Raw genomic sequence first — 70,500 nt, 5'->3', positions numbered from 1 at the left:
TTAAGATGACTGTAAGTGGGCTTTAGTTTTTGCAGTTATCATTGAATTAAAAAGGGTGAAAAAAAGTGTATCTACCCAAAAAAGTGTATCTACTTAAAAGTGTATCTACCACCTTGAAAAAGAAAAAAGGTCATCTAACCGTTTGAAAAGTCACGATTAACCTTTATAATAAAAACCTGAATAAAAAGTTAAGAAAACTGAGAAGTTAAATGCCTTACTGAAATTTAGGCAATATTAAATGCAGAACAAACAATTGCACAAGCAACAGGAATTTTGAAATATCTTAGTGATGACAATTTCAAGTTTTGGTTTCTTAACACACCATCATGTGGACAGTATTTGCAGCCAAGTGCAATCTTGTGTATTGATATAATGGATATGTACTGTTTCTCTAAACAGTAGCTGCTAAATTGCTTCACAGGAAATGTTTCTTAAGAATGAACATTCTACAGGGGAGATAATAGTTACCACCAAGCATATCCTGTTGTTAGTTACTGAAAACTTTTAAAAAGAAAAGCCAGTTAGCCAGCAATTTCCATGAGTCTCTCAAAGGCAAAACTGTTCTTGTCAACACTGAAAAGGACGCAAACTTTTCTAAGGAACACCATTATTTCCAAAAAGACTTGCACTTGCAGTGATAGCAGTAAATAGAAGAAAAAAAAACAGTTTCTTAGTTGTCATTTGGAAATCAAGGAAGAAGCTATCCATTATTTTGCTCAAACTATAACTTTATGATTCATTTAAGTTGTAAAATAGAAGCACAAGGTTCAATAATATGTTTAACATTTAAGTGAGAGTGTTGTAATTTTCAAAGCTTGGAGAGTTTTGCACTTCAAAAAAAGGAATTATAAGCTACTTGCCACCAAATAAAGCAGCAAGTATAGCAGTTAAGAGCCTCAAAAACAATTAATAGTTGTACACAAAAGTTAAGTAAAGATGTTGAATAAAATAAACAAGTTCTGACACAAATGTAATGTGGTCGTTAAATTTATCAGTTATGATACAAATTAAAAGCTTTATGGCTAGTTTTTTTGTGGCAATTATAATCTGTGAAGTGTCATAGAATATGTTGAAAATGCTGACTGTGGCTATAAGTTACCAAAATGATTAGCAAGTGTGTTAGTTAGTAGTCATTGTTATAACCAGTTTTACTTTAATGTTGTCCAACTGAAATACTTCGATCTTTTTCGACTCATTTATTAATATATTTTTTCCATGTACTGTTGTTGTGTTTTACCGTATTTACAACCGCTTCGTTTCGAGTCTGTGTCACGTGTGTTTTTGTGCCACTTTTTTCCTGCATGTTATTAAGTTTGGTCCGTCGCTGTGCAAGTAAACAAAATTCCCCAATGATACCGTCTGCGGTTTACACTCGTGTGCATTATTGCGTAACAAACATTACGTCACAATGGAGTTGCCGATTAAGATTTGTATTACTTGTTTTTGTGCACAAAACAATGGCTAGAAAACTAGAAATGTGGCTTTTCTATATATTGCCAACTAATATTTGTTCAATAAAGGCTAAAATTTGGAGCAGCACCCCCACAAATTTTAGGCACGAGCCGCCACTGGTTTCTTTTATTGCATTTGCCGTATGTTGGCTTCCTTACCACGCTGGCATTTGGCTCAGATCAATGGGATAAATGGTGTCGACTTTAACCTCTTCAACCTGATAAGAGACATCACCTTCTGTCTCGCCTTCTTCAACAGCGCTTTAAATCCAATCTTAAACTCATTCTTTCTCTTCAACTTCAAGGTTAGTTCTGTTTTTTGTTTTTTTTTTCTTGTCGGACCTGATTAACACACAAACATATGGATATACAAACATTACAACAACCGTATGATCTAACCCACTGGTTCCCAACTTTTTATCGTCGAATTCCTCACTTCACAATTCAAAACATTCTTACTCCCCGATAGAACACCTAATAGATCTTAACATTGAGACTTCTATCAACTTAACAAGTATATCAACTTCACTTTAATCAACTACACAGATATTCTCGGAACTGAAATATCTATTTATAAACCACAAATTAAAGTAAATTCCTCTCATCAAGGTTTAAAATTCCTCTTTTAGTAGGAACTCTTACGAATTTTTCTCTACTTGGGAACCATTGATCTAACGTAATAAAAATAGTAAGCGGAATAACTGCTGTAACTCTCAGGGGCCAAAACGCGCAAAGGACTCTGGCCTTATGCCTTCAACCAATGATGAAAATAAAACAACGTTGCTGTTGCAAACTATTTCTTTTAAAGCACTTCCAAAAGTCAAGGCACAATAAGAGAAATAAAAAGTAACTTGCAGTGAGATTCGAACTCACCACTGAAGTGGTAATGGACCCCAAGAATGCTTGATAGACCGGCTTGGTTCGGTACAACGTCTTTCATATACGGGCGTACCATGAATTATACACAGTATAAGTGCGCCGTCGTTTGCATAACATGACTGAAGACAGTAATGAATGAATGTCAGTCTTAGCTATTTCATTTAACTTCAACAATTTTAGGAGAGCCTGAAACGATCCTCATCCTGTTTGAAAAAGCTCTCCACGAGAAGAACCTCAAAAAATGAACGAAACGGGGTAAGTAATGTTTGTTTGAAACCGATCAATAGATTTAACACATTTTTGAAAGGGTTCGAACCTCACGAATAGTCCTGCGAATAGTAAAGAAGCACACTTAGTTAATCCGCGATAGTTTGTTGCTGAAGAACTATCGCAATTACGGTGACATCTATTACACCATTCGGTAAAAAATTGCTATACCAATTACAAGAGTTGTGTTCTGTTTCTTAGGCCAATAAGCTGTAACTTAACTCTATGGCCAATACAATTATTTTGTCGAACAGTCTCCTTTATTGTTTTTCCTTGCCTAGGATCAGGGGATTTCCAATGACGCTCAACTTTATAATTTGTGAATGAGGTTTTGACGCACGATTATGGTGCATATGACGTATGCTCCACCAACTTCCTTCGTAACAACCCCACGAACATAGTTGTGACACAGCAGTTTGTCACACCAAGTACTAAAAATTAGGTCATTATTAGACCAAAAAAATTACACAAACATTGCCGTTGCCTTTAGGACGAACTGAAAAAAATACTTTTAGCAATGTTTCAACTAAAGTGGTAAAAAAGTATTGGCTACAAGTACAGTTTCGAAAAATACTGTTATCAAATGATAGAAGGTACAAAATGACTGGAAGTACTTCGGAATCAAGGTTTTTTTTACCTTAGCTTGGGCGTTAGGTTTAATATGCACAAGCAACGGTCGTTTGATATTGCATGTTTAATGTTAGTTTAGTTGTTGTGAAATAATTTGATCGGCAAAAAAGTTTTTTCAAGTCAAGTTTTTATAAAACACTTGCTAGCGTTTTTTTATGGGTATTTAATTTTTACTTTTTTTACTTTTGAATTGGCTCAGAGTTGTACGTCGGGCCGGACTTTTCGGGTCGGGTTCGGGCTCTGGATTTGTTGAACAAACGGGCTTGATTCGGGCCTGACTTTAAATTCTGTGTCCGCTGTTTCTTCAGATAAAATTACCCAACTAAGCCCTAAGCCGATTTTAATTATATTCTGTAAAGTAGTATGTTTTGTAGGCTTTTATGGAAAGGTCTGTCAATTAAACTTTCGGGCCTTAACGGGCTCCAAAAACGATTCGGGTTCGGGCCGAGCTTCGGGCTTATACACTTTCGGGTTCGGGCACGAATTTCGGACCCGCTTACAACTCTGGTTGGCATTTCTTTTTGTGCAATAAATTATGCAATACTATCGTACCTACATTCAAATCACACTGGCATGATAGCAGGAGCAAAGGTGACAGGATTAGCATTCGGACTTACTAAAAAATAGTTTAAATTTACCAAGAAAAAAAAATTACAGCCCGCCCTATCCCAAACAAACTGCACTCTAAGAACCTTGTTGCAATCTGGTCGCAGTGGCAACCACATTTTAGTACGCAGTCGGCAAAATGAGATATAGTTAAATTTAAGGCGAATGAATAAACAAATATAAATGTTATAGCACAAATAACCCATCAAACATTTGGGAACCGAGGTCAATAACTCAAACAGAAGATACGTTGTTCAAGCTACTAGCTTAAAAAATATGTCAAAACACTAAATCATAGTACGCCAGGCCCATCAACGGCGTTATACCGAATCCGCCGATCACCAACTATTCACCACCATATGGCATGGCGTAGGCAAAAAAATCTAGCGTGCTGTGGGATTCAAACCCAAGACACGAGTCTTTCCGGGACTCGTGCTCTACCAATTGAGCTCTACAGTAGGGTTGCCATACGTCAGGATTTTCCCTGACATGTCAGGGAATTTAGTGTTTAAATCTGCGTTAGGGAGAAATGTTAAAACGTACTTAAAAGTCAGGAATTTAAGAAAAAATATACACATATACTATGTAATTAATATTCCAACGGAGAAAGTTTCTAGTAGTTAGCTACAACCGCGTCTATACCATAAAACGTAAAGAGGGAAACTGGCGGTGTGCAGGTTAAGGTAGTAGGTTACTGTTTGGTTTTGCAGTGTGTGTGCGCGCGTAACAATACCTGTTTGTTTTTTGCTAGAAGTCTAACAATACGCGTTAAATACACACAAAAAACGCGTCTCAACAAAACACAGCATTCGATGCTACATGGGAAATTTAATTTACTTCAACTGTGTATCTAATGTGCTAGGAACTAACTAACAACAAAAAGTCAAATCTCGAGAGACATAAAAACATTTTTACAGTGGCATTTTATTTCAAATTGAAAAAGGTCTTTGTGACTCCCAGTGTTGTTTTTTTTTGTTCTGTGTGAGATTGGTCCGAATGGTTTTAGAGTGGTAAAGGTTGGCGATCCCTGATATTTTTGCTTATTGTTTCAAGGATAGTAAGAGTAAAGAGTAGTTAGCTTAGCCTAATAAACTGAACTAAACAGACGCCTATACGCAGAAAGTTAATTGACAAGGATCAGAGCGTCATATCTAACGTTTTCCAGTGTCGCCGTCCGTGTGACTTCCGAATATTCTAAATTTATTCCGTAATAGAAGTGTTTGGTCGCAAAAAAAGGTTAACGTAGCGATTCTCAAACTCCGCGGTCCTTTCGGGCATTTTGCGGGATCCGGGAAAAGGTGGAAGTAATTCTATATTCTTATTTGGCTCAGTTTATGCAACTGAATATGTTTAAATCAAAGTGAGAGTGAGAATCGACCGTCTCCAGTGCTAAACAATAGGCTTTATTGCATGACAAGCAACAAAAATGCAATTGTTTGCGCACAATTGTAATGTTTTTGTCTTATCTGTGATGTCAGATTTGGATCATTGTTATGTGCAATTTTTTTTGCATAACCAGCTAAAATCCTGCAATCAACTTTCGTTTTTCTGAAATACACATTCACGCTTACGGACCGCGAACCCTCGAAATAATGGCAAAGGGAATGTTTAGAAAAAAACGAATAAATGGGTTAACGCAACCGAGATAAATTTTGTCAGGGATTGTATATCATAAAATATGGCAACCCTACTCTACAGGCTCAGTGGTGAACCCGCTGAAAGTCGAATTACAAGCATCGTTGCCTGCCTTGTATGCTAAAAAGGATACTCGTTGTGACCTGCATTTGTTTACTCGCATGCTTTACTAACAGTGTGTAATCATCACAACTGGCGCTCGCGTAAACAATTAATAGATTTCTCAGTGCCCTTACACAGATTTTCTCATGCCCTTACACAGAGTTTACAGAGAACGTTAAACATGTATTATGTACTATACGCACTGCATAGCTTTTAGCTTGCTGGTTTTAAAAAGAAAAAAAATATTAAATTTGTGAGTCTTGGCTACATTTTAACAGTCGTGAACACACCTATCAACAGCTCACTTGTCTATATTTATCTAACAAACAAATCGTATATTGTAGTTTCCAATTTCCTATGAACCCTAAGGTTCCTATATCAGGGACCATTAGGCTCTCTGCAATTTGTAATTTGCGGAGCATTTGTGACTTTCACGCATTTTACTGTGCATATAATGTCCAAGGGAACCATATGATAATAAAACCACGCTTTCAGAATTTTAATCATGCGTTGATTTGATAGAATGCGATTGGTTGAACGCTTTTATTAAGACAACAACCACAGTACTGTTTTCAAACTAATTGTTTTGGAAAATGACGTGTACATATTTACTCATATGCTCTAACCCAGGGGCGGGCAACATACGGCCCGCGGGCCGGATCCTGCCCGCGACGGGATTTTGAGCGGCCCGCAGACAGTTTCCGGTCTTACATGATAATGTGGCCCGCGGCCACAGTCTGCCGCAAACCCCCACTACTTGCTTACTACGTCAAATCATAGTTGTAACGGACAGTAACGCTCCCCAATAGCAAAACAACTTTCCCGCCGTTGTTACCATTGCACCATACGTCCATTGTTACGACATAAGTGCCAACCTTGCTTGTGGTCTGCTTTCACGGTTTCCTTTGTTTCCACACGTGTAGCCTAGTTAGTGTTTCAGCAGTATCTAAGTCTGTGGTGTCTGCATGAAGTTCGCGGTGGTGAATAATTTTATGTTATATAAGTTAGATAGTTTGAACTGTATTGTAATTGTGTCGTTCTTGATTGTATTTGGTTTACGTGGTCAAAAATCTGTTATAAATCAGTGGATAAATACGCGACTAATGTATCGATTCAGGAATCCGGCCCGCCAAGTACTTCATTTTCCCATATCAGGCCCGCCGACTGGAGAAGTTGCCCGCCCCTGCAGTCTAACCGTTTGTTTTGTTTTTCTTTTCATTATTCGTCACAACTTGTGTTTACGGTAAACAAGTAAATCACTTCACAGTCTCAGCAAAACATGAATCAAGGCTGGAAGTAACCTTGCCATGGTTTGTTGTAGTTATATCTAATGTCTTGCCTCTTTCGGCTGCTTTCTGCTACTACTTTAGGGAAACTGAATTAATCTGAAGTTTTAGCAAACTTATACAGACTTAATAGTAGTTAAGAAATATATGATTGGTCACTAGCATTTAGTTTTTAAAAGATTTTTTGTTTTTCTCGTTTGTGGTTGCTCTGTTGGAGCAAGTTTAGAGTTTTTGAAAGATTTTTATTTTTCTGAATCGTGTTGCTAATTTACACAGATATGATCTATTTTATCCGGTTTGTGTCATCTATGTAAGGTTTAAAACCAAAAAATTTTTACAGTGACTGTTTATATATGAAAACAATTGCAACATAGAACTCGTAAACATGCTGTGGTTATTGTTTTCATTCTTTTTCGTCGGATCTGTGGAAGGTGAATGTCCGGGTGAGGATATCAGTCTTGCTCCCCGACCTTATACAAGTAAGTTTTACTGGTTTTAATTAATTTCACAGTTACAATAGAATGGACCTTGTGGCGAATTAGACTCATGATTACTTATTTATGACATAATCCAAAAAGGTAATATTAGTACAATAGACAACATTATACAGTTAAACCGAAATGAAGGCAATCACACTTTGGTCCAATAGCTGCTTTTTTGTTTATTACGAGCAGTCGGTCGTCAGCAGCCAGTGTTATGAAAACATATATATTTGTATGTTTTGCTTCCTTTTTACCTGCTTTTTTGTTTCTAGCACAAACTTTTTATTTGTCTTGTTCAGCAAAATTACCTTTTTACCCAATTTTTCAACAGAACCTGAAAACCTCCCAATGTGCGAGAAACAATATCGCGGCACCAACTGCACCTGTCCTGCTTCGATGTTCGAATGTGCTTGTCACAAGTTTGGTCGGTGCGGGGACAAACCAGGATGCATATTAATGTCAGAAGTAAATAATTGGATAAACGACTGTGGTGATTGGAGCGACGAGTTTAGTGAAATTTGTCCTGCAGACCGGTTTCAGTGTGACTGCTTTAACAAAACTTGCAAAGGTTATGTCGGTTGTGTGCCAGCTGAGCGACAATGCGATGGAGGTATACATTGTTTAGATGGCAGTGATGAAGAAAATTGCACCTGTCCCGCTGAAAAGTTTGAATGCGATTGTTACAAAACAAAAACTTGTACAACTATTTATAGTGGTTGCATCAATCAACTTCAACAATGCGATGGAAATAATGACTGTGGAGATTGGAGTGATGAATCTAATTGCACTTGTCCAGCTGAAAAGTTTGAATGCGATTGCTATAAAGTAAAGAACTGCACTACTGGCTACGGTGGTTGCATCATCAAAAAACGAGAATGTAATGGATATAACGACTGTGGAGACTGGAGTGATGAGGCTAATTGCACTTGTCTGTCTCACAGATTCGAATGCCCCTGTTACAAAACAAAGAACTGCGTTACTGATGAAGGTTGTATTAACAAAGATCAGCAATGTGATGGAACCAATAACTGTGGAGATTGGACCGACGAGAGCAATTGCAGTTGTCCAATTCATAGGTTTGAATGTGCATGTGTTGACACGAAACAATGCATTGGTACGAAGGGAAGATGTGTTAACCGATCATTGTTGTGTGATGGAAAGCCTGACTGTTTTAATGGTAGTGACGAGACACACAGCACATGCAATTGCTCTGGAGTTTACGCACGGTGTCCGTGTGATCCTGGTAACAAACATTGCCCATCTACTGGCCGATGCATACATTTTGATTGGTTGGGTGACGACTTCGAGGATTGCTCTGATGGCAGTGACGAACTTTGTTCAGTCTCCAACTTCACATGTCAATCTTGCACAATGTTTGCCTCAACTTGTAAGAATGAACCGCATGCCAGATTTATTGTAAACTCCCCAGTTCCAGCAGAGTGCAATGCAGTGATCCAACCATCGTGTGCTGATGACATTGATAATTGTAAAACAAAGAATGTGGTTTGCGTTTCTTCAAACTGCGAAAAAACGGAAAAATTTTGTCACAAATTTTGTGTGTGTGAAAACCAAGAAGTCATAGCTGGCAGTGACTTTTGTGATTCAATTAGTAGTTGCAAAGACAATAGTGATGAAATCCAGTCTGGATTTGGGTTTAAATGTTCTGGGTCGTTGAGACAAGGTGTTTGTGTTTTGCCTCAAATCAACGTCTACGATTCAGTGGCTCAATGTTCTGATAAATCTGATCTTTGTTTTGTCAACGGACAATTCAGTTGTTTTCAGTGCTTGGATAAAAAGTTGATAATTTCACCCGAGCAAGTATGCGATGGCGTAGTGGATTGTTTTGATATGTCAGATGAGTGTTTGTGTTTAAATCAAAGTTTATGTGACGATATAAGGGGCGATTGTCTATCAGGTCAAATACAATGCCAGAATAAATCTGTATGTTCGGATCAGAGTGGAATATTGTGCAACTCAAGCGTGCAATGTGTTGACAAAATCAACACGAAATACTGTTTGTCTCTAAACAATTTAAAACGAAGTAAATGTTCAATAGAAGACACTACAGATCTCGGGCTGGACGAAATTTTAAAGTGTGCAAAATCTGACAACAAACTGCTGATGAGATGGATTCAAAATTATATGGCCAGAGGCCTAAAATATACCGCGGGATTTTTGTTGAACTCAATCTGTGATTCAACAGCTGAGAACCGTCTGAGGTTGCTTGGTGAAATAAACTGTCCAAATATGTTTTATTGTTTCTCAAACGGAAAGATCACAATAAAAAGAAGTCAAGTGTGCGACGGAAAAGTGGATTGTGATGACGGCTCAGATGAATTTTTAGAAAAGTGTAACAATACTCGATTTTATTGCAAAAATCAAGACAAAATTTCTATTGACAGAAAAACTCTTTGTGACGGAATTATCGATTGCGACAATGAATCTGATGAAAGTCGATGTCGTTGCGAAAAGGAAAGATTTTATTGCTTAAATAAACAACCGTTGTCGGTTGAATGGAAACTTACTCGTAATGGTTTATTGGGTTGTTCGGACGGAAGTGACGAATGTGTGAATTTGGGCACAGACGCGTTTGCTGATGTCAACGAAATGATTGACATCCCAATATACCGAGCAATTTTCTGGATAACAGCTATAATAGCCTTGGGAGGAAATTTGTTTGTGTTTATTGCCACTGCCCTAAGCTTATGGAAGGCAGACAGAAACCAAAACGTTTTCATCAGCACTAGTATTTTCATTCTTAATCTTTGTTGTTCAGATTTTTTGATGGGAATTTATCTGCTTTCAGTTGTAGTGCAAGGAACTCGATTTTCTGGTTCGTATTGTCTGCATGATAAGGATTGGAGATCAAGTAGTTTGTGTTCAGGTCTGGGAGCACTTGCAGTTGTTGCATCAGAGGCTTCTGCTTTCACTATGACAGCCATGACCACTTTTCGCCTTGTATCAGCCTTTAAACCATTTACAATTCGAAATGTAGGTGTGCACAAAGTTTTACTTATTGAATTGTTTTGCTGGATATTGGCGATTGTTTTGGCAATTGTTCCCTTACTGGAGATTACTTCAGAATACTTTACAACTAGTGTTTGGTTTCCTAACAACATTTTGGGAACTGATCTGGTCTCAAGAGAAAACATGTCTATTCTTGCGGAAAGAATTTCCGGTGAAAAAATGGAGAGTTGGAATAAGGTGAAACGAACCATTAAGCAAACATTTCCTCGTAACCCAGTCCAAGGAGAGTTTGGATATTATGGAGAAACAAGCGTCTGTATGCCTCGTCTGTTTGCCACACGCAATGAATTTGCCTGGGAGTATTCAACATTGCTCCTCTCTACACACTTCCTCATGTTTGTTTACATGGTGGTTGCATATGTTCTCATCTACAAACAGAGTAACCGCATGAAAGAATCCAGAAGCACTGATGTCAGCTCCAAAATGCAGAAGAGAATAATGAGATTGATTTTGACCGACTTCTGTTGCTGGATTCCAATATGTGTCATGGGATTTTTAAGTATTGGAGGAATCAAGATGCCTCCAGGTGCTTATGTGTTGAGCGCTTGTCTGTTGCTTCCAATCAACAGTGCTCTTAATCCCTTGCTTTACTCGAAAGCAGTAGAAGATCAATTCACCAAGGCAAAGAATTGGTTAGTAAAGCAGTGGTCATCCATGCGGACTTCGAGACATCGCTCATCGGATTTAGCAGTTACACAAGATACAACGCTGGTGTAGGAACAGAAACTGTTGGCTGAAAACGCAACATTCAAGACGTAAGCTCAGACAAAGTTTCCAAATGGTTACCGCTTTACCGAATTATCTGTGTTCCAATTATATCTTGTTGTTCTTGGTCTGTTATTTCACCATACCTAAATGGTTGTGTAAATATAGGATTACATTTGTGCAAAATACGATCTTTCTAATTAAACGGTCTTCTCTTAAAAATGTTTAAAAATTTGAAAGGAAAATGTGTTTTCAATTTTGTTGATACGTTTTGGAAATATTACTTACACTAATATAACAAGCATTTCTATTGCTTTTAAGTGTTTTAAGTTGACCTTAACACATCGGAAATATTAATCGTTTTGCTTTAACAAATCTTTGTATGCCGGTTTCTATGTCGGACCAAACATTTTTGATGATTAGTTGTGTAGAGAATAGTAACAAACCTGCAGTAGTAATTGTGCGTGTTGGTAAAACCACCTCTGTTTCTTGATTCGCCACTCTTATCCGGTAAACGCAACACAGGCGTAATGTTATTTGAGTTTATTCCACTTAGTAAAACCCGTGGCTTTACAATTGCATCAAAACATTTACAAAGCCAAGCAGCTATGGGATACGTATAGGTTACAGAACGGACAAGGGCAGGATGTGGTGAAACGTTGCAGCCACACATTTGTTATATTAAATTATGTGTGGTACTTCTGTTAAAAAGTGTAAATGGGTTTACAGCAAAACAGCTAGACAAGTTAAATATACAATTACGCCAAAACAGTTACTTGATAGTGAGAATATGTTTTTGTGTGAACTATAGTTTACTTGTCCGCGACATTTTGTCACATATTAAAAACAAAGCTAATTGATTTATGTCTTCGCTCCAGGTTGAAAATTTAACATCTATGTCCGTAATACTTCTTATAGCAAGGTTTTAATTTTGCAAATCCAGCAGGATCCTTAATTTATCTGACAACAAATGTGCCACCAATGAAACCTTATTGTCCTTTTTCCCTCCTTTTTAATAGACAACATGGCTTAAATTAAATTTTCCAAGAATACTTTATTGTGACTGATGTCCGAAATGACAAACTTAATCGATACGTTGGTGTTAAATAATTATTACCGGCTTTTTGGTGACAAATCAATTAAGGAAAAAATATGATTTCTGTGTTTGACACAAGAATTTCTACATCTTGGCTAGGTTTCCATGCGAATAATTATATGTTTATCACATGTTTTGCTGTCGTGGCTATACCGGCCTTTTCATATGTATCATGTTCCTAATCCATGCTGGGCTCTACAGGGTAATACGTTTTGTAATACCAATGTCACATCTAATAACTTACCTTAAACTAATCGTTAGTGAAGTAATGCGCTTTAACCGGTTACGTTTAGTTGCTTGTATGTTCGACAAGTACAAGTTCAATGTTAAATAATGTGAATTAGGCTATACACATCACTTGAAGTTAAATTTGCAAAACAAAAAATTGTGAAAACAAGAAACGACACGATTTTGTTGTATTGAACAACCATACTGCATACCCAACAATGGGGTGGTAACATGTGTCTGTTGCTTCTGGAAACATCAAGTTGGCTACCTGCGTCGCGCTTTAAGGTATAGTATATTCTTACGCAAAATCTACTAACGTAAGATTTAAATCAAAAAAGTCAAATATCAGTTAAAACAGTCAAACAAGGCCATCATGCGTTCAAGCAAAGTCAGCGAAACTCTTTTTCACGGGGTTTGAGCCCAGGACACTCCCGGGGACGAACCCCGGTCAGGGTTTTTATTAGGGATGTACCGAATATTCGGTTTGCCGAATTTATTCGGCCGAATCGGCCACTTTTGCAAAGATTCGGTTTCGGCCGAATAATTTGTTGCGATTCGGCCGAAACCGAATCTTTTATGAACACACATTTAAAGCGTTGAGCGTGTCTTTCCTGCTTAGTACCAACGAAAATCCTGTCAGTTATTATATTTTTTACCACATTATCGTTTTCCCCACTGCAGACAACTAAATAGTAATTCATTGCCGGGTTGGAAATTATGCTTAAGGCAATGTTAAACCCCACAGAACTGAAATAAGGATGAAACACAACCATTCTGCACTAATTGCCTGGTAGATAAACTTATGTTTTCATGTCAAACGCGTACCGTACGACTTCGCGTGACGTCATCAATGATTCGGTTGATTCGGCCGAATTTATTCGGCAAAACCGCCGAATATTCGGTTTCGGCCGAATCGAAATTTCGCCGATTCGGTACATCACTAGTTTTTATGTCTGTATGTGGGTCAGGCGCGCCAGACCATTCGGCATACTAAACGCAGTAAACACCGTAGAGCTACTTACACCACACCTAACAGCAGACCCAAATTTGGCTAATTTTCGCTAAGTAGCACAAAGAGCTGAATTATCTATTGAGCTGCTGAAGAGGGGAAAGGTTAGGATGTAACTTTTTTATTTTTTATTTAGAAACTAAGTTCTATTGCTAGTTTTATTGAATATTGGATGCTAATACCTTACTCCGACCATAAAAGCACTAACCGTGAGCATGTTTACTGATATGTCAATTTAAATGGGTAAATTAAGTGCTCTTGCGCTCCCCATTGAAAAGCAGCTAAATGTGAGTCTGACGTGATATATGGTGTTAGTAGATTTTCCAGTAAACACAGAATCTGACACCCGACCGATGCCAAAGTGGGTAATGTAAGCTGCTTCCTTTCGGGTCTGGGCCGTTTTGTATCTCCTTAAACCACTTGGACACTCAATGAGCTATCAGTGAATCCACATTAACGCTGGACAGAGCTTACAAATTTTAAACCGTGTTCCAATTCAAGCCCCCGAATTAGCTCGGTTTACAGACCCACATTAACGGGCCCGACTACTGCGACATTAAAAAACGTCACTCACCAGCATTAACATGCCATTTGTTTGCATGCTTTGTTTAATTTTATCCTCGGTGGGTTGTTAACGCCTAAACACGTTTTGCTCACAATGGGTCTACAACTGGTGTTGGTTTGCAAATCCGCTGAATAATTTTTATTTTTTCTCGTTAAACAGTTGTTGTTTTTAATCTAGCGTAACCAATTAAATTCCGCTGGGGAAACACAAGTAACCGTGACATAAATATAAACAAAAACCTTGCTAAGTCATAACATTTGCGCTAACTACGGTAGTTTGGCCATTTGGCGAAACAATTTTTCTGTTGTGTTTTGAAAAAAAGAAAAACTTGATTGTTGGAGCCCAAATTCAAAATTTAAATAAAACTCAAAAGTTTATTTTTGTTAATTTGAAGAACATATTTATCGGACCATAGAGCACAGTGCACTATGATTGGACAAATATATTTTTGTTTAGATTTTATATTATTTCTGTGGTGCTGGGGAATGTCCCGGATTATTTTATTCCTCTAAGAGCTTGTTGACTTTATTGCTCTTGCAGTCTCAACAAAAGTTTAGAATCAATATGTATTTGTCTACTCGAACTAGTAAACCTAATTATTGTTAAAAAGGTGAAAAATTGTACTTGTAAACTTAAAATTAGGTGGTGTTTAATAAATCTTTTGTGCAGTACAGAAACGAAAGTTCTTTGAATTAGATATAGTTTAAGAATACTTGTTATTGTAATAAATGGCTTGTTTTCCGTGATTTCCACTTGGATTATGTTCAACCAGTGGAGATTTATGAATTCGTTATTTTGTTCTCCTATGCTTCATCAGCCTCGCAAAGAAGAAAGGTAAAATGTTAAAGGTTTTTTTCTTGACTTTTTGTAACTTTTGGTACCACCTGAATAATATAGTAGGTCATAGCAAATGCAATATCTTCAATTTTAAAATTTGCTATCCCAATTTGGATGTGTAAATGAGCTAGCAATTCTTTACAAAAACTAAATCATTTGCTTTCAAAAAATCTAATGAATTCTGTAATGCATAACTTTCCAGTTTTAAGAGCGAATTATTTTTACATTTTGCATTATACTCAGGTCTAAACACAAACACTTGATCCGTTTTGTTTATTTGGGTTATTACTTTGCTCATTTAATTTATAAACAGATCTGCATGTAGTGTTTTAAATTTACAGTTAATTTGGAAACTTTTTTGTGCAGGGTAAAACTTTTAATCCACAACCACGATGAAGTAAATCCAAAATTGGGTGTTTTGTCGATGTTTTTGCAATGCACAAGTTTTGGTCACATTCCATTTGACATGGCTACACCAGTGAAATCATTTGTACCTCCCTCTTTTCACATTGGAAACAGAATTGTTGTGGCAAGGCCAGGACAGGTGGTGATACGAAATGGTAAGGTGTTTTTTCAGTAATCTAAACTTTTCATATTCATAAAAAGATATTGATATTGACTATACAACTATAATTAGTCTTGAATTTGCTGTTGAAAATTATGTGTGGTTTGTGCAGCTTCAGAAATTAATATTGAGGTTTCAACTGGCCACAAAAAAGATGTCATGCGTTTCTACCCAAATTCACATGTTCTTACCAAAAGTCAATCTAAGATTAAGTTTTCATCAAAGTCTCTCTGTTTGTTTTCACCACTGGCAAGGTTTGTGTTTGAAATGTGCATTATTTTGTTTCTTTGATGATAACATTTGAAGACCTCTAAGCATTTTAGGTTTATGGAATGTTTCATTTTAAGTACTATTGGATTGATTTTGTAATAACAATTATATATATATGTGCTATATTTAAAAAAATACAAAGCAACTTACAAAATTATACCTGATAGTTTGACATTTTAAAAATGTGTTCTTTTGCAGGCAAATTATGAAACTGAAAGGCATTTCAAAAATCACACTTACAACTGATTGCATTAAAATTAAGGTAAAGTTAATAAATGATAGTGACATTGGCATCTTTATTTAATATAACTGAACACAACACAAACTAAGATAACGTTGAAAACTAAGATACTCTAAATCTGTTTCTACAGTTAAGATTTTTAAATGCATAGATGCAGTGTTATTATATCAGCAAAGTAGATACATTATTTGCTAAAAAATATCATGACCTTTTCATATTTGCATCTTGTTTGGTCAAAAACAGGTGTTTTCCACAAACTTTAAAACTAAATTAGTTAAACCGAGGGTAAGATTTTTTACAAGGTTGGTGTTTTAAAGTTTTGACAGTGTTTATGAACTCAATGATTATAGTAAGCAATACCAGTAATAAACATATTTTTTTCATCTTTTTCAGGTTAATTTAACTTGTCAGTTTAGATTTAGAAGCATGTCTTTCTGCCAGTTGTTACATGGATTTCGTTTTTGTCACATTGGCCCACTGCAGTAGACTCATTATGCTTTCATGAATAATTAATCTTGTTAAGCTCCCTTCCAAGTCTTGTTGTCCCAACTCCAACTGCCAATCTCTTCATGGCTTACCTAAGACCTTCACTGTCCGTTAGTCTCAATACAGTACTTTTGTCATTATTCAGACCATTATTAATTTTTTGGTCATAATAAAGATGCATGAGGTTTTTCCAACAAGTCACCCACTTTAAGTTAAATCATTCTCAGAAGTTTAGAACACAAAATCTTTTCAACTAAATAATTTTCTTTAGTGAAAATATATATATGCTACCAAATGTTCTATTAGAGTTGTGATGACAAAGATAAAAAGGCACCGTCAAATCCAATTCAGTGTCAAAACAAATAAAGATTATTTAACTTTAAGTAGCTTTGTTGGTAAAACCTCAAGGGATTATAACTCATTTTAATCAGTCAAAACCACAATTCGCCAAAGTGGAATATCCCATTGGTACGTTGTTTGCTGTCATCTTGTTTAAACACAGTCCAAAAAGTGTCAGACTGTTTAACAATATTGTGAATGTACATGTGTGTCTATGAAACGTATGATAAGTGTCAATTTTTTGTAGAAATGTCCTGAAGATTCATCGGTGAGCTGGACAACATTAAAACCTCTGATTTTAGCCACACTTATTGAGTTCTTTTCAAGTGACTTGCAAGTAATGCCTGAATATGGACCAAAGCGAATTCATTTTCACAATTTACAAGGTAATGTTCTGTGAATTAAAATCCAAAGGGTGCTCGGTGAGATGTAAGGCTTGCACGTAATGGTCATAGAAACAGAAACAGTAGTGTTCTGACTACAATCACATCACACATACAAAGGCTACAAACATTTTTAAATTCAGGTGGTTAAAATTGTAAGCATGTACATTTTCCCAGCCTTTGTTATTAGAGATAGCAAGTTCTGTCACTGGCATGCTGAATAATTGATTAACATCCTTGTCTGACAGACATAGTTATACACAAAACATTTATGTATGAAGTACATTATATTTTTGTGATTTCCAGCTGCAGTATTTACAGTTGATCAGTTTTATTTAGTCCACATGAAAGTGTCTGGAACCCAGAAATGTTTTCAGTTACAAACATGTCCATTGACTGTTTGGACAATAAGTGCATAGTCATAAAGCCAAATGTTTGACACGTAAAACAGTTATTATTACACATTTAGTCTTGTGAATCCTATGTTATTAAAGTAAACCCTGCATGTTTAAACAGATAAAATGTACGTATCACTTTTGTAAACATAAATGCAAATGTAACATCAAGTAAAAAAAAACAAATTTCAACACAATCTTTTCTGCCATATAGAAATTTCAAAAATCCTTTTGAATGTACAACGAGATCAGACCAAATGTTAGTTAAACAAAACTTGATTATATTTGAATAAGGAACTAAAGACGCCAGTTAGGCGATATATATATTCCATGTAAATACATTAACTCATACTGTTACTTGGTCAACATTTTCCATTCTCAGTTGAACAAAACTTGCACGTTATTTTCCCTCATGACCTTTAACGTTAATCATGTGATGTCTTTTGACCAATCGATGTCGTCCGTCATTTATCCACCATACGTATTGATCTTACGACCTCCAAATGTGATTGCCTTGCCTTGTGTTAATCTCGGTCTGCGTTGTCCTTCGTAAAATCATTAGCCGTGTCTGGTAGCACGGGTCTGGTGCTTACAGCGGAAGCTCAACGTATTGTCACGAAATTACCAAAAAATGCAATAGTTATCAGTGTGACTTAATAAATTTTATTTGTAGAAATCGTATGTGTTTTACTATGGGTGTATGTGAAAACTATAGAAAAAAGCTTGTTTAATTTAATTGATATAGCGGAATATCGGCACTTGTTTCACTTTGGTGAAACCCTGAAGAGGTTTTGAACGAACCAAGAGCCTCAACAATCCCTCTAAAAAAGGAAAATAATTAGTGAAAAATAAAGTTAAGATGAACATAAATTCATCATTGGGATCAGCACTAAAGCGTTCATGCAGACAAGCGATCATGGCACACTTATGTGTTTGTGATTCGACTTTCGATATGCTCACCGCTGAGCCGATGTAGCTCGGTTGGTAGAGCGCTAGCCCCGAATTGTGACCGGCTCATCCGTTATATAAAAACATTAAATAAATAACATTCGAAATTGCATACGCCACTGATTTCCTCACTTGCGCTTCTTGTCGTCAAAAAAAGACAACAAGCGTATAACAATTAATCATCTGTTGCCTTTTCGTTTGTATCCGATTGCAACTGTAGTCCAAGGTATCCAACTAAAGAACCAACTAAAAAAATGAAATAAAAATCCAGAAGCTGTGTTTCGACCTTTTTTGACGCCACAACAAATTACATCTAAACGCTGTTTTTCTTGCTAAAAGCTTAGTAACTTTAATAACTGATTGTTTTGTGGCAGGTGAATGCGTTTGTGAACCTTTATCAGACGAAACCGATGCTGTCCTCGATGACCTGATTAACAGAAGATTGAGACCAGCAGTGCAAGAAGAAGGAGGAGATGTTATATTTAAGGTATAACATTAAAAAGTCTTATTTTAATCATTGCTTTAACTGTGTCTTCCGCAATAGAAAAACACATCGAGAAATAATTTTGATACATTATTGTAAGCGTGCCCAAAACAGTGCTCCTAGCCCGGTTATAATCAACAAGTACTAGTTTAAAACCGATTTTTTTTCACATATTATGCCGAGTGCAAAGTCCGAATTTAGCACTTTTTGTTTAAATTTAAGCTTGAACCCGACCTGAATTACAACTCTGTTTGGTCATGGTGTTTTGGATTTATCAACAATAAAGCAATATATTTAGTAGGTTTTGGTGCGTATGTTAATGAAACGTCGTTAGTTTTGGACTTGCACTTGTGTGTATGTTTCAATTTCACTATTCAATAAATGAATACAAAATTTTATTTCCTTTTGTAGGAGTTTGTTAGGAAAACAGGCGAGACGTATGTTTACCTAATTGGCACTTGTCTATCGAATCAACAAGCAACCAAGGCGATCAAAAACGCCATTCTATGCCTCCTGCAGTACCACGTGCCTGATGTGACTTCTATTGTTGAAGTAAGTAACACGAGATTTACCATCAATCCCACCACAGGATTGTAAGGGGACCAACTTTCAGGAAAATACCAGCCCGAAACCCGACCCGACTTACAATTCTGCTTTAACATTATCGGAAATCTTATTAGGCGTTATGTCCGTTCCAAGCAGTGCGATTACCCAAAAAAGTCTCTTGTTTAGAATTTTTCTGAAGTTAAATACATCCAATACAGTTTGAATAGGGTGGATAAAAGTGAAAGGCAACCATGATTAAACACGTTTTGATTTCGATGCGTAGGAGTATTTAGTATTCATGTATTATAAAAACAAATTCCGTACTTTTTGCTACTGGGCATCAGCACTTTTCAAAAGTACGGTTTATTCTGGTTTATAATCGGACAAACTGACTAATGCTTACATCATTAGAGGCGTAGAAAATTGGTTATTTTTTTAAATTTCGTTTATTATATCGACACCTACATTTGCAAGCTACACACATTACAGACTGACCAAACCAAGATTTTATTTTTACATATACCTTTATGGTTGTTTTTCCGAACATCGAAACTTTAATTGTGTCTTTACATTTATTAAAGTTTACAACCTAGCAGCATAGTGTAAGCCTAACTTGAGCAATCAACGACCAGAGGTTTAAATCAAGCCTACCACACTTAATCATCTAGTACAGTGGTTCCCAACCTTTTTTTAACGCGACCCAAATACATACCAAAATTTTGTTTAGTGATTTCTCGCGACCCATGGTCATGCTATTTTAGTTGTATTTTGTCTGTAAATTATAGGAAAGCTTTTTGAAAATTACTACGCCAGTTTAGCAAATCAATAACCTTATAACGAGCAAACACTGTTGTTTTGTACGACTAAACATTTCCATTCAGCCCGAACTTGGAGCTGAATCGAAGCAATATTAGCCAGACAACGCTCAACTGTGAGCTAACACATCACTTTATGACGTCACAAACAGTTTTAATCATTATCACCACAAGTTGAAGTTATTATTGGGCAACAATTTAAAACCCTGGGAAATATAAAAACAACGGTACGAGGCGTCAAAAAGTAGATGCTCTAATTGTCACAAAAACAAGCGACCCAACAGAATGTTCAGGCGACCCAACTTTGGGTCGCGGCCCATAGGTTGGGAAACACTGATCTAGTATATATTACCTATCTATATAAAACTATCCTTTGAGCACATTTGTGCTTGCTATCATGAAAGTTATTTTGTGTTTTTCATTTCGACCTGTCGCTACTTTCTTAAGAAATAATCAATAGCTAAATAAGAAGATAATTGGATCAAACGTACTTGAAGTTTTAACAACACCATAAACATTGAGAAAAATCGAAATGGAAAATTAGGCCCGCTGAGACCTTGTTTGATACATATTGGCTTTGACCACGACTTGGCAAAAGTTTCAGACCACTGGGTTAGGGTTTGCGCTGAAAAATTACCATGCCTGATGTTTAATGTTTCATGTAAAATTGGCAATGTCCAGCTCCCATGGGTAACATCGTATTAAGGTGAAACGCAATCATGATCAAACACGTTTCGATGTCGATGCATAAGGGTATTTAATTATTCATGCATTTCAAATGGGATAAAATTTTCGTAATCCCTTCGTCTATCGGAATTCTTCCAAGTATGGTTCAATCTCATTTATAATCTGACGATCTGACTAATGGTAACATCAGGGAAAGCGTGGAAAATTGTTCAGTCGTTTTATGATTCACGCAGCTAGTTGAAAACTAGTTTGAACTTTTGCGCAAATGGAGTTTTGCAATGCACTGAAATAGTCAAGATTAAATTACATTAATATAATTCATGTTGCTACCCTATGAGTTACATTCTCAAGTTTAAAAGTTCACCAAATACTTATTTAAGAATACTTTCATGAAAAAAAGATTATGGCTAACATGTAGTTTCATGATTGTTTGTTTTTACATATTTGTTCCCGTCATTAAAACATAGTTTTGATTTTTTTCAAACTTGGCATTGTAATCCTTTTGCAAGTCCCAATTTGTTTTGGTTTTGATTATCAAGATCAACGTTGCCCCTAATGGAATTAAATCAATGCGCAAGGGACCCTAGTCTTCATTTAATCGGTATTGAACCTAGTAAGACGCTGATCATGTATAAATCGATTACCCATCACTGCAATTAATAACAGAAACAAGTTTATCAATAGGTTTGAAAGTTATAGCCTGTTTAGTTTTTGTTCCCATCTTTTTCAACGGTGTAATGCAGCGGTTCCCAAACTGGGGTCCGCGGTCCTTTAGGGGTCCGTGAGGCAATTTTGGGGGGACCGCGAAGCGGTTGAAGTAATTCTATAATTTTCAGTTTGTGCCTCTAAATAAGTTTAAATCAAAGTAGAATTAAAAATCGACTGTCTCCATTGCTAAACAATAGCCTTTATTGTATGACAACTATCAAAAATGCAATTGTTCGCGCACAATCGTAATGCTTTTTGTCTTGTCTGTGATGTCACAAGCTGTCTTTGGATGATTTTTTTGCGCAATTTTGCATAACCAGCTAAAATCCTGGAATCAACTTTCGTTTTTATGAAATACAGATTTAGGCTTAAGGACCGCGAGCCCTCGAAATACTGGCAAAGGGACCGTTTTGAAAAAAATATGAAAAAGTTTGGGAACCACTGGTGTAATGTAATGGGACGCCGGTTTAATACATATAAGTTCAAAATCCATAAACCTCAAAAGCTGTGGTCAGTAAATCTATGTTACGTTGTTCCTATTTAGGTTGCCAACAAGAAACTGTCAAAAATTCCAAAAACAAAAAAGTTACGTCCCCAATTAACCAACAGCAAACATTTGTACGGTAGTGTAGTTCATAAAATCAAAAATACTAAAAAATCTTGTTTCATTTTAATACAATTCTTGTTGATTAGACTTTAAAATAAAATTTTCCAGCTCGTTGCTTGATTGATGAAGACGATATAATGAGCCTTATGTATGTTGTTTAAATTTATGAAAAACAGCATATGTCATACATTAAACCTTGGCGACTCGTTTGGACCAAACATTTTGTCCGGATTAGGCGAAGATACTGGTTAACCGATGTCAATTACGTCAAGCCTCAACACGTTACTAATCATGTGTGCCTCAAGTTTTGTCCAAAATGGGCGAAGGTCCGGATTAACCGAGGTTTACTGTGTATATATATATATATATATCACAATACCAGCATCATTAGTGTCTTATTTAAGCAAAATGCCTCTTATTTCATAACAAAAATAATAAAGAAATGTTGATATGACGAACAAGCGTCGGTGCCTTTTATTACACTGGCTTTATTTTATGCATCTGTCATCGGTTGAAATCGATTCCAAGGAGAATTGCCAATTACGGACAAGAAAACAAATTGCTTGATTGCTTCCGTCGTGGCAGGGGCCTTTCTTATCTTTGCTGATATTGCTAATCGATCGTATATTGGTTGTCAAAGCCCACTGTCCTAATCTAGGTTATTTCACTGCGTTTGACTTTGATTTAAATAGTGTTGGAAAAATTTGTTGTTGGCCAGAACTGCACACAAGCAAATACACAAACTGTGTTCATTTCGTGAAGTAGACATAGTGCGGTCTTTGTGAACGTGTAAATAGCATTTTTTATCACAACTACATGCTCAATTTGATGTGCTATGGATTAGCATTTCCCCAACTATAGGTCGCAAACTAAAGTTAGATCGCCTGTTTTTGTGACAAGGACACCTTCTTCCTAACTTAGTTCTGTACGTCGTTTTGTTTCTCAATCCATTGAACTGTTGCATAGTAATAATAATTTCAGGACAACTTTCTTTAACTTGAAAGTGATGTACTTTCTTTGTGATGTAATACGTTATTTGGCAGCTCACTGTTGATTGTGGTCTGACTGTTAGTGATTTAAACCCGCGAACAATATCTGTTTGATTTTTTGACTAAACAGTTCCAAACTGGCTTAGCAATTTTCAAAAAAAACAAATTTTCGAAAACTTTTTAGACAAAGATGCAACTAAACAGAAATTATGCACCTTAGGGATCGCAAGAAACCACAAAAGAAAATTTTAGTAATACAAGTTTGGGACCATTGCTGCACGTGTACAGTGTACACAGCCAATTCAACGCCAATTGCATACTGTACTGAAACATCCGTGTTTTTTGTTTACTTTTTTCTTACTGTGGGTTTATCAAACTAACTTTCTTTCTGTAGGTACCGGTGCTGAACTCTGACCGACGACACACGTCATCGTGACGTCATCACCACGTTTATGTGACGTCAGGCGGTTTGTGACATATCATGTCAAATGCGGTGTACTATCAACAGAAGTTTCCATTTTTTCTTTGAGGAAAAACTATTGTATTTGATTGCAAGTTATTATATAACTCGTATAACTGTTTTTCTATGTTGTCGGATTCATGTTGTCGATAGTTTTTAGCTTCACTTTTAGGACAGCAGCCATAACATAAACAGCAACACATAAAATGTGTCGTTTTTTTTCTTATGCTCTATAGCGCAAATTACAAATTTGGGGTTTTGAACATAACTAAAATGTGCTACTTATTGTACCTCTTTCCTGTAAAAGCACTGTTTTATTTTGCTCAATTTTTCTCTTTTTTTCCGCACAAGCCAAAAAAACTTAGCATACAACGTAACTAGCATTTATTTAAAAAAATACTTTATTTCCGATTTAAACCGATTAGTATTTTAAAACAACATCTTATCTCATCGTTTGCTGTATTATTTTAAACAAAATCAATCTTAACCTGTATTTTGCCGATAATGTTCCAATTGAATGTGTATATATGTTGTATAAATCCGTTTACTGTGCAAGATCAACGATCAAAATCTATATACTGCCATATTACCACTATTTACCTAACAGCTATGTGTACCTCTAATTCTTCAGTGTTACGATTTTTGTGGTTTGTCACTGTTATTATTTTTGCAGTTAACCATTATCTGTGTGCAGTTATTTATTTTTTGTTATGTGAGAATGTATGGTTTCTTGTAGACTGTGCTTGCGATGTTGTGATTTTACCGCCAAATTTCTGTTTTTCTGTGCTTAAATATTTGGGCAAATGGTTAAATTCGTTCTAAAAAAAGTTGCTGGAAAAAACATGGACGGAAAAATTCATTTAAATGCAGCACTAAGCCAAATTTGAAGGCCACATGGCTAACAGCGTAAATATATACGTTGAAGATTATCAAGATGTTAAACTAACCAAAATGGTGTTTTTCCTTTTTCAAAAGTGTTTATTTCGGCTTGACGATTTGGGAGTCTGCCCTTTTCACCTTTCTTTTTGCAGTTAAACTAGTTGCACTAACCACCTTTGTCAACTTTTTTTTACTAAAAACTATACCAAATCCCATCTGCTGCTAATTTTTCTTTCATCAAACTGTGCTAGTGTCGTTGTAATCTGCTTCTTGTCAAAATAAAGAAAACATTCATTGAATTTTGACGCTCTTTGCTGCGAAGATCGAAATGAGCCTACGGTAAGACTGCTATTTTAGCGACAAACAAGAAGACTAAAGGTTTGTTTCTTAAAGGTAAATGTCTTTTAAACCAATTTTAAACATTCGGTGCAAATGTAAAGATACGTCGTGTTACAAAGTTTGGCGAGCCTTGAACTTGCAAAAGGTTAATCCTGTAAACAATTACTGTCAAATTTGCTCATTTTATACAAACATTAGCCACTTTTTAGGCTTCAGCTGCTTGGTGGCATGACAAGTGGTAAAACAAACCTTACAACTATGTGAGTTCAACTTTTTTTGAGCTTATTTCACCATTAAGTGGAAACTAAATGAAAAGCATTGAAGATTTCGCCATTCAATATTTGAGTAATTATTGTTACGGTAGGTGATATTTTCCCACAGGGGGCTTTCCCTTTTGCACAGTCCCAGGTGGCTTTTTCGAAAGAACCCAAATATTTTTTACGAAGCTTGTTCGGTTTTAATTTTCTAGTTAAGTGGCATGTCCTGAGCGATTTTGTCAAAAAACGTGATTTGGCGTAACTGGTTTGACAATTTGGGTTTCTAAAAGTTAAGTAGTGTCTGTGGTTGGAAGTAAACCTTGTTGGAAACGACAACTTTTTATCAAAGCGAGTTTTGTTGTGAATACTTTTACATAGGGGGTTTGCTTAGCAAAACCAAAAAATTGCCACCTTTTTCTTTGTAAAACGTTTCGTAACATATCATGACATAAAACACTTCGCACAAAATTGTATGTTAGAAAAATGGTGCTTCTGTGGGTACGGTTACTTTTCGAACCACGCCGTCGCATTGTGAATTGTGATCAAATGGGAAGTTGGAAACAATAGGGAATATGGTTTCGGTTTGCTTTAACTTCCTGATAAGAAAGCATGTTTTGTTATCTGTCCTGTTTGGTTAATAGTATACATTTCATGCTCATATAGTTTTATGGTGTGTTTCAGAAAATTGTGCTGGAAACTCAATTGACATTGCATTCGTTAAAAATGGCAATGAAAAGAATAAACAAAGTAAGTTCAACACCATTAAAAGTTTTATTGTTCAATGTTAGTATGTTCATGCGATAAATATACGTTTAAAACCTGTTTCAGGAGTGCAGAGAAATACAGAATGACCCCCCAGCACTTTGCTCTGCTGGACCAATCGGAGACGACTGTAAGTGTCAGCTAAAACACACACAATATTTGTTTACCAATAGAACAAGTATGTAACATGGACAAAGAATTTGCAATGTGATGGTACTAATTAAATGAGATGTTAATCTGGTCTCCGGTATCTTGTTTTAGGCTTTTATTCTCAAATGCGTACTAACATGCAGTGTTTTGTACCAATGGTGCGACGCCTTTGAGGTTTTCTTGGTCCACTAGGTACTTTGATTACTGTGAGTAATGCACTTAGATGGGGAAAGTGAGACAAAATTGTAAATACTGCAGGTAACCTGTTTTAATGTGGCGAAACTCATAATACTTCGGGTAACCTTTTTTTACTGCGAGGAAACTCATAGTTAGTGCAACCCAACTAAAAATTCTGTATATACTGCTTTAAGGTTTGTAGCTTTTGGTTTAGTGTTAGGACTATTGTAAATACATTTCCAGCAGTATTGCATAAAAACAGAACAACTGCAGTATTTCCCAGGTTTCATTTGTGAAAAGAAGTACAAAAAGTTAAAGTTGTTCTTTTTTTATTTGCAGTGTTTCACTGGAAAGCAAGTATCACTGGACCAGTAAGCATAAAACATATTTTGCATATGCTATAACCTGGTGTTTGTTTATTAATACAAGCAGATTTGACCAAAGCGTTTACCCAAGTGACACAACTGAAATTTAGTTTGTTTGTGTTTGAGTAATAACTTTTTTGCAGAGTTAATACTAAACCTGGTTTACTTATGTTTCCTTGATTTCTGCATTTTAACATCAGCCATTCACACAGATTGTTCATGTGGAAATACAAAATGTTGTTTACGTAATTTTTGTTTTCTATTATTTGTTTGCTTTCAGGATGATAGCCCATTTCAAGGGGGAGTTTTTTTCCTCAAGATAGAATTTCCAATTGATTACCCATTCAAACCTTTAAAGGTAACAATATTTGTGTTGGTGTATATTTTATGGTTTTGAGCCAACCTTTAATAAGCTATGTAAACCAAGTACATAGTATAACTACCAAAAATGCAAAATTCGACTGCCCAAAGTTTGCAAGTGTTTAGTGTTTTTAGTCCTGTCTAACTAAGTTTTGGACATGTTTGTTTTCAACAAGTTTTTGCTTCGATTTTTTCTGTCAACTGAATTCGTTTTAAATTACTTGAACAACAAATATAAATAAAAAAACAATTACATTTATAGGTTAATTTCACCACCAAAATTTATCATCCAAATATTAACACCAACGGAAATGTTTGTCTGGACATTTTGCTTTCCAAATGGTCACCAGCCCTTACTGTATCTAAAGGTAACTGAAAAATATGCTTCTTTAAATACCATTTCAAAATATATGCTCCTGCTTCAAAATATAAAGTTGCTTAAAAACAACCTTCATATCTAAGTCATATTTGCCCCATTTTATTTCATAGCACCCTTGTGCTTTTTGTGTTTTTAGGTGTTATCACTTTTGTAACCATTAGTAATGTCACTAAAGTAATCTTGCTAAAATTGCATAATATGTCATCAAAGAGACCAGCAAAATTATATGGTTGTGCTTGTGTGTTCGTTACTGGTTACCACGAAATGTTTATCTATCTTTAGGCTGTTGCAAAATAAGAAAGAAAAGACTGCTATAAGAAATAGTGTTTGCGAACTCAACATTTTTGTCAAATATTGTATTATTTCTAGATAAGTAGATAAGTTTTGTATTTTGAGTTTTGTATTAATGTGCAAATGTTTTCTTTTTTATTTATTAAACCTTTTCCAGTGCTTTTGTCAATTGCATCGCTTTTGACTGACCCAAATCCTGACCATCCACTTGTCCCAGAGATTGCTATTGAGTTTAAACAGAATCGAGAACTGTACAACAAAAAAGCCAGAGAATGGACACTAAAATATGCAACAGACTCATCAACGAATTCTACTAATTCCTGAGAATACAGCCACTATAACATGTTCATTTTTACTCTTGCAAGTTTTATCTGCACCTGCATTTTATCCAATGTCTTATATGCTACATATTTTCCTTTTTTGTTTATTATGCTCTCTTGGTGGCAAAATACCTAGACTATTGGATTTTACTAATGTTTTGTAGAACTTAATCTATGTTGCTTCATATTTGCATTGTGATTAGCAACACAGTGGGTTTTTTTAGCTTCCCATTAGTAAATCAGCATTTGTCTTACTTGAGCATTTCTTTGGAATAGCTTCTCATACAATATTAGTTTATTTGCGCTCTTGGCTGTTCAAAAAAAGTGAACAGTTGTACCATTAATGTGCATTCTTCGTGTTTTTGTGTGTCTGTAAAGTTAGTAGCACTTTTTTCTTTATCGCCTTTTTGTTAACTTAGTATCAACTGGCATTGGATGCAATTTCGAATTTTGATGGGAAAATATTCCACTTAGTAAAGAGGGGTGGTAAAAAGTCAACTCTAATTGAAGTATAAAGAAATTGAAGTATCTTTTTATTGCTACAATATAAAACCTTTGAATATCCCCTTATTGAGCAGTGCTTTCATCTTCCCCGGCCAAAAAACTGTCAGAAAATCAACTGTTTGGTACATGATATATAATAACCTTATAGTCATCATTGGGTCTATTTTTGTGACCGACATGTTTTTGCCACATAAGCATGCTACAGCTAAAAAGGTAATACATACAGTTATTAATAGGGCCCTGAAGAATAAAGAAAATGGTGCGAGACATTTTCTGACCCCCGCGAACACGAGTCATAACAGGCCCTCATTTGTATCAAAAACATGAACCAAAAAACTATATTCTGAAATTAGCAGCAATAATTTAGGCTTCAAAGCAACGGTATAAAATAGGTGCATTACTGGCCACTTTTAAATTGGAACTTTTATATTCATCAGCTATGGTGCACCCTCACCTTCTAGTTCTACTTGGTTATGCACATGGCATCTAGGTTGAATTGTGCATTGTTTCGACAGGGGCCACTGTTCGTCGACTTCTCTAAAACATAAAAGAAAATGGCTGTAGAAAGTGAAGGGTTTATCCGGGCCCGTTTGAAAAAATGTCCGGATTAGGCGGAAATTCGAAATAACCGAGGCCGGTTAGTTAAAACCTTGCCACTTTACAAGTCATTCGTTTCGTACCTTAAGTTTTGTCCGATTTGGGCGAAGACCTGAATTAAGCGAATATGGTTAAACCGAGGTTGAAAATCGCTTTTAAACGCACACACTATTGGTTTGGGAAGCACTGCTACGTAGCATTGTAGACAAAATTTACAACCTATCGCGCACATTTGGTTCGAAAGAGAAACAACAAGAGAAAATATGTGATAAAAGATGGGGATATGTTCTCCTCGACCGATTTGCGCAATATCCAAACATAACTCACAATAGGCACATTACAAACCGTTTCACCACTATTGGATAGCCTGCTTTTTAATAAAGGGGACAAAACCATTGCGCAACTTCGCTTAGGAACCAAAAGCCACCAGAAATCAAGCACCATGAGGGGATTCCCCCGCCGGAAAGACTGGTTTGTGGCTATAAAAGGAAATTGTCTCGAAAACTCACCATGTTTCAGTAAAAAAATTAACTATTTCACATAGCGATCAAGCAGAAGTAAACTTAATATATAGTAAACGATGTATCCGATGAATCAATCGGTCATACGTCTTAGTAAGGTAAGTAAGCAAACATGAGATTTTGAACAAAATTTTCGTTGTTCAAAATCTCAAAATAGATTCAATTTATAACAATAATTTTGTAAACTTTTCTATTCTTTGTTTTTGTACGACTTGTGATTTACCAACCACTTTAGATTTAGCGTGAAACGATTTTTGGTAATTACAATTTCAAATCAAAACGTACTTTTTAGCTTTAGTTTTTTATTTGAAAAAGTTATACACTAAAATAAAATAGAGGTAAATCTAAATTAGTGGGCTATTTAAAAAAAAAAAAAACTGTTTTTAATATTTGTGCTTTCTTCGGTTCTTGTAAAGTTGGCGCGTGTTTCGTTCCTCTTCCTTTTTCTAAATAATTTTCGGTTGACGTAATGGGCGGATTGGCTGAATAATACGAACAAAGAATTTTAAGCATATATTTCGAAAACTAAAAAAAAATATTTTATTCGAAACAAGTAACCGAATGTAACCATTTTCAAAACTTATGCTATAATGCTGTCGTTTTTTTTATTTGTGAGTGTTGACTGTTGACTTGAAACTTGTTTAGCTCATCACACATTTTAAACGTTGTTCGTTCAGTCTTTTTTTAACAAATGTTACTTAGTAACATTCAAAATTCAATTTTGTAGTTTGTTTTCACTTAATTTTATCTCAGTTCCTTCAAACACTTGGTTCTTGCAGTTTTACTTAACCTGTAAAATTTTGTTGCTATATGTGGATTGTGGACTATGGTCAGACTCAGTATTTTTCCTCTATGAATGCATTACTATTGTACTGGGTCAGAGTGACTATGGGAGTTGTGGTAATGACAAGAGTGTTATGTTTTTAGCAGTAAATTTTATCATACTGTTTGTGTAAGGAGGGTTTTAACTGATAAACTAAATTGAACATGGCGATGAAGCGAATAAACAAGGTAAGCTTTAGAAAGATTTGTTTACTTAAGTACCCTTTTGTTTACAAGAGTTACATTGACTGGCAATATTGTATTTTTTAATTTTTTCCTACTTTTTAGGAGTTGAAAGATATGTCTCAAGATCCGCCATCACTGTGTTCAGCTGGGCCAGCTGGAGATGACGGTAAATGCTTGTTTGAATCATGTTAGTCAGTAGTGGGATTCAAATTTTTTGTCAGCTGGTTCTATCACAAAAGTCATATTTTTCAGTCGGTTCTTTGACAGTAACCAGTAATGTTAACTGGTTCACTGATCTCATAAAATTTCATGAGACAGTAATATAGAACCGGTGCGAACCGGCTGAATCTCACCACTGACGTTAGTAGGTCGAATGTTGTGTGTTTGTGTATAGTTTCTGTATCTGCAAAATAGGGTTACCAGACTTGAAGAATTTTCCTGACAAATTTTCAAAAAACACTCGCAATGTCCGGAATTTTAACACCAAGTCGCCCAGCCTACTGTAGTTTTCACAACTCTTTTTATGGAGACTAGAAGGTCAAATAACTGTTTTCTGTGTTGAATGATGCACCCTACTGCATGCATTCATGTAAAACTATGAATCTGGAAAGCTAACAATACTCAGACCAGATCTTGTTAATAGGAGTCGGATCATAATATAAAGCTTTCTGTTTCATAACTTATTTAAAAACAAAACTGTGCTTTTTTTCTCTGTGACAACAATTATTTTATCAAAAATGGCACTTTTTGGGTTAGTAACTAGTAACAACATGGTAAAGAATGCACTGTAACGGAACTTTGGTGTTGCCAAACATAGTTATACCGAAACTGGGCGTTTTTGTTGGTAACTTTTCTTAAACCGTCCAGAATTTTGCCCACTCAGTTATCTAACCCTAGTATAGAATGTATACAAAGGAAATATATAGAAAAGCCACCTTTCTAGTTTTAAATAGAGTTGTGTCAAAAAATTTTGATTCAATTGTTTTTTTTATTTTAAACTGGTAATGATATTATATAAAGTGAACAAGTTCCAATTAAAATAGTGTATCTAGTAATGACAAAAATTTGCTGCATACTTAATCACTGTAAAACCCATTTTGTTACAGTGTTTCATTGGCAGGCAACCATAACAGGGCCGGTAAGTGTACTAATGTTTTTGGCTTATGTATGTGTTGTAATATTCTTTTAAAGGCATTGATATTGGACTTTATTTTTCCACTATTTTTTTCACCAATATTTTGTTTATTCGCGTGTTGATGTATTTAAAATGGAGTTGGATCAAAAATTTATAATTGATTTTTTTAAACTGTTTATGATATAATATAAAGTAAACAGAAAGTTTTAAAGCTTGGGATAAATTTTGCAGTTTATTGATTTGTCTTCCCTTAAAAACACTTTACACAAATGATTGCACCAATTTACAAATACATGTGTGAGTGACAATTATGTTTTAAGTCGGTGGTTCTCAACCTTTAACTGATTGTGTACCACCTGACGACATTTTTTATAGCTGCGTACTACCTAAACCTTGTTTAAATGGTGGGCAGAGATACAGGTCTATCCTTCTTGCCACCGCTAGCATATTTCTAAAACCAGCAAGGTTTTCAAAGTAATTCCAAAGTATTGTCCCAAACATGAGGTTCGCCCAAAACCTGGGATGATCATTTGGGTCAGTTCAGTGGCTATTCTTGATCTGACTACAATTAAGTATGACAGAAAGCTACTTGCATACCACCTGACAGGTTTCAAAGAACCACTAGTGGTCTGTGTATCTAGTCCAATCTAATAATAGGAAGCCTCATACAATTGGTCACAAATAAACATGTGTTTATATGTATCTTTCACTATATATTATGTATATTATATTTATAGATTTCTTACCAATTATACAAAATATGTATATATATATCTGTTGTGAGCATGGTAAATGATATTTGAGGATAACCACAAAAAGGGATGAGGTATACATTGTTTTTTGAGTAAGTATGTTACTAAAGCAAAGTAAACCATATCCCAGTCAGTTTGATGTGGTTTTAGTAGTCCAAAGCATTTCTTGTTTGCTTTGCAGGCAGACAGCCCATACCAGGGTGGAGTATTTTTCCTAAGCATACAGTTTCCAACAGATTATCCATTTAAACCACCCAAGGTAAGAAAGTAACATGAAATAATAAAATTGTCATAATAAAATTTGCTGAAAGAGCCACTTATTTTTTAATCAGTAGGCAGCAAAAGCCATTTTAATTGACATGAAAATTAATACAGTGTACAAATTTGGAAAAGGTTCCATTGTTTTTATTCAAATATGAAATATTTTTGTCTAACACTGGTTTGTTCTGTGTCAAGTGACTTTTGGCAAACAATGTGGCAGAAATGACGGCTAAACGCTAAAGCATGTTTCACTCGTTTATAAACTATCAGTATTAGGGCTGATACCGCTGAAGTGTCAGGCAAGTACATATACCGCACATAGCAGTGGGTATTGGCCACTGGCGTATAGTGTTTGGTTGCCGTGCACCCCCCCCTAACCGTCGTATAACATCTAAATCGCATCTTTGTTAAAGATATGTGTTTACAGCAAAACACAAATGCACTTGTAGTCACGCCATTGATCGAACAGACATCGGTTGAAACGCGACAATTGTAATTGTTTTGAAAGAAACAGACTTTTAATTGCAACATAAACATGACATATAGACTAACGTTTTCTTATTGTTCGTTGCAATAAATCTTCGCAATAACAAATAAATATAAAAATAGTTAATGAATTGACAATTCCTCAGCCGAGTTTATTGTCAGTTTGTAAAGCACTGCAATGGCTTAAACTTGATTTAAGGTGACCTAGGTTTAGGCGCCAATATTACAGAGTCTGCTATATTTGAATTTTATTTCCCGCCATAAAATATATTAATTTAAAAATTATTATGGGTCCCCTTCCCTGAAGGGGACACATATTGTTTTTGTCCGTATTTTTTTTTCTTTTTTCTGTCTAACGCTGGTTTGTTAAATGCATTTGGTCAAAAAAGAGTGCTTCAAATTTATTCAAATTTGGACAGATGTTAGTTATTAATCTAAATTTGATCCTCCTGAAGTTTGACCCCGAATTACCCAGCGGTTCACCCACAGGCCCCCAAATTGCAAATTTTTTAAAACATGGTTTGTTATATGCGTTTGGTCAAGAAAGAGTGCTTCAAATTTGTTTAAATTTTCTCAGATGTTAGTTATTAACCAAAATTTGATCCTCCTGAAGTTTGACCCTGAATGACCTAGGGGTTCACCCACAGGCCCCCGAAACGTAAAATTTTTACCGCTCGTTTGTAACGCTCGTTTGGTACAGAAAGAGTGCTTCAAATTTATTCAAATTTGGACATATGTTATTTATTAATCCAAACTTGATCCTCCAGAAGTCTGACCCCGATTTACCCAGCGGTTCACCCACAGGCCCCCGAAACGTAAATGTGTCTAACGCTCGTTTGGTCAAGAAAGACACTGTAGACAGAAGTCCCAAGAGAGTAACTCACTGGTTTACGATAGCAGGAGGGTGCCCAGCTTGACGTCGGACAGACGTTTTACGAGACGTCGTTTTGGTGATCAGAAATCAGCTGTTTTGCACAGCAATGCTATTTCGTTTTATTAAGTTATCACTCACATTTTTAGTTTTGGCAAAGGTTTCACACCTATGACGTGACTTAAACCTAATAAGCGTGCTTCGGTTTCGTATATGTCAAGCAAAACTTGTTAATCAAAATAAAGTTGAAAAAATAAACTTGACATTTTTGCAACATAAATGTTTTTTTTTAAATGCTCGTTGTCAGGTCGGCTACCACATGACCACGGGTTACTTAAGGTCAACTAGTAAGTATTACTAACACAGTTCAGAACTTTCTTTCGTCATAACGTAGCGTTTTTTTTGCAATAAATTTAGGAATCAACACTCAAGGCATGTATAAATTAGGTTAAACGGGGTTGTTGAACAGTAAGGACGGCGTGCTATTGAAAACGGTGTCAATAGGTCAAACAGTCGTTTGGCGTGTGCACCCTGAGAGGTTACTACAGGTGGTTTTGCGAAACAAAGTTAAATGAAAAACAATTTGTTATGTGTACACTTGTAGCAAATTGCTTTTTAATTTAAAGTGTCTGTAACACAACTGTTACAGATTTCTAGAAAAAATCAAAGCAAGAGATTAAATTAAAGTATTTGTTTCGTTCTTTTTTAATGTTTTTGTAATTATATGACAATAATAGTGCAAAAAGAATACAAACAAAAAAATTTTATTGTTAGGTTAATGCTTTCTAAAAATTTGTCCTTAAAAATCTAAAAGTCACCGCAACATTTGTTTACCGTAAATCCGCACAAACACGCGTGTGGGGACCCATTAGTTTTTGTTTACAAAAACAATCATATGTGTAGATCAAATTATGTGTATAGTAAATTGGTAAATATCGTATAGAATATATAAAATGGAAGTATATCAGAAAGCCACCCTTCTAGTTCTTTGTTAAAATTGCTGATTCGGCAAATCGTCCTTTCCTTGCATACATATGTTATCAAACGCACAGCAAAGGTCCCCAATCGAACACAAAGAAAAGGTGTCAAGTGGCTATTTGCAAATTAATGTGATAGAACTACAGTCTTAAACCCATGAAAGATATTGGTCCAATAGGGGTGCAGATACTGCACATGGTATAGGTATAGGCGCCATCAGTAAAAAGTTGCATCCCCAGTATTTTTTACAACTTTACACCTATGGTATTGACATACAGTATTATCAGACCAACCTTACCTGTGGCGCATGCATTTGCAACATAGTTTTGTTAATATGGGCAAATGAGTAAAAGCCACTGACTCAAAAGAAATGTTTGGTCTTACCATGTTCTGAAGAAAGTTAACTTATGCAAATAATGTTTTTTTTTCAGATAAATTTTACTACTCGCATATATCACCCAAACATAAACAGTAATGGAAGTATTTGTCTAGACATTTTGCGCTCACAATGGTCTCCAGCTTTAACCGTCTCAAAAGGTGGGTCGGATTTGCCTTGTAATGCAGCTACCATAAAAAAATATGGCAACTGTGACACATAAAAGAAATGCACACCATGAAAATTAGATAGATTTAAAACACCAGTGACTTGAATATAAGTACTTTTTGTTTTTTGTTAAACATTACAGTGTAGTGTAAATTTAAAGGATAAGTACCAGCGAAATGTAATTTGTTTATTTAAATGATTTTTTAACTGTTAAATTTAAACATTTAAACAGCGGCTTGAGCCATACAAACCACACAAATATTTTTGTACAAACAAAAAACATCAATATTTAAAGTTTAGCAGATTGTTGATTTTTTAGTTGATTTCTCATTTTTACAGAGAAATTTTCTGCTACAAACACTATGAAATAGTTGTGTAGTAAAACTGTAAAAGAATAATGAATTGTCCCTACAAATTAAATCCAATACAAAATCCCCTAAAAGACTGTTTATTTAAAAACTTAGTTAAATGTGTTTAGGGTTTTGTAAAAGTCAAAAATCATTTGGTGTGTTTGATTTTGACCACATAAATAGTTGTGTGATGTACATTTAATTTGTCAATTTTTATCAGATGTAACTTTTCCAATTTATTTTCCAGTTCTTTTGTCAATTTGTTCTCTTTTAACTGACCCAAATCCGGACGACCCACTTGTTCCAGAAATAGCTCGTAATTTCAAAACTAACCGCGATAAGTACAACAGCATCGCTAAGGAATGGACTCGCAAATATGCAATGGATGGTTGTTATTCATCTTAGTATTCTTTGCTCAGTAAGGATTCTGAATTAAACCTGTGACCTTCTTTACAAACTAGTTCATTTTTTCATCTTAAAACTTTGATTGTTTTAGCGGCAATTAGTTTTCCATTTCCCCTTAATGCCCTGTATTGCTCAATCTGCTCTGTTGTGTATAATACTGCTTTGTGGATTTTCAGTTTCGTTGCATTTAGCCATTCTGGGCGCATGATTGTGCTTGTTTCTTGGTAATGTATGATGTTCTTAGTAAGGATAAAGATAGTTTTCCCAAAAAACAGCACCCCAAATTTGAAAACCTGTTTGCACAGCTAACAAGAGTTTTTAATTTATTGCCATTATTTTCCTGGATGTGATTATGTTTTCATTTCTATGGCTGCTTTTATTTTACTAAGGTTGTTAAATAGTTTCAACTTTACTAATGCAGGGTAATGCCAAACTATGTGGACATACTTTAGATTTGTACAAAAAAATTCAGTTTGCGTAATATATACTCCAATGTAAAAATGACCTGTGTAAAATTCTGTGTTAAAATACAATTTCTGGACTGCTTGTTGTAGTAAACTTATCTCATTGGTTCAAATCAATTTATGTAAAGGATTTTGAAAATGCAACTGAAGTTTTAAGCAATGCTAGTGACAAAAAACTAATAATACATGTTAATGGGGTCTAATCAGTGGTGGGATTCTAATTTTTGTCAGTCAGTTCTATCACAAAAGCCATACTTTTCGACCGGTTCGGTTACAAAAAGTCCTTTTGACACTAACCAGTAATGCTAACCGGTTCGCTGATCTCAATAAAATTTCGTGATAAGCTTCTATAGAACCAATGCAAACAAGCTGAATCCCGCCACTGGGTCTAATCAGTGCACAGGTAGGTACTTTTCTTTGCTGGTCATAGATACTTTGGTTTGTTGGGAGCAAGAGACTGGAAAGCCATGCATCATCCCATCAACATAGTAACCAGCAATGCTACTTCTGTTTTTGAAAGCCAAACAGTTGGGTTTGTGGTTTAAATTAAGAAATATTTTACCAACAATGTGCAAAACCAGCTCTGCGCACCGTATTTACTCGATTGTAAGCCGCATGTTGAGGTGTTAACAGAATAATGTAAGCCGACCTCGGTTGTCAGCCGCACGCTGGAATTTTAGACACGAACTGTGCCCAACGGAACGTTTATCGACTTATAATCTGTAAATGCATACAAGTTTTGAATCTCAAATAAACTAAAAGTAGGAGTGTAGAAATAATATCGGTATAAAATTAAAATGTAAGCCGCACAAACGGCAGGTAAAAATAAATATAAGCCGCGGCTTCAATCGAGTAAATACGGTAAGTTCAAAGAGGTAATTTTATAAATCGCAGCACCTTGCCGAAATGTAACAAAATTGCAATCACGTGGTATTTTATCGCAAACACAACTAAAAATAATGCCATTTTACCACCCGCGCAACACATTTTTTCTCTAACCGTATATTTTTGGGGCAACCTTTTTTCGCACAGTTGGTGATTTGCTGACGAAGCAAATTGTCTGGGGCGTCGTTACGCTTCGTTTTTTTGCGTGTCATCATTTTACCAGTTGCCACGGAGGGAATGCGTAGAAACGGTGCAGAACTGTAGAGAGCAAAAAATTGCAGTAACAAGTTTGTTTTTAATAAGAACGTGTTTTATGTTTGTTTTAAGGGTTTACACTTTTTATATTAAACATAAGCAATGGAAGTTTTGTCATATTTGGTGCGTGACACAGTTCCAAATTATTTGAAAAATGTTCCAATTCCAAGAACCTTCAAAGGCTTTCTAGATCTTTCTGGTAAGTGTGATACAAAAAAAGAGTTCCATGCAATTGTAACAATATTGGTATATTCCATTTAGTAGTTGTTTTGTTAATGCCAACTTTGTGCATCAAAAACATAATCATAAACATGTTTGTTTTTTGAAGTGGTTGCTTTTGTAGGTAAACCTAGTAATGCCAATTGCTTTTTGTAAAATCAGTATTAGGACAATCCAAAACTTCTTCATATTGTATAGCAAACTTATATTTTTCAGTCAAAGATTGGGCCCACTTGGTTTCATTTTCTGCTGTTGTTGGAAGTGCTGGGTACTTTGCATTCAAACCATACTATGACAAATACCGTGGCATCCAGCAAGAGCATATCATGAACTTCAACATAGAGAAGTCCAAGGAAAAAGTTTATGATATCATCGATGTGGAGGACCTTGCTGAAAAAACTAACTTTTGCAGATGCTGGCGCTCTAAGAGGGTAAACTTATTCATTTTTTGTAGTGTTTTTTGTTTAGTGTTGCTTCAGTATATTTTCTTTTTAGTGGCCGTATTGTGATGGATCACACAATCTACACAATCAGTTGACTGGTGACAATGTTGCATCAATTATCATGGAAAGAAAACCAAGGTCTGGATAATTCCTTGCAAAACAATTGAAGTGCTTTCATTGTGTGCCAATTGGATTGCTGTTGTTTGTCATTGAAAGGGGCCAAGATTTACAAAATAATTGTATTTGTTTTATTACACATGCTCATGTCCATGCTTTTTTTGTCAACTAAAAATATTCACAGGTATAGTATATTGTTTGCAAAATCTTGGTGCATGTTGGTGCAAAAAAGCAGGTATTAGGTTTTTAGCAGTGTGACTCCTATTAAATCTAAAGCCTTTTACCTCCAACCCCTAAAACCATGACAAAAGTATAAAAACTGGTACCTGTAGATGTGTTTCGTTGCATTTTATTGACTACGGTATGTGCTGCAAGCATTTGATTCAAGTGTTATTTGTCAGATGTAATGAGAAAAATATGACACAACATATGTCTGCATTTTGTCATCAAAGAATTGTTTCACCTTGTTTTGAGTGCTGTATTTTGAACAGAGTTTCACTCTTGCCATTGCTCATAATAGTTTGCTTTCCAAGTGTGTTACATTGCTTCGTTTCCACTGGGTTGAATAACATGATTTAATAAAAAGCTTTTTTAACCTAAATGGATGTGTACATTGCTTGTTTCTTGAGTCCCCAAATTTTAAGCATTCTATGATGTTATTGAAAACGAACTTGTCAAAATGCCCTAAACTCGGTCTCAAAATAATTCTTGAATGTAGCTCACACCATTGCTTCATTTTTCAATTCCCTTTTACAATGTTGGACAAAAGTTTATTCTGGATTTAGTTGTTATATCAAACAGACTGTGTGCCCTAAAATAGCATGCTTAATTTGTCTATGTGGCTAAAAAAGTCTATGTGGCTGCGGCTACATACATCAACATTAAAGCTTACATACTGATGGACGATGGCTATGCATTGTTAAGTTTTTTTTCTGGATTCTTGGCTTTTGGAACTGACCAGCCAAAAACTTTTTGGAACCAACACACAGAGGATTTTTGTAATATTCACCAGGTAGACGTACACCCCCCCAGCTGCTAGCCATCAATCAGAATCAGGGTAATGTTTATTAAACCATTTCCATTTAGGTTCAAAAATTTAATGGAAAATGTAAAACAAAGTGCAACTTTTCCTCTGGGTTACAAACAAGGGCAACTGAAAAACATGTGTACCGACTGTGTTTGTCAAGTACCGGTATCGCAGTGTCCCAGTGCGCTGTCTGCTGTGTTTTGTTTACTTCGGTCGTTTCCGAGCAAAGCAAAGTAAGTTTAATGGCTGGTGAAAGTTTAATGACCATCATTAACCAAGCCACCGACGCGTACGGTTTACTTTGCGGAAGCAACCTGTCGGCTTAATATACTACCTGCACAAGTAAATTTTACTCGTTGTAACGGCTATAAGCAGGGGTGCCATACCGTACTTATGTCTTAGATTTTTCCTTATTTTGAAGGACAATGTCGTGGTAACCGTTACTTACCACAGGTAAGTCCCATTTGACTCGTATTGCCCGATATACGGCCGAAGATAGGCTAAGTAGGTTATGACCAATGTGAAAATACTATACCTAGTCCACTTTATGCAAGCTGAATTCCGAATGCGACTTGAATTTTTTGCGACCTTAATTCCGAAGAACGCCCTCTTGGTAAACGTTTTTGTATCACTTGCAAGATTTAAATTCGGCACGCTTGTCTTATTCAGACCTGGGTGTATAAAACAACACAAAGAGTTACCAAATAAAATTTCCCTCACTTGGTCAAAACCATTGTAGCCTACAGAAACGTAGAAAACGTCTGCAAATTTAGTTTTTCGGTTCTTGAAGACATTTCTTGAAATAACGAAGCCCATTCTTGATTTAGTACAGTGGTTCCCAATCTTTCGTGGACCATGGCCCCCTACACGCAACTTGTTGACCTTGTGGCCCCCTTCAAGTTATCCTGTAAGTCCTGTGGCCCCCTTAAAAAATGAAATGGTAATCCGTGTTGAAATTCGGTACTAATTGCGGGTTTAAACAGGTCGAATAGAGTAAAACAAAAATGGGGGGCCATGGGCCCTGGTTGGGAACCACTGATTTAGTACATAACAAAACATGAAGAGGAAAAGACACAAAAATCATGTAAAAAATACCAATACGGAAGTAAAAGTACCCAGAAAAAATGTATGAGCTGCACATCAGGTCCTAAAGAAGTTCAAAATTATTCATAGGTCATTTTTATGACGCCACATCATTACCATAGTCACTTTTCCAAACCTTGATATAAAAAGCAAGAATACACTTGAAAATCAAATATCATTGGGCAAAACTCCCAAAAGTGAAACCATGTCAAAGTTTCTTGTCAACAAATAAGCAAAAAGTTTAAAAAAGAATTGTTCATTATCGGTAGGTGGCGGTAACGAGGCCGTTGTTTTCCATTTGCTTTGACTTCAAGTACAAGGAAAGTCCCTTTTTTGTCCCAACGTCAAGGTCATCAATAGAACGTCGTCTGTTCTTTAGTATTGACTTGGGCATGGGTGGTTCGGCGTTTATTCCAGTGCCGAGATTACTAAGTTTGTCGCGTATTTCAGCGATTGTCGTATCGTAGTCGGGATCAGGTGACTTATTGTCGTTTCCGCTGGGATGACGCTTCGATATCCCGGCAAGCGGAGATTTTTTCCCGAGGCTACGGCTCCCTCCAGCGGATGATATACGAACCCGAGGTTTTTTGTTCATAGGTGGGATTTGTTTAATGCCGTCACCCGATGGTTCCTCTATAACCGCTTCAGGGGGTTTCAGGCCCTTCATGGCCCGTTGAAACGTCGGGGAACCAGCTGGGAGACTCGTGTTCAGCAAAACACGCTTCTGTACTGACCCCGGCGATTGTGGCTGCAACAAGGTATAGCTATGTTAAATAGGAAAATGAGTGCCTTAAACTATAACATGACAATAAGTCAAAATTGGTAACTGCAAATTCAAAAACTGCCAAAAAGGCATTTAAGTGACCACCCGCAAGTGGGTAAAGTAACGTTGTATTGATTTTTTCTCACAATAGTATTTTGCAAGAGGGCAGGAACTTGGCCGAATGGTTTGGCGCGCCTGACCCATATACAAAAATAAAAAACCCTGATCGGGATTCGTCCCCTGGAGTGTCCTGGGTTCGAACATCGTAAAAATAAAAATAAAAAAAGGTATTTTGCAATACAAAAACCATTAAATTGCTCATAAACACACTGTACATAGATGCCGAAAATGTCCGAAGTACAAATAACCCTATACTTAAGTTCACTATGCCTGTTTCTGATGTGACAGTGATTGATGGTCCACGTCTTCTGTTACACAACAAACATGTGTTTATTTAGAACGCGTTTTACAAGAATGTTATTGTTTCTATTTTAAGTGACCTTTGCTCAACCCACGACTAAAAGCTCGGGCCTGAAAGTTGAGCCCGAACATGGCCCAAACACGAAAGTACAAGCACGAAACCCGGCCCGATTTGACAGTAGGTCAGGTCCAGCAACTGGCTACTTAGCTAGTGAAATTTATTCAAAAAAAATACTTACACCAAGTTTGAAGTCAGGCCCGAATCAAGCCCATTTTTTTGAAGAAAAAGCCCTAACTCGGTTCAAAAAGCCCGCCCTGACTTACAACTCTGAGAAAGGCTACCATTAATTGTCAATAAAAACCGCTATTATAGGGAGCACCCAAAATGTTGACATACATTTAAATCAAAAATGAATTCCCAAAACCAGTGCTCACCTGAGGGGAAGCCCCCTTGTTAGAGTTTTTCTTCGTCTTTCCGGAGCCCTTGGTCATTGTTTTGCCTTTCTCGCTGTTTTGTCGGTTTTTGATTTCGGTCAGACGGTCGCAGACTTCCACGAGCGATGACGTGTGATTAGCTTGTGACGTCACAACCGGGTTGGTTTGTGACGTGCGAGGGGTTGATTGGATGAGTGGAAAGATGCGTTCACGAGATGGCTTCTTTTGTCCGTTGGAAATGTTGTGTGATAAACTGAGCACTTCTGTTCCTAAAAAAATATTTGATTTAGATTTTTTTTTAAAACGACAAAATGGCGCTAATCACTAAACCGTTTTTAAGCGCTTTCAGTCGTTTCAAACTCTATTTATTTAGAAGTAAGTTTGTACACCTAAACTTCTACTTGCACACTAATCCACCAAACGAAATTTTGCTCACTAAAACATAAAATAGACAGAAAAGCCGCTGCAGCAATTAATCATCACGACAGTTAAAACGCCAAACACAATAAGAATACCCGGTAACCTCAGTTGATTTCCTCATTGCATAACCACTAGAAGAGCAACTAGATCTTTTTTTTCCAGATTAAAACCACGTGTAACAATGTCATACCTTCTTCAGCTGGGAGAGACAAAATCGTCTTAAATGTGCTTCTGCGGTAGCGCAACAGAGCTGGCGAGGATGACCCTATAGACCCGGGAGGGGATGTCCCCGGTGACGTCAGAGGCGATGGGTGATGTGATTGGCTGGAGTAGAATGGCCGTCGTCGATTTGCTGCTTTGGTCGCTGACTGCGTTCTTGGCGGTGAAACTGAAATGCTACGCCGCCTTGATAATCGCTGGCTGTTTAAAAACCTGTTTCGCTGATAATAATCTGATTTAAGCCGGTTACCATACACTGATGCAGTTTGAGCACGTGATTTGTCGATACGCTCTACTGATCCAGCAGGTGAAGTTTCGTTCGATGAGGCTAACGGCGACTTATTGTGAGTTGGATTCTTTTGTGGCTTATTTCTTGGCTGTTTTGAGCCCTTTTGCCCGCCGTACTTGTCAGCTGCACCTTCGTAAGGTCGATTTACGAAGCGTGAAAGCCGTAGTCCAACTTCAATGTCAACTTCGCTGCGTTTTCTTCTGCGAGCTCTTCGAGTTTTTTCCAGGTAAGCGGGGTCACTGTAGTCGTAGAGCTTCTTGGCTCGAGTGCGAACTTGAACCAGCGGGGATTTGGCTCTCAAAATCCGGCCAGGATCCGAACCGGCGTCGCTGTCCTCCGAGGCAGAGTTGTCAGAGATTACCTTGGTAAAAATGTTGCATTCGTTTACTGTATGTAATTCGTTCGGTTGAAGAGTCAAAACACGAATTTTCATTTGCATTTTTTTCGTCTTGTTCCAATTCAATTTAAGAGACAAACAAACATTATAAGCGGATGAAAAAATGGTTACCGTGAGTAAAAGATGTGGAATAGGCTTGCGGTTAAGGTGCAAATTAGGTGGTGAAGATTTTGGTGAACTTTCGTTGGGTGAAGCGTTTCCACTTGATGAACACCTAAAAAAGAGGTTCAATTTGAGTCCATCTAAAATGATGTCAATCAAACAAAACATGAACACAATGCCCATGGATGAGTAAAAGTTATAGCAACCAAGTATTTCAAATAAAAATTACGACAATTCATATGTATTTTTAGATTATTAATGACATTTATGACTGATATTGTAAATATATAGCAATGAATATGCTTCGTTTAAGCCTATTTTTACCTTTGGTTTCCTAACGACAGAAGTTGTTTTCTGTGCACGTCGAATATGCTTTTGCTCGACTTCTCTTGATTTCCTTCTTCAGTGTGTAGATAGGAAAATGAATGTTCAGTTAACGGAGATTCAGTGGTGTATGCTACTTCACTGACCTATAACACACAAAAAAACTTTGAAACCTTTCATAACAAATGCACAAAATTCTTTGTTTTAGTTAAACCATTATGTCTGCGATGTTACTATATAGAATGAAAAATGTAATTTCTTTCGTCTTGGGTTTCTAATCAGTCGTTATTGCACGGTTATAGACAACACCACTGTCTAATTTTTCCCCAAAACACTTGCACTTACAAAACAGATGGAATTATTTTTCAATAGTTCGTACATTAATGACAGATGCACTACATTTGGCACTGAGCAAAATTAACAGTAGAACTATTGCCTTTTGACTGGATTATTACTAAATTCTTCCTTCAATGATACGAATTGTGCCCTGACTAACGTTTTGACCTTTACCTTACTTTGAGCTATACCACCCAAACATGTAATGTTATACGTATCAACAACTTGCCGAGCCAAAATGCACGCAAATCATTTATTGAACACTCTTCGACAATATCGCAATCTTTTATAGCAGCCCTCTCGCCACAACCACTTTGATACTGGAACAACAACAAACCACATAGCTTTTGAATGTAGCGTAGCATTCACAGCACAGTACAGCACAGTGGAATCATCTCTATTCAGTATCCTTTATGTACTGCCGTGTTAGTTTTGATAGCTAGGCCAGGGTTTCGCCGCAACAATGCAACAAGTTAGGTTCAACTGAATCTGATTTTACGCCTGGTAGCCGGAAGGTCACGGCTCAAAGAAGGAAATCCTTGAGCCCAGGGGGCGGACACGTGCGTCATTTATCTGCCCACATAGACGTAAATTGTGTTTACTGGGTGTGACTGCTAAAGTGTTATGCAATGTTTATGTATTTTGAAACTTGTTGTTGCAATTTTACATGAAAACTGTAAAATATATTGAAAACCTATTTCGTGTAAATTTGCTTTTACATTGCTTAGTTTAATAACGAAAAAAAGACAGGTCCTATAGTTAACCATCAATTGTACAAAATGGCCACGTTTTAGTCTATACTTTAATGATAATTCTGCTACGAGCAAATACAGTTTTTACTTACAAAATATTTGTAAATTGTGGTTCAAACTTAAAGGCAAAATTGGGTAAACAATTAACAAATATTTATAATTTTCAGATCAGATAGTCACACCTTACAGTTAAGGTAAGTGTTAAGGTCTGTTAGCATACAAACAATGCGATAGAAATCTTAAACAAACGATTGCGCAAAACCCGTGCGAAAATATTTGCTCTCGAAATTTCCAAGACCACTATGCTTTTGAAGCTTACTCAGGTAAACATGAACTGAAAAAGGACTTGTTGATATAACGTATTTGAGATATTAATCGGTTTCGCATAAGATTACTGAGTGATAAATTTTGTCGATACATCATCATATACGACTGGGCATTTCCTGATTTTGTTGAAGATAGCTTTGGCTCTGTTGACGTCTTTACACGCAAAGACAAGCTCAGCACCCAATACTTGACGCTATATTCTTTAAGTTAGCAATATGTGTCATTGCTAATGTTTATAACGCATGAATTTATTGTTACCTGGTACAAAAGTGCTGCATGCTTTTAAACCAGGGGCGGGCAACCTTTGTTACTGTAGGGCCAATTATAAATGTCAAAATTGGATCGCGGGCCGCACATGTGTACAACACAAAGTGATTTTGCTTTGTTTCTTACCAAATACGCTTAACTACAAGTATAATTCGTATTTGATTCTAGCCACATTTTGCCAGGTCGCAGAAAACTAGCATCAGGCGCATTAATCAGCTCAAAAATATGTAATAATTGGACTCGTTTGCCAGTACTTTTGAAATCCAAGCGTCTGCACAACCTTTAATGAAGGGCCGTATGAGGCCGCGGGGCGCAGGTTGCCCACCTCTGTTTTAAACAAACATAAGAAGCGATACGCAATTTCAAGTTTTTCCCAAGCTCTTGAATTATTGCACTTAACTTTTAATTTCTGTCACTACTGATTATATAAACGATGGGATAAACACAAAAAACATTACCAAATTCAAAATAAGATACTTTGTTTTAACCGAATTGCAATCATATTACTATCAACCATAGGCGCCGAACACGGGTATGCCAGGTATGCCACGCATACCCGGACGAAAACCTCGGGTATGCCGCATACCCGAGAATCGGACCAACGTTAGTCATGCGTTATTGCTTCCTGGAAATTATTTTGATAGGAACCAATACGTAACATACACAATTATTTTCAATCGCGGTTATTGTTTCACATCCCGTGAGTTGTTCGCATTTATTACAATTGTGACAATTGTGACGTCTTCAAGAAGCACTGGAATTTAAACATTAAAGGGTGGTAAAAAGCACAACTGCGGTATTGGCGCTGCCGCTGCCCCGGATATTACGTCAATAACCACGTGATAAAAAGTTTAGCGTTTGAAACTAAGTTATGAGAATGCAGTTCTCTTTCTAACTGCCTCTACCGCAAGGAAACGACTGTCTAGTTTCAACCGAAAAAACAACAACGCTTTTTGTTACGTTACAAACGTAAGGTTGGTACTTGTAAAAAATTAACGTGTTATCTTGTCGAAAGTTTCTGGCAGTTTAGGACATCGTTTGAAATACACTAAACTTTAAAACTAATGATGCGTCACATACAATTCACTGCGTTAAATAGGCAACACGTTGTAAACGAAACAAGCGACTTTAAAACGTATAAAATGTTATGGCATACCCGGGAAAAAATTGAAGTCGGCGCCTATGCTATCAACATTTGGGCCCAGGTCTTTCTCCGTTAAAAAAATTATCAAACTATAACAGAAGAGCGTACACATAACACCAAACAACCTTTTCTTATTGCAAGCATGTAAAATATTTTCTATGCGTCACCGAAGGATTAATCGTTTCAACTCCTAGTCGGCTTCACTCTAGCAAAAGCTGTTGGCACTTATAGTAAGTGTCATTACTGCCAATGTATCACAGAAGGTCTCAATAGCCCGAAAGTGGTACACAATGGCCCGTTTTTACGGCCAGTCGTGCGTTCTAAACCAACATATTGGCATGGGGCGAGTTCTTGAAGCGTTCATCATCTTTGCGATCAAAGATTGGTAAAAGCCATAGTTGATTTTGTGCGAACTCCATCAATCATATCAATAACAGCGCTGTCTGTCAATAAAACCCCTTTTCTCCGTGCAGTGGGGCAACGGTAATACGAAGCCATATAGTCAGCAAAATTCGGTGCTGCTTTCATAAGGGGGACATTTTGCTACTGTACTGTGAGTGCTATTTGAGGAAAACAACTATGCATGTACATGTCAGAGCTTATTTAACTCTAGGACCTGCCTTGAAGCTATTCTGCTCGCCAAAATTGAAGGCACACACCTTTACATAACTGCTTCGAAGACCGACTCCTTTTGATGCGACACATTGCGCAAACTAAGCACAGTGCTCCATAATTCATGCGCACCTTGTGTAACGGTATTCGAATGATCTATTGCTAGATAAATGATATTATGAGGTGACAATGCATCAGCACCACAAATGCATGTTTGCCCACATTCTATTTGTTTGAATTTGAAGTAATCATTTTAAATCTTGTCGTCTGATCTGTACTAAAATATCGTATTTTGAAACAAACAAAATACATGTATCATATCTCTGTGCATGATTAAGTGACAATTTTCATTCGTTTCCCTTGAATTGACCGCAAATTAAAACCTATTACTTTTTTCTCATAGGTTTTTGAAAAATGGTTTAAGTTTAAGCTGGCTAATTTAAACTCGTTTAGCCAGACTTGCAATTGTTTCAGTTTAGCAAAATCCTAGAGTAACAAACAAAAACCATCCCTATTTACACAGGACTGGCAAAACTACTTTTACACACAACTAACTATAAGTTTTTTTTAACTACTAGCCCAGCGCGAGGGATTCTACTGTGGCCTTAATTCACAATGCTTCCATTCTTTGCGATTGTTTACTAACCAACTCGCTTGTTAACGATTGTTCTCAACATTTCTTAGGGTCGCCTACGCCCACCAAATGTGATACTCTACAATTTTGTCTTTTCATCTTATCCGCACGTAAGGGCTAGTGTAATGTTTCAATTGTTTTTGATTAGGACATTGTAGGTTTACGCACAACCTGTGTATATGTTGCAACGTTTTGTGCAAGCATTTAAATTGTTAAATTGTTTAAAAACGAGGGGCAAAAATCTTGTATTAGAATGCAAAGAATTGGTCTGTGTATTACAAATTTGTGTCTTCGTACGATGTGTTGGAATAAATATTTTTAGTACTTGTTTGCGTTTTGTACGGTAACCGAATGTTGTATAATAAGACATACGCTGATTTTTGGCTTAGAAATATAAAATGCACGACCCTGCTGGGCAAGATGCAATCCTAAGTTCGAACTTCGCTAAATTTGCACGGTAACTTTGAGTTGGCCCCACTTCAGGGTTAGATAATACAAAACCACCCTGTTTAAGTCTTTTTCTTAAAACAAGTATTTTTACCTTTCAAAATTTATGCTTAGTGGGTTTGTTAAGTTGCATAAGTTTTTGTTATCATTTAAACCCCTCTAATTCTCCATAGATGCAAAATACAACAATAAAGGGGAAAATAGCACCGATGCAAAAACGAAGAAAACTACAGTCTCTATTAAACAAGCTAATAGCGTTAACATTTTACCAACAACGTACACATTCAAAACACTTACTTTTGTCTCTTTGTATTTGGCAACTCTGTCGACTTCTTGGTTACTTGTATCTGTGTTAGCGTCTGTCAGGCGAACAGCTACCGGCGCTGTTTTTGTATTCGCCTCGCCATTGCTTGGCTGATTCAGTTCCAGCCTTTTTTCTTCGCTTATCATTGAATCTGGATTGTCCATGTTCGCTCTTGGGCAATCCTTGTTGTACAAGTTTCCTAACCAACAAGATTGCCTCTACTTTAAGCTTTACCTGACAAAGTAGAATCGCTCCATTATATAGTAGCATGTGTTGTTGTTCTATAACGGTCTAACCCTTACTCGTCAAAAACAAATGTTTCAAAACGGCTTTACAATGTTTGTAAGTGGAACACACCTTGTAGGTTGTGTGCTTTGGCTTAATACTACATGACATGCCCAACTTTGGGACACTATTCGGCTTTTAATGGCAGTGTTATCTACCAGTGGATCAATATAACACTTATCCATGTAAAAAAATAAAATATAATTTTGTCTAACTGTATATTTCCGGGGTGGTATGATTCTTATCGATGTATTAACACGTACTATAGGCCGACATAGGTGCTTGAAAACACCCTTTCGTACTTGTCAAAGTTGTAAAAAAGAAATACACACATCAGGTCGATTCTTTGTGTAAACAACTAATTTCCATTTCAAAGAAAAGCTAATTGTACAGCAAATGTAAATAGATTGCATAAAAAAGCTTGTTGAAACATTTACATTTATTGATGAACCAAGCCTTTTTTCCAAATAGGGTATTTTTTATGCTAAAGACTGAATTTAGCATAAGTATCTAATTTTATGTTCAAATTGAAAACACCATGATTTTCTGAATTGCTGTAACAATTTTACTTTATACATCTTATTTTTCTGTACACACAATTCCACCATAACTCTATCGAAGATTGTTAATTACGTCTGCTTGGCTTCTTATTCTACAACAGTGCTTGTCAACCTTTTTGAAACTGTACACCCTTTTAACGTTTACTAAAAATTTGTACACCCCAGTGAAAAATTTATTCAACCCTGTAACACACTGAATCTGTGGTCCCAACAGAAATAATGATGAGCACAATACCAACAAGCCATAATTCATAATTTCAAAAATAACTACCATTACCAACGATTATCAAGTGAAATATTAATTATGACGTCACAAATAGAGTTTTGTAACTTAAAATCAACGTACACTTGAGATGCATGTTGTGCCATGTATTGTACACTCCAGTCAGTCTGTTCTAAAACTGAAACCTGCCTATTGTGATACCTGGGTCATAGGTATATTATATTTTGTATCTGGTACACCCCAGTACACCCCATCAAAGTGGTACACCCTTTAAAAATTATGGTACACCCTGGGGTGTACAATACACCCGGTTGAAAAGCACTGTTCTACAAGACTGATTCATTGTCCCTTACGAACCATAGCTCGCTTCATTTTTGGTATCTTTTCTACGTCGCCTGACACTTTTCTTGCCTTTTAAGCTTAGAGTACTGGACGAGCACATAGTCCAACGCAAAACACCTTCATTGGCCCTTGTTAAGTGCTGAAGTTGATTGAGGGAAAGTGTTGTGAAGTAGCAAACCGGGATAGCCCTCATTGGCAGTGAAACAAGGCACTCTTTGTTGTCGTTGGTTCGAGTACGAAAAATGCTTGACAAAATTATGAACCCTTTTTCTCTAAGAATATACATCTAATTGCTTTTGAACTTGCATATAGTAATAACAAATTTGTAGCTCTTCCAGCAGTTTTTATCATAATACAACTTTGTGTTTTCAATTAATGTCATTACCCTGATGAAGGTGTATCGTATGGAACTTGGAAACGTCGGCATATTATAATAAAAACTGCTGGAAGTGCTACATATTTGTTAATACATCATGCTCGGCAGCAACAGTTTATTTATTGCATGTAGTAAGTGTGTGCTATTCTGGACACTGAAGGGGAATTTTCCAACAAAGGCATGCAGTTTAACCGTTATATATCAGTGCATTTGAACATTTCTCTCTTATAATTCATGGTAACACCACAAAACAATGTGATGTCCATTATGTTGTTATGTTTATCCTTATATTTTGTCTATTGGGTCAAATTTTCTCTTATATTTTGTCAATTTTTTGCCACTAAATATTTTTAACAGTTAAAATGTGTTTTGCGGCCAAAAAGGTCAATGTCCTATAGGTTAAAATCGCGACAAAACTGCGATACACAATACTCACTAACTGTGACAATGACTCGCCCCACCATCGATCATTTCTTATCAGACGGATTGACGTCATTTTGTGTGACTCAGGAGCTCTCAAGTTTTGACAAGAGTTTGGTGGGCGGCTTGTAAAATCGACAAAATCGGAAACTATCGTGGTCTTTGCTGCGGTTTTGTTTTGATTGTTTAACAAATGTAACAAAAGCGAAATCAGGCACTTAAATAATCATTATACGTTTTGTTGCGGTTAGTCACTGCGAGTATCGCTTATTTAGTTTGTGAAAACTTTATAACTTTATGACAAAACACAAAGCATCGCAGATTTGTGATTTACCCATCTGTTCACAACCTAAGGTGAAAAGATACACCATTTCTACAACAAGGCAAGCAGGTGCACCTTGTCGGTTTCGAATTACCTGGTACATAAAGTATAGTCACTTAACGCGCCGTGCCGGTAAATTTTAGAGTAAAGCAGTTGTTCCTACCTATTTTGTTCCTTTTCCCCCGGCTAAAAATCCCAATTTCCCGATTGTTTTAACATGGGAGTTGTAAGAGAAATAAGTAATAACCGTTCAGCTAAACGGTCATAAATTTGAGTCAACAAGCTACTAAATGCCGTCGCCTTCAATCAAAAACAGACGAAATCGAAATTGAAAACAGTTATAAAGATCGGTACAACAGTTGCTCCCGAAAAATTAAAAAAACGCGACATGTTATTTACCACAGCAACATTGATATCTTTTATCAATTTAGAAAAAGAATATTTTGTGATACATTTTCCAAGGTGCAGGTGACAATAAAAACTTGTTCATAATATTGTTCCCACGCTAAGCAACCAAGCAGTCACATGTCATGTACAAGTCACGTGTTATATTAAAGCAACTTGATTGGAAGAACAACAATTGACGCAAGTGTTACCCAACAACGCTTACAAAGCAATCATTGGCTTGCTTGTAACCACAATTGGCAATTTGTTTAAATGAGCGTCATTTGAAATTGACACTCGTTTGTGACGTAACAACGCACTGTACGTATTTGCTGGATCTTAAAAAAGCGCATATCTTATGATTGTAAACCGGTTTTGTTAATATTGTTTTGGCGTCCCAACGTACGCACAACCTTGCTTTGAAAAAACAACAACAACACAACATTCATTGTCAAAGCAAAAGCAATATAGCTTAGGGTCAGAGCAACCCTATAGTCAAATGGGAAGACGACATATCATTGTGTGTTTTTGCACATAACTTGAGAAAATGCATAACATATTTTTAATTTGTCCATAACCATAATGAGTGTTTTTGTGCATAATGTCCATAATGAGTGTTTTTGTGCCCTTTTTACCCACGCAAGATTTATGGATTTCTTGGTAGCTCTTGGTACTATGGAGTTTTTATGTTGCCTGTAAGCACCAAACTTTTGTGCACAAAATAAGACAGAGCTTCTCCTGTTCTTTGTACAGCCACAACATATCTAACACCAAAACAACACTCCGTGAAAAAGGAAAAACAAGTTGATAGCAACCGTATTGAGTTTTGTTTCGTTCTAGTTGTTTAACAGGGCACGATGTCGCTTTTGATAAACGTCTGGGTTTCATTGAACGTAAAAGGACCATTGTTTTATTTGTGTATCAATAAGATAAAAATCAACAAAAGGTACAAAGCTACTGGCGACTGAGTACTGTACAAACTTATCCAGTAGTTGCTTGGTAGATGAAGACTTATAACAAGACGTATGGTACAGAAATAAATACAAAAACAGACCATCAAGTCTCTTAAATTTCTACTTCTACTACTAAAATAGATGCAAACTTTTTCCCAACAGGCTTCGTCAATATCTCAACAAAGAAAATTATTGTCATAAATTGTTACATCAGCGAGTAGTGGGTGGCCGTTATGAGTTGGTCGCATTTGGTGGGTTTGATTCGTTGATAACAGCTTGGCAGTAACTGCGAAACAAAACAGGCTTTATGGTTCTTGGGCGACTTTTAAATTGAACAGAAACAAACGGAATAGAAATAAATTTTGAGTGTTTATGGGCAATTAAAAAATAGCAAATTGTGCAAGGTCTCATCAGTGACAAGGTATGACTACATGGACTAGTGCAAACGCTCCAGTTTGCTGCATGGGAGTATAACAGACTAAAAGCCATGCCCAACCAAATCTGTTTAATGCCACAACTGAGGAATTTTTTTCAGTTTTGCAGGATTGAAGTGTTAAAGAAACTTGGGTGTAATTTACACCTTCGTAAGCTATAAAAGGGCAAACAAGGAAAACGGTTAGAAATCTTTTGGGGGGGTTTGGGGGCCTAACGACGCTTAACCACATAACAATATTTGCAGCCACTTCACGGTCACTAAGAGAGTCCACTATGAATAATTTCTACATTCTGAAAGAAAATTCTTACCGGTAAAACAAATTTACTAATAAGCTGAGATTCTGTGCATCGTCAAGCGATATCTCATCGAGCAAATCTTGTGCTCGTTCCACCACGTGATCGTCAATCACGTGTGTGTCACGCTTGACTACACGGTAACGAAACGAATCCGTTCCGCCTTTACCAAGGTGAGTCTGTATGTCCCTCCACGTCTGTGAAAAATTTTGCATTGATTTCTTGCCCTGTTTATTGTGGCAGAGCTACTAACATAAGAGCTCACAACAGGTAAAGGTCGCTAAATACCGATAGAGGTGTAAAGAGCACAGTTATTCAAATTAATAGTGAGACTGGAATAGGGTTGAAACTAAATGTAGGATTGGTCACTTTTTATAATTGGGTTTGTTGTTATTGCTTCTGAATTTGCAAATGTGAAAAAAATAGATTTGCAGATAAGAAAAAATATAGACCGAATTTTAACAGAAACTGGTCAATGCTGCACACCACTTCACTGTTTTAAAGTAGACCAATGTGTAAAATGTACGAACTATATGATGTGGACAAATACATGAGTAGGCACTTGTTAACCAGTTCACCTTGAGATTGTTTTCGTCAAAGCCAAGAAGTAGAAATGTTGCTTGCATTACTTCCAGACTCCCAGCTGGTGGATTCTTGTAACTACGAACCTCTGATACGTACTGTGGACATAGTTTTCCTGGTTAGATACGAGCATGGCAATGAACAAATCATTTTTAGGGCAAAAATACGTTAAACTGCTTAGCATGTTGAAAGATGTGCACGCCATGTTATGTTTCAGATCCATACAAAAAGAAAGTGTTTTAACAGTATGCCATACAGTCATACACATTTCCCATACTTCCAAGATTATTTTATCGCCTATTACTAGTATTGCAGTCAGAATTTTTTTGTGTAACATAAAAAGTTTTTTTTTAGTGTAAAAGAGTTCGAAAAAGATAATACGACATAAAAACACATTTTTTATGTGACGTTATTGCAAAAAAAAAACTATTCTCTTGCAGAAATTGAAGACCTGTAAAGTCTATTAGGTTGCTCTATTTCGACTTATTTATTCCAAGTTACAATTTTTAAACAGAAATTTACCCTGGCTGGAATTTCGGCTACGCTTTTGCGAAAGGCAAGTTTCTCTTTTAATTTATCCAGAAGCTCATTGGCATCTGACAGTTCGGAACGCAGAAGATCTTCCAGTCCACTGTCTATTACACTTTGTATTGCTGATTGAAGCAAGCTGATATCGCCCTCATCAATTGCTCCTTGTAAGACTGACAAATCAAAGAAAAAACATAAAAAATATTACGCGACATATGCTTTTAAATATTTTCTAGTCTTTGTCTATGCCAAATAATGGCAAAGTGAGGTATTCGATTGCCTGATTTAGTTTAGTACAGTCGCATCGCAAATAAATTTCTACGTTTAGAAAATGCGTTTTCTTAATAAAAGTAAAGTATTTTCTTAAAAAAAGTAAAGTACGTTTTTAGCAATAAAGACGTTTCCGGTATATCCCAATCGGTATTTTTGTTTGTTTGCTTAAATAGCGTTTATTTGTTTGTTTAAATCAGTGGTTCCCAAACTATTTCATATTTTTTTCAAAACGGTCCCTTTGCCATTATTTCGAGGGCTCCCGGTCCTTAAGCCTAAATGTATATTTCATAAAAACAAAAGTTGATTGCAGGATTTTAGCCAGTTATGCAAAATTGCGCACAAAATCATTCAAAGACAGCATGACAATAAAGGCCATTGTTTAGCATTAGAGATAGGCGATTATCAATTCTACTTTGATTTTAAACTTATTTAGTGGCACAAACTGACGCCAAATAAGATTATAGAATTACTTGAACCGCTTCGCGGTCCCCCCAAAATTGCCTCACGGACCCCTAAGGGACCGCGGACCCCAGTTTGGGAACCGCTGGTTTAAATAGTATAACGTAAAATCGCATTTAATTGGTCTCGAATAGCAAGTGTTGTACAAATAAAATATTCTTTTTTTGTGAAAAGCAAGTATTATTTACAAGCCTTCAAGTTTACCTAACAATGGCAACAAAAAATCAAAGTATTATTTTAAAACATTATCTTATGACTCGTGAATCTGTGAACATGTTCTGACTTTTATGATGTTACCCCTAATCGACAGCATTTTGTTTTACAATCAATTCTTACGTTGTTGCAATCGAAAAACTTCTTTGTTTATTCTTTCCAGTTCGTTTTTCTCCTCCATATCTTTCTGCAACTCTTCTGTTTCCAATTCAAGCTCCCGTAATAATCGTTCGGCCGCCTTCACCTCATCCGACAATTTTTCTTCCAACTGGGCCTGGCGAATGTTGGTCAGTGTGTTACGGATCTGTGGTGCGTTACGGTTGCTCATCGCTCGTGCAAGTTCTAAAATTAAAAAAAAAATGTTCGTACCATCACGGAATCATCCCAAACCGGATGATCCTGAAAATGTTTGACATTAATTTCATCATGAAGACATTTACAATTAAAGAGTGCTGATTTGATTTGCCAGCTACCGAAAGAACAAGCCCCAAACCTAACATGAACCCGAACAAAAAAAGGAACTAAGTTAGGACCAAAAGGTAGTAAAATTGGGGCACAAATGAGGCCGAGAGAGAAGTCAGGCCCGAATCAATCTCGTTTTATTCAATTTAAACCCTAACCTGACCCAAAAGAGACCACAAACTCTAATTTGTTAAAAAATCTTTAAAAAAATTTAAAAAAACTGTCGGGGAAAAGTCAAAACAGTAAACTTTTGCTTATCGTTGTTGCGGGGCTAAATACAACAAGGTGTGGGCATTGGTTTGGCCCAAAATCGTTTTCACAGCTTTTTTTCACACAAAAAACTGTTTTCACATTTTTTTACGTTTTACAAAATTACCTCGCTTTAGCGTCAGAGCCATATTTTTGTTTCGGCGCTCTAACGTCATCTTGCGGATAAGATTTTTAGCTTCATCGTAAATTTCACCGACCTCACACTTCATTTGCTTGAAGTCAATTTCTCCTAAAATTGTTTCTAAAACGTCCAGATCTCGATCTTCAATGCCATGTCTTAAACCTGCAAAAATATACCAATATTCATTAGACCAGTGGTTCTTAACCTTTTTTCCTTGCTGCACCCCTTTCAAATCACCAACCAATTTTCGCACCCCCTTTCAAATCACTAACCAACTTTCGCTCCCCCTTCTGTAATTGCTTAAATAGAATAGACCTAACCAACCTTAATGATTCAGCATCCCCGCACCCCCTAGGAACAGTTCTCGCACCCCTTGGGGGTGCGTGCACCCCAGGTTAAGAACCCCTGCATTAGACGATTCTGTGTTTTAAATTCTGTTTAATTTAAGTGATGGCTTTTACGAAAAGTGACGAAAAACTCGAAGTGAATAACTTAGTAAAATATGTATTCTTTGATTACCGACAATTTGGTCAGCCGATAACTTAACATTATTCTGCCGATGACTTAGCGGGATGGCTTCCATTTTCAGATTTACACTATACGAGAGACCAGTTTCCAATAAACCGGAGTGTCGTTAGATGGCTACACTAGCCAATGACATATGCCTTTTTTCACCAGCTGCACTTATGAGACCTTATAGGCCAAAACGGTGTGCACTGTCTGCAGCTTACTACAAACTTCCTGTATGACTTTGAACCTTCGAAATGTAAAGGTAGTTGTAGACTACTTATGATCGAAGCTAATTTTCAGAACTAAGAGTCCACAAGGTTTTTGGGTAGTTATAGATAAACAACAGCCCGTATGGATAAATTCTGTGACGCTGTTAGACAATGCATCCTGTGAAATGTGTACCAAACTGAGAAAACCAAATACCTATTCAATACCTTCCACATAAATGTTAGCTTGTAATATCCGATGAGCTTTTGCTAAATCTCCGTTGATGTCTTCAAGGTTTGCTGCTTCAAATAAATCTGCGGATTCTCGGAGTTCTACGAAATCTAGTGTTTCGTTCCACACCGCTTTGTGCAACCTCTCCCGAAGTTCTTCTGAATCGTCACTGCAAAAAAAAACTTTACTGCAAAAACGAACCATTGTATTATGACTAAAAGGGAGTTATTTAGAACTCTTTTACACTTTATGGGATTTTTTTCTCATGGATACACAAATTAAAAGCAGTCTTCGACAAAAAGTTTGTGTAAGGATCTATAATATGGAAAATTTACTAACACCACACCTCACGACAGGCCCACGTTAAGCTAAAATTGGATAGGTGGCGCAAAGAGCACAAATACCTTTCTGAAACGATATATCTCCAAAATACTGACGGTTAGGGTTGGGGTAAGGTTTTATCACTAAAATTTCAAACGTAACATTTTTAAGATTTTTTAAAAAATCTTAATTTCTAAGCCTAACCCCTTTGGCTGATAAATAAATAATTCAGCTCTTTACGAAATTTAGTTAAATTGGGGTCTGTCATGAGGTATAGCCAGGGTTGCCTTTGACATGGAGCCCAAAATAAGGACAACCGAACATTTAAATTATCATAAGAAACAAAACAAACGTTTTATGAACAACCTTTGCATTTATACGAGCCATGAAATATCACATGCTAAACTTTCTGCCAGAAACAATCTGTTCCAGCAACTTCTTGTTTGTACTTACTTCGTGCATCCAACGACAGTTCAGGTATAGGTTAACTTTTATTTGTAGCGGGAATGTGACTGGTATTTGTTGAAAATAGGACAAAATAAGGACTCAATTCAAAAACAAGAACAACCCTTAGAAATAAGGACAATAAATTACTCTAAGACATTGACCTTGAAAATAAGGACGGCATGACAACCCCGTGTATAGTGGCAGTAGTAGTTGCTATAATACGAGTTTAATATGAGTTTAATTTAGTGTAATTCACTACCTCTCATTCAAGTCGTCCTTATTCGCTTTATCATCGATTCCAATTTCAGGAGGTTGTTTTTCCAATTCCGCTATGAGCTGTTCGGCTCGCGTAACTTCAAACTTCATGTCATGTTTAAATCGACTTTCGTTTATCCTCAAGATGGCGCTGCGAATTTCGGTAACTTCTCGGCGGGTAGATGCCTCGGCTAAACCTTCAAACAGAATGTACACAGGTAAGGGAGCAAATTTCCGCCGTATGAGAGTAATAGATTTAGAATCTAAAATTGTACATAAACCCCGTTACTCTTAGACATCAAAAACTCTCTATGGACTGCGCTTTAACAACTAAGCTACAAGTGCTGGATTAGAAAAGTCTGCTTTAAATATTTAATCTCCTTTAAATAGTGTCTAAAAAGAGTCTTTATGTCCATGTTTCATGAAAGTCTGATCCCAATGTACTATAAAGATTTTGTATTGAAATTCTTAGCAATTAAACCATTTGTAAATATGTCGTCGTGGGATTTAAATGCGCACAATCATCACAAAACTCGACCCTTACTTTTTAAAAGTTGGCTCCTGAGTTTATTGTTTTCCGTATCATCAGGCTCCGATTCTCTTTCGATAATTGGATTCTCCACTATTCTTTCGTCTTCATTGGTCCTCCTTTCGTACTTTCTGTATTTGTTTCGGAGCCAATGCTGGTCGTCTCCAACCCAATAGGATAGATTGTATCCAGCCTAATACCAATCATGGACAGAATATAAGCATATTATTGCAGACAGTACATACTGTTTTCACCTTTGAATTCCATCTGTGCATGTGGTAGGGCAGGATACTACACTTTAGCTATAATTTATCATTGTAATTGCTTATTTTAGTCATAAAGATGAATATGGTTTACTAATGAAAAAAATGTACAACCGTACAGCAGTGACAAGAATAAAATAACATAAACATTAAGTGTTATGTGACGTAACAACTTCCCGGCGATAATTGTTGTGTGATACAACCTTCTTTCCTTGTTGGATTAGGAGTTGTAAAGACCACGAAGAGATGATTTTTTGTAAAGACAGAAATACCGTTTAAATTTATCTCGGCATGACGGTAGTGCTACTAACACAAGAATTTACAGACAGGCCTGCTAATTTCCAATCGGTAGCGCAACGGAGCATCGGTTTTCACTATGTCAACAATTGCTGACTCAGCAAACCTTTTGGAAACTAGCAGGCCTGTCTGTGAGTTCTTGTGTTAGTAGATTTCAAATATCGGTGCCGAATTATTAAAGAAATAAAAAGTAATAACGTTACTTCATTCGTTCCGTTCTGGTCTAAACGCTGTCCAAACAAGAAGAAATATTTCTATTTCTATTTTTTGTGACATCATAAAAGGCGGAATTACGTACGAACCAGCATTCAGTGCTTAACAAATACTAAACATATTTAAGCGTCAAATGTAAAAAAGTTTTGTTGATTTAACTGGGTGATTGTAACATCTGGAATGCAAGATCATGTTTAACTTGTGGGTAAATAATTTAATACTGGCAAAAGTATTTTTCATGCAAAAAGTTAGATTTTGGTGTAGGCAGCTAAAAAACAAGAATTTCAATGTATACGGTTTACACAAGATTTAAAATAAATTGCGTCTTATTCATTGCATATTGGTTGTCATTTGTGACCTTAAAAATAACCCATTTTGCCGTGTTTACTGAAAGGGGTCGCCTAGCAAAATTCGTACATATCCAAACAAAAAAGTTCGCCATTAGGTCCTGTACGAGAATATGAAAAACCTAAAAAACTATGTCAGTTTTATATAGTCAATACGGTACTTTATCATTTCTGTCACAAACCTGTTGGGCGTCATATTGAAACTTCCAAGTGCTTCCCCTGCGTTGTCGCTCTCTGCGCATGACGTATTCAAGTGCTCGTTCCGCTTGAGCGAGTTCTTTGTGTAGGTCAGAAGCAAGTGGTTCTCTGTCGTACGTTTTTGCAATGGCCTTTTCAAGTTTTTCTTTGATCGAAGATTCGGTGGCAAATAGTAAATCTACGTACAATACAGAAGATTGGAAAATCTCAGGGGCCTTATCACCAAAGGTTTAGATAGCAGTGCAAGGTGGTAAACATAACCGCCAAAGTGCCCGGGTGATTAGCGTAACCGTCTTGTTCATGAGGTTGTTGGTGCTAATCTTATCTCGGTAGCTTATGTTTCCCTAAGAAATGAGAGCGACAGTAAAAGTTTGATCAAAATTTAGGTCACCCACTACGAAAAAATCGAACTTCCAATAAAATAGAAAGTTTGACAGTGTATTTATTATAAGCATAACGCTTTCAGGTGTTGCCTGCCCACCGAGGATAAAAACGACACAATTAAGAAAAGGAACATAAATGCCCTTGTGACAATATAAATCATTACTGTTAGAACAGTGGTTCTCAAACTTTTTCATTACTTTTTCAAAACAGTCCCTTTGCCATTATATCGAGGGCTCGCGGTCCTTTAGCTGGAATGTGTATTCTAGCAAAACGAAAGTTGATTTGCAAAAATTTTAGCTAGTTTTGCAAATTACGCATAACAATTTTGATCCGACAAAACAGAAAAACACTACAATTGTACGCGAACAAATGCTTTTTTGTTAGTTAAAGGTAATAAAGGTTATTCTGTAGCAACGGAGACAGCTAATCTTTAATTTTTGTTCGATTTACACTTGTTCAGTGGCCCAAACTGACGTCAAATAAAATTATAGAAGTACGTTGTGGTCCTCACAAAATTGCTTCACGAACCCCCAAAGGACCGCGGACCCCAGTTTGAGAACCGCTGTGTTAGAACAACTTGCGCTCATGTGTATATTTTTGTATTTTGTCTGTGAAACGTTTGGCTGGTCAAGAACATTACAAAACTCTTTACAGGGTAAAAACTTGAAACTTTCGAAATCATAAAAAAAAGATAAAAACGCACTTCTGTACCATTCGTCGCCAAAGAGGTAGTAACAAACAACTATAACAAGCACTTGACAACCATCAAAAATGTAGGCCTACTTCGTGGACATTTTGAACAATAATTCAACGGCAGATCTAATGATTGCAAAATCTGCTTTAGTGGGCGTTTTTTTTCTCACGGGTGTTAAGATTTTAAACACAACGAATTGAAATTGTTATCAAATAATTTAGGTTAATGTATCGGATAATGCGTGTAGGCTATATAATTAAATATCAGTAATAAAAATTAAGCTTTGTTATATTGTCGTCTTTAATCCCCGCTAATTCTTTTATATCACACAAATATACAACTGTTCAAGATCACTGGAAACAACAAGAGTTTCCAACACCATAAATTTGACTTTGTACCAAAACCGGTTACAGGCACATAAACAGTCAATCGTACTGTTTTTTAGCATTTTCTACGACCCAAATAAATGTATCGGAATAACGATGTCACGTAAACAATATGGTAGAGCTACTATAACACAGGAACTCACAGCACACACTGTTTGTAAAATACCGATGGAGGTCGTAAAGAGCGCAGCTATTTTTTAAAAAAACAGTGAAACTGGGATATGGTCAGGGACTAAATTTAACATAAACAACTAGGTTTTTAGGTTAATTATATTGTTATTATTATTGTGAAACCTCAGACTAACCCAAATAGCCCTGGACGTCAGCATGTGCATTTTCAATATTTGAGTGCGCCACTTACCGGAATTTAACAAACCTGCGTGTAGTAAGTTCTTGTGTTAGTAGTTTTACCAACCCATATGTTGTCAAATTTGATAAAGAGCTTACTTTTACGGTACTTGTCACGGTACAAGATTCGATGAGCCCTCTGGAGCTCTTTATCTTTTGGCTGAAGTGAACGGTTTTCCCGTATTTCCCGGGTAATTTCCTTTAAATTTCGCAACTGTTCTGCACAAGCCATGGCCACTGCTTCCGTAATTTTATCTTCGTAATACTGAAGTCGTCTTCGCATTTCATTCGGGTCATCTGTTTTGTCTGTGTTTTTTTAAACAAAATTCATGTAATAACTGCGATAAAAAAATGCGCAGTGACAAGCTAACAGCAATAAAAAATATGAACAACATGACTTTCTAAAACGATAAACAATTCTCAAAAATGGCATTATGTTTTAAAAGTTGGGAGAAACAGTATAGTTAAATACAAAAAGTGCGCAAAACCGCTAAAACAAAAGTTAATTTAGGGATTTTGAGATCATACAAACGTTGCGTAAAAACGATCTGTGCGTAACTATTGTACAAAGTGACTGATTTGATTTTAATGAAACTGTATTTGTTTTGTGTATAGGTGAAAAAAGATTGTTGCACTAACACACTCTTTAAACGCATTCTTGGGTGTAGCATTAAAATTTTGCCAAAATGCGAAGAGACAGATGCTTTATTGTTATTACTTCCCGATGAAAATATAGGCCGCCATATGTCTCATATGCAGTCCAACCCATTTAACGCATTTTTACCCCAAATTCCATGAATTATGCACATAAGGTCAACATTTTTGCGCAAGTGCGATATACAGCACTTGCCAGACAAAATAATGTTCGTTGTTCCGCAAAACGTACTCAGAAAACCCCTTTACAAACTCATTGTAACCCATCCAAAGGGATTACTTCAGTTAAGATATATCTGTACACGCAATGTTTTTAATGTGGTTTTATGAAACAACCGCCTAATTGCACGCCTAGCAACATCCGTAAACCGTTTCCGCAACGCTGTTTTCGTATTAGTTGTTGTTTATGTCACTTACTTCGCTTGCAGCAGCAACACAGGCCAGTTGATGTCTTGTTTTGTTTTTGCTTCTCTTTGCGAAGCTTGTCAGTAAGCTTTTTGCCAGCTGCTGAAATTAGAAACGCGTCTTTTGCTTGCTCGTAACTTCTTATCTCAGTTTTTAATCGAGACTTCTCTGTAGACATGATTTTAGCAGTGGGCTTCTAAAGCTTAGGACATGTTATTTGGTGACAACAAACCAAATTGGTTACTTGAATTGTTTACATAACGACGATTTGTTGTCTCCACACAATCTAACTTATAGCCAGTGATTTCTGTAGAACAGCGAAAACAGTTAAGTTCAAACCTTATTTAACATTAGATTACTGCCAACAAGAAACCTAACTTGAACCACTAGGACGGCTATAGCTTTGAAGTAAATTGTTGGTGGCAGTGTTTTATCTATCTTGGGTTTGTTTTCGGATTGGCTTGTTGCGCAGAAGAACAATTGTTTTGCGTGCGTCTGAAAGAAAACTAAATCAATCGCTCCAATGCAAATCAAAGAAGCCAAAACCAACAAGCGTTAGCCGACACCTATTTCACGACCGGTGGCGCAACCACGTGACACTGAACGATTGTTAAATGATGACAAGGAAAATGTTATGTATTGCACAATACGTCGAACAAACTTGTTTAAAAATAGCCCGTAGATAGCTTTGTTGTGAGTTGTGACGTTGGGGTCATTAATGAAAACTTGACATTGTTAAATATCGCGTAGCCTACAATGGCTCTTTATTACGGCGGTTAAGCTAGTTTAATTATCTCAGTTCTACGCGACCGGGTGACGCATGTTTAACACCCAACTGACATTCATAAACCAGCAAGACAATTCGATTTCCAGCTTCTAGCCAACCAGTCAAGTGGTTGCAACCGGGTTACTTAATTTTGCGTAAAAGGTCTGCAGTGCGAATTAAGGTCACCTCCTTTTTCGAGTGTAATCCTTTTACGAAAGAAGCGAATTCTAAAACGTGGTACGAACAATCGCGTGCAGTGTTACACAAGCCGAAACAGTCACTAGTATTTCATTGGAAACAGGCATGTACTTTGTATCAAAAAAGTCTGTCAAATATTTGAAATGAGTTGCATCATACTTACGTGTGTTTTGAGATTACAAAGAGCAGTAAGTTTGCGTCAACATTTTTAACCTTATATTTAGATCAATTTTGTAAGAAATTTTAGTTACAGGTGGTAAGAGTTTCAGAACAACGCCCTATTACTTTTATCTATTACATAAAAATACTTCAAGTGGATGTAAAAACAATATGTTTCATAAGAGACAATCATCTGATATTGCCCCTGCCCAAAGCTTCGGCGTCCCCAACAGCCCGCACAACATGTCCGCGTTCACCTCTGCATTGATCGTTGTACAATAATTGCCGAGGGCCCGGTCGTTGAAGGCGTGCCATGTGCTTGATGAAAGACGTTAGCATTGAACTTATACACTTTAAACTGTTACTTTTTAGATTTAAAAAACAACAACAACGTTTCACTGCGATAACAACTTTAGTATGGCTTTTGAAAGGCTTTGTTAAGAAAGTTGAAATGTCATTTTTGGTGGCAAACAAGAAAGTTACAGTTTTTATTTTGACACGCAGATCCTATTCCAGATTTTGTGTTGTAAAAACGGACAGAGGAATCAGTGCATCGTATAACGAATCAAATATCAATATTTGTGACAAAAACATAATTTTAATGTCCTCTAACTCTAACCTTTGTTGACAGATCCGCTGCTGACAAAGATTTTAGGTTTTGTTATTTGTTATATATTAGTGTTAATACCTAAATTTCAAGATGGTCATTCCCCCACAATACTCAGACCTTGGAAAATCTGCAAAAGATCTTTTTGAAAAAGGATTCAGTAAGTTTTATGCAAATTTCTGTAATAAAGCTTTTTATTACCTTTTGAACAAATATATTATTGAGCTTAACTGTGACAAAACTTAACCATGGTTTAAATTTTTGCAGATTACGGCTTTGCAAAAGTTGATCTCAAAACCAAAACTGGAACTGGAGTTGTAAGTTTACAGTTAAACATAAAACTTTTTCGTAAAAGCAGCTGCTTACATTTTAGGAAGAATGACCTGCATGTTGCATACTATAAATTTTTTAATGTATTTTGGCAAGTTTTGTCAAAAACTGCATTGAAAGTTGTTGTTTGAAAAGTAATTAACAGCAATTTATACTAATTTAACATTTATTACCAAAAATTTAAATCAATTTTGTAGCACCTAGTCTTGCACGAGTAACATACAAATCTTGTCAATCACTAAATGCACTTGGCAGAAAAGTCTTAATTTCGTGCAAAAAATAATTTGCCTAGAAAATCCTCCATGCATAAAAACTTAGTCTGGACTATGGGTAGGCTAAAAGCACAATCAATTTTTTTTGCCAAACACAAAATGACATTTAAAATCTTATTTGTATTTTCCAGTGCAAATATATAACTTAAAATTCTGGCAATTGTTTGTGAATTTTCAAATTATATTATCTGTTGTAAACTTTCTGGAAATTTGAAACCTGTTGAAAAAATTGCAAAGTAAAATTTAATAATTTACATTTAAAAGTTTATGTTTGAAGTTAATATTGGTGTTTTTTTGATGAAAGGTAAAAGCATGCTTTGTATTGACAGGAGTTCACCACCAAAGGGTCATCATGTAATGACACAGGAAATATCGTAGGATCACTTGAAACTAAATACAAACAAGCCAAGCATGGTCTTACTTTTACTGAAAAGTGGACCACCGATAACAACCTATCCACAGAAGTAGCAATTGAAGATCAAATCGCATCTGGACTTAAATTGTCTCTTTGTACCGCCTTCTCTCCAAACACTGGGTAGGTTTCTGTTACAGTTGTGAAGGTTTTTTTCAGAGGTTGCAAAATTTTTCATCGTTAAATTTCTGTTTTAAAGAAGGTTTTTGTGTTTAATGTTTGTAAAGAGGAAAAGAATATGAAAAAATGTGTAATTATTGCAGTTAACTAAGACAGTGGTTCTTAACCGGTGGGAAATTTAATGTTTTTGGAGGGAAATTATGTGAGTCAGAAGTCACCAAACTCGGGCCCGTGGGTTGAAATTAACCGTAGAAAGCTAAGTTAATACAATATTTTCCGCAGCAACATGTAAGATGAACTTCACCTAGTTTTACAAGGTGCATCAAATCCAAAAAATCGTTTGTTACGTCACAGACATTACTAAAAGTATCAATGACTTTGTTATTGTTCGCGAATAAATGCATTTGATCTGTTGATTGTGATGCAATAAATGACTAATGCAAGCACATGAGATTTTTCAAAATTCCACCTGATTTTACTTTCTCACGAAATCACTATTCAAACTAAATAAGATTGCAGTGTCCCTTTAAGGTCCCGACCAAATCGCTTCACAAAATTATTTTGATTAAAGAATATTTTTTTTGTTAATGTTGGGCACAAAACATCATTATAAAAATAACGAACTTGGTGATTTACTTGAGTGGGAAACCACACCAAAAAGGAGCTTTATTCACATGTTGCGTTTAGAAATTCAATTGCTTCGTACTTAAGTTCATGTGTTGTAAGTGGTCTGACTGTATGTTGTACTTCATTGATGTAAGTAGTCAACCTGTGGTTTTTCTTGCAGGAAGAAGTCCGGTACCTTAAAGACTGCATACAAACGTGACTACATTAACACAAACCTTGACACTGACTTTGATTTCTCTGGACCAACAATTAAAGGAGCAGCAGTTGTTGGGTAAGAAAAATGTGTCCAAAAATATGTGTATTTTGGAAAGTGATGGGACATGACATTGTCACACGCCTAAGTATTGCTGTTTTGAAAAGATGTTGAGTTAGTTAGTATAGCCCTGTAGTTGCCTTTGATAGCAAACATTGCTTTTCAGTGTCTAGACATCGGTCTTTAAATCATCAGCAAGTTATAATACCATGGTTCAAATGCCTTTTACGGTTTCAATCTATGAATTAAAAAAATACTGTTATACATATAAATGTGAAATCTGTGCAATAAATTATAGTAATATTTTAAACAAAAGTTTTCAAACCTTATTTGTTAGATTTAGGGATCACAAATAAAATACATAAGCCTTTATTACTGCAACTATTGAACATGTAATTTTCTTGTAAAGAAAAAGCCACAATTCTTGCTAATATTTGAGGCATAAATGTAAAAATATGTTGCAATTGTTCTTTTAGGTATGAAGGATGGTTGGCTGGTTACCAATTCGCTTTCGACACCTCCAAATCTGCCCTTACCAAGAACAATGTTGCCATTGGTTACAATGGTGCCGACTTCCAACTTCTTACAACTGTGTAAGTACAACCAGCAAATTATGCCAGCCACAATTATTAACCATTCTCTTGGGCATATGTAATAATTTTACCACATAAACTTATATAATTTAAAATGTAAAATAAGAGTATATATATTATATATATATGTTTTATTTCAGCAATGACGCTTCCGAGTTTGGAGGTTCAATTTTCCAGAGTGTTAACAAGAGCCTTTCCACTGGTATTCAACTTGCATGGACTGCAGGCCAAAATAACACTCGTTTTGGAATTGCAGCTAAATATGTTATTGACAGTGATGCAACTCTTAATGTAAGTGGAACTTTTCCAACAATGCAAGACATAAGTGACTTAAACAAAGAAACATTGTAAACATAATGAAAGAAGGCATTTTAGTGCCAAATTGTTTTAATAATGTGTGTTTTTAGTTGTGCTGTTTGCTTAATGGCTGTTGATATTTTACAATTCTTCTTTCTTCGCTGAGGGATGTTGCAAAATAGTTGCTTTTGTCACCCAAATTACTGTGTTGTCACAATATACTGTTTATGATGGGTGTATAGTATGCAGTGTGTCTAAAGTTCAATTGCGGACAAAACAATTAATCATAACAATGCTAATGCTTGTCTGTTTTACAGGCTAAGGTCAACAATGCGGGCCAAATTGGAATGGGATACACTCATCAACTTCGATCAGGTAAATATTATTGCAAAACTTGATTTGTCACTTTGTTGTGTAAACATATTTGACAGTTTATAGAGCTCTTCTGGCACTTGCATTTTTGTACTAACCTTTTGACACCCTATACTATACATTTTTTTCCTTCGTTTATCACACACTGCAGTATGCATATTCAGTGTTATTAACCATGCTGAAGGTGACCTGTTTAAGCACCCAAACGTTGGTATAAAAATACAATTTGCCAGAAGAGTTATGAACTTGATATTATGCCTGGCAGCAACAGCTAATATATTTGCCATTGTGTGCCAAACTTCTTCTGAAAGCAATCTTGAACTTTTTTAATGACAGATGACCCAAAGTGACAGTATTTGATTCTACAATAGCAGCAGTAACATCAAAACTTATCTTCTGTTCTCATAAACCATTTTTCTATTCTGCAGGTGTCAAACTGACCCTGTCAAGTTTGGTTGATGCAAAGAACTTAAACGCTGGCGGTCACAAACTTGGTCTTGGCATGGAATTTGAAGTTTAGGTGCAATCTACTCCTGGTTCCCAATAAGAAACACTACTGATATAAAATCTCAAGTTTATGCACCAATATGTATGTCTATTAAGTCGGGAGCACCTTTTGCATGTTAAGCAGTCCGTTGTTATGTCTGGTAGTAAAGCTGTGTGCTTGTAACGCTAAGAACTGTGCTGGGGCATTTATGCTCTGCAAAAAAATCCAATATAATGGTAACTCTATTTCTACCATATCCTGCATGTAGGGCCGCTGCTATTCCAAACTGAATTTGAAGCTTACCTTGATGGCCCATTTACTTGCTGTTAAATAAACGATACCGTGCTTATTTCACTTGTTGTAAACCTGTACTGTCTGTGGATCATTTCTTTTCCCACAAATACTGGTCGAATAAAATTTCAAAACTTGTGATTTGGTGTGTGCAAAGAGGTTTTTGGGCAGCAGTAGGTTTTTTTCATTTCAGAAAGTGCAAGACAACAGCTCTGTTTGGTGTTAGTAAGCGAGTGTAGCGGTCTCTCTCACTACCGTTATCGTGTGCTTTCATACTACAGCGAACCGGAAAGATTGCCTTCTTTCTTGAACTCTCGTCTCATGCGGCGTATCGCACATTGTGTTATTCTATTAAGATATTACTCGAATAAACACCTCGCTACATTGGTGAGCCCAAGCGTGCAAAAACGTTATTTTTGCAATATGACAGGAGCCACAAACTCAGAGAACGCTGTAGCAATTAAGTTACCTACGTTTTGGACAGCTCAGCCACGAGTTCACCTCGCTACAAGATCACATTTAAACGTAATCTTGAGTTTTTATGTATGGTTTGTTTATTTTAGAAAGGATAAGACAAGATCTATATTTTGTGTTAGTGAGGCAAGCACGTTACAGCAGTAAGTGCGTGTTTGCGTATGTACCTGAACTAACAAGTAAGTCAATTATTCGGTCGTAGAGGGTTATTCTGACTAAGCTCTCATTCTGCTGATGGAAAGCGTCACAAACTACGCCTTTACAGCGAAAAACTTCTTATTTTGCTTACTTTTCACCCATCAAAATAGTGAGCTTGAAGTTGTTTTGAGTATGGGATGATTACTTTGATATGTCCGGAAGAGTTTTTTTGAAGTAAGACCTAAATCAGGGATGGGGAACCTACTTAGTACTGCGGGCCGCATGAATTGCACAACAGTTTCGGGCGGGCCAAATATTTATTTATTTTCAAATTCCGAGTAAAAATACCCAAAGCACACAAGTGGTTTTATATTTTATCGCTCCATATTTGATTTTTTCTTTGCTGCTACATGTTTGCAACAAACAAGGCATACAGGTTTATCACTTATTTCGCCAAAAAATAAGAGTTAAAACACCCTAGCTCTATTACTGATCTAAAACTAACAACACATGACAAATGATTTGTTACTGCAAGGAGAGGCAATCCAGTAACTGTTACGTCACAATCATAGCAAGCGGTTGAATGCGTGGCATTTTTTTGTAAGTTTACGTCATAATGTGGAATGGAGAGATATTGAATATAAATTACCAAAAATGTCGAAGTCATTTCTAGGAGATGTTTGTACATAAGCATTTTACTGTTTTTAATGCTATGTGGTATACTTTAACAAAAATCCGACGCGGGCTACATTAAAAAGGCAAGCGGGCCACATGCGGCCCGCGGGCCGCAGGTTCCCCACCCTTGACCT

At 36.3% G+C, this 70,500-nt stretch overlaps 7 protein-coding genes across 7 annotated transcripts; 5 read left to right on the top strand and 2 right to left on the bottom strand.

The window, feature by feature from the left end:
• The first annotated feature begins 14,641 nt into the window (after window positions 1-14,641).
• On the top strand, window positions 14,642-24,906 carry LOC145233475 (NFU1 iron-sulfur cluster scaffold homolog, mitochondrial-like). Its single transcript, XM_080098201.1, has 8 exons — window positions 14,642-14,802; window positions 15,172-15,365; window positions 15,483-15,624; window positions 15,839-15,902; window positions 16,954-17,092; window positions 18,807-18,919; window positions 19,328-19,468; window positions 23,663-24,906. Exons 1-8 carry the CDS (start codon window positions 14,729-14,731, stop codon window positions 23,702-23,704), a joined length of 909 nt encoding a protein of 302 aa, XP_079954327.1. The 5' UTR covers window positions 14,642-14,728; the 3' UTR covers window positions 23,705-24,906.
• Window positions 24,907-25,845: 939 nt separating this feature from the next.
• On the top strand, window positions 25,846-28,577 carry LOC145233592 (ubiquitin-conjugating enzyme E2 D4-like). Its single transcript, XM_080098346.1, has 6 exons — window positions 25,846-25,950; window positions 26,032-26,095; window positions 26,632-26,663; window positions 26,938-27,015; window positions 27,280-27,385; window positions 27,845-28,577. The coding sequence occupies exons 1-6, from the start codon at window positions 25,927-25,929 to the stop codon at window positions 28,009-28,011; spliced, it is 471 nt and encodes a 156-aa protein (XP_079954472.1). The 5' UTR covers window positions 25,846-25,926; the 3' UTR covers window positions 28,012-28,577.
• A 1,956-nt stretch (window positions 28,578-30,533) lies between these two features.
• Window positions 30,534-36,965, top strand: LOC145232715 (ubiquitin-conjugating enzyme E2-17 kDa-like). The gene is made up of 6 exons (XM_080097384.1): window positions 30,534-30,640; window positions 30,740-30,803; window positions 31,744-31,775; window positions 32,706-32,783; window positions 35,552-35,657; window positions 36,262-36,965. Exons 1-6 carry the CDS (start codon window positions 30,617-30,619, stop codon window positions 36,417-36,419), a joined length of 462 nt encoding a protein of 153 aa, XP_079953510.1. The 5' UTR covers window positions 30,534-30,616; the 3' UTR covers window positions 36,420-36,965.
• Window positions 36,966-38,062: 1,097 nt separating this feature from the next.
• On the top strand, window positions 38,063-39,403 carry LOC145232716 (CDGSH iron-sulfur domain-containing protein 2 homolog A-like). The gene is made up of 3 exons (XM_080097385.1): window positions 38,063-38,222; window positions 38,459-38,673; window positions 38,738-39,403. The coding sequence occupies exons 1-3, from the start codon at window positions 38,126-38,128 to the stop codon at window positions 38,831-38,833; spliced, it is 408 nt and encodes a 135-aa protein (XP_079953511.1). The 5' UTR covers window positions 38,063-38,125; the 3' UTR covers window positions 38,834-39,403.
• Window positions 39,404-40,186: 783 nt separating this feature from the next.
• LOC145234420 (uncharacterized) lies at window positions 40,187-49,268 on the bottom strand. Its single transcript, XM_080099155.1, has 6 exons — window positions 49,098-49,268; window positions 44,282-44,427; window positions 43,967-44,069; window positions 43,141-43,819; window positions 42,531-42,799; window positions 40,187-41,660 (listed from the first exon to the last, which is right to left on the bottom strand). Exons 1-6 carry the CDS (start codon window positions 49,266-49,268, stop codon window positions 41,172-41,174), a joined length of 1,857 nt encoding a protein of 618 aa, XP_079955281.1. The 3' UTR covers window positions 40,187-41,171.
• Window positions 49,269-52,160: 2,892 nt separating this feature from the next.
• Window positions 52,161-64,398, bottom strand: LOC145233808 (uncharacterized). Its single transcript, XM_080098597.1, has 12 exons — window positions 63,308-64,398; window positions 62,336-62,542; window positions 60,409-60,602; window positions 59,122-59,299; window positions 58,582-58,774; window positions 57,551-57,723; window positions 56,592-56,768; window positions 55,877-56,095; window positions 54,803-54,981; window positions 54,277-54,378; window positions 53,714-53,895; window positions 52,161-53,255 (listed from the first exon to the last, which is right to left on the bottom strand). Exons 1-12 carry the CDS (start codon window positions 63,471-63,473, stop codon window positions 53,201-53,203), a joined length of 2,025 nt encoding a protein of 674 aa, XP_079954723.1. The 5' UTR covers window positions 63,474-64,398; the 3' UTR covers window positions 52,161-53,200.
• A 630-nt stretch (window positions 64,399-65,028) lies between these two features.
• On the top strand, window positions 65,029-69,220 carry LOC145233810 (non-selective voltage-gated ion channel VDAC2-like). The gene is made up of 8 exons (XM_080098599.1): window positions 65,029-65,185; window positions 65,293-65,342; window positions 65,957-66,162; window positions 66,947-67,057; window positions 67,516-67,632; window positions 67,773-67,923; window positions 68,247-68,304; window positions 68,730-69,220. Exons 1-8 carry the CDS (start codon window positions 65,119-65,121, stop codon window positions 68,819-68,821), a joined length of 852 nt encoding a protein of 283 aa, XP_079954725.1. The 5' UTR covers window positions 65,029-65,118; the 3' UTR covers window positions 68,822-69,220.
• The last annotated feature ends 1,280 nt before the right edge of the window (window positions 69,221-70,500 follow it).

This window comes from Phallusia mammillata, chromosome 6 (assembly GCF_965637545.1).
Source record: "Phallusia mammillata chromosome 6, kaPhaMamm4.hap1.1, whole genome shotgun sequence".
Taxonomy (NCBI): domain Eukaryota; kingdom Metazoa; phylum Chordata; class Ascidiacea; order Phlebobranchia; family Ascidiidae; genus Phallusia; species Phallusia mammillata.
The sequence above is the reverse complement of the archived record's forward strand: the minus strand, read 5'-3'. Positions and strand labels throughout refer to the sequence as shown.

Bases quoted from the DNA above. Each gene is read 5' to 3' on its own strand.
- LOC145233475 (XM_080098201.1), top strand. From the start codon at position 14,729: ATGTTCAACCAGTGGAGATTTATGAATTCGTTATTTTGTTCTCCTATG. The intron at 14,803-15,171 runs GTAAAATGTTAA...TTTTTTGTGCAG, and splicing joins CAGCCTCGCAAAGAAGAAAG to GGTAAAACTTTTAATCCACA. The intron at 17,093-18,806 runs GTAATGTTCTGT...GTTTTGTGGCAG, and splicing joins TCATTTTCACAATTTACAAG to GTGAATGCGTTTGTGAACCT.
- LOC145233592 (XM_080098346.1), top strand. From the start codon at position 25,927: ATGGCAATGAAAAGAATAAACAAA. The intron at 26,096-26,631 runs GTAAGTGTCAGC...TTTTATTTGCAG, and splicing joins TGGACCAATCGGAGACGACT to TGTTTCACTGGAAAGCAAGT. The intron at 26,664-26,937 runs GTAAGCATAAAA...GTTTGCTTTCAG, and splicing joins AAGCAAGTATCACTGGACCA to GATGATAGCCCATTTCAAGG.
- LOC145232715 (XM_080097384.1), top strand. From the start codon at position 30,617: ATGGCGATGAAGCGAATAAACAAG. The intron at 30,804-31,743 runs GTAAATGCTTGT...ATTTTGTTACAG, and splicing joins TGGGCCAGCTGGAGATGACG to TGTTTCATTGGCAGGCAACC. The intron at 31,776-32,705 runs GTAAGTGTACTA...TTTGCTTTGCAG, and splicing joins AGGCAACCATAACAGGGCCG to GCAGACAGCCCATACCAGGG.
- LOC145232716 (XM_080097385.1), top strand. From the start codon at position 38,126: ATGGAAGTTTTGTCATATTTGGTGCGTGACACAGTTCCAAATTATTTG. The intron at 38,223-38,458 runs GTAAGTGTGATA...TATATTTTTCAG, and splicing joins AGGCTTTCTAGATCTTTCTG to TCAAAGATTGGGCCCACTTG. The intron at 38,674-38,737 runs GTAAACTTATTC...TTTTCTTTTTAG, and splicing joins GATGCTGGCGCTCTAAGAGG to TGGCCGTATTGTGATGGATC.
- LOC145234420 (XM_080099155.1), bottom strand. From the start codon at position 49,268: ATGGACAATCCAGATTCAATGATAAGCGAAGAAAAAAGGCTGGAACTG. The intron at 44,428-49,097 runs GTAAGTGTTTTG...TGTGTGTTATAG, and splicing joins CCAAATACAAAGAGACAAAA to GTCAGTGAAGTAGCATACAC. The intron at 42,800-43,140 runs GTATGACATTGT...ATATTTTTTTAG, and splicing joins GTCTCTCCCAGCTGAAGAAG to GAACAGAAGTGCTCAGTTTA.
- LOC145233808 (XM_080098597.1), bottom strand. From the start codon at position 63,473: ATGTCTACAGAGAAGTCTCGATTAAAAACTGAGATAAGAAGTTACGAG. The intron at 60,603-62,335 runs GTAAGCTCTTTA...TATTGTACGTAG, and splicing joins CCGTGACAAGTACCGTAAAA to ATTTACTATTTGCCACCGAA. The intron at 56,096-56,591 runs GTAATTTTGTAA...TTTTAATTTTAG, and splicing joins GGCTCTGACGCTAAAGCGAG to AACTTGCACGAGCGATGAGC.
- LOC145233810 (XM_080098599.1), top strand. From the start codon at position 65,119: ATGGTCATTCCCCCACAATACTCAGACCTTGGAAAATCTGCAAAAGAT. The intron at 66,163-66,946 runs GTAGGTTTCTGT...TTTTTCTTGCAG, and splicing joins GCCTTCTCTCCAAACACTGG to GAAGAAGTCCGGTACCTTAA. The intron at 68,305-68,729 runs GTAAATATTATT...TCTATTCTGCAG, and splicing joins CACTCATCAACTTCGATCAG to GTGTCAAACTGACCCTGTCA.